This window comes from Silene latifolia, chromosome 2, assembly GCF_048544455.1.
Source record: "Silene latifolia isolate original U9 population chromosome 2, ASM4854445v1, whole genome shotgun sequence".
Lineage (NCBI taxonomy): Eukaryota > Viridiplantae > Streptophyta > Magnoliopsida > Caryophyllales > Caryophyllaceae > Silene > Silene latifolia.
Window position 1 is genome coordinate 197,699,245 of NC_133527.1, and position 57,084 is coordinate 197,756,328.

Sequence of the window (57,084 nt, forward strand, 5' to 3'; positions counted from 1 at the left end):
GATAAATGAGATTATTTTAGTCATGCCTATTTCATAGAAGTAATTAAGAGTTATTATGTTTATGACTTGTCGGATTAATGATCATTGTCACCACCGGTATATTATCACACACGATGATAACATATTTTTTTGTAGCTTTCACTATTGCCTCTAGAAAAATTTCTTAATGTCTCGAGTTTCATAAAAATGTGACTCATCTTGTTTAAATGTATGTCCAAATTATCGACAAAGATTGTCCGAAAAACAGACATCCATCCTCATTCACACGGGCAATGATATTTATGTTGTACTTCTCTTCAACTGAAGTGTCGCACGCAAATATAATTTGTTTCCCTTCGATTTTTTTTTTATTTCCGAAGGTCTGTTGAGAAAGAGGGATAATGATAACAACATTCCTTTCATTTATAGTTAATTGCAAATACATACATGCCTTTTACTAATAAATTGGGTTTATTAACTGTAAAATTCGCGGAGCTACTTATGTTATTATCACATGGTGGTGTCATTCAAGCCCGAATTTGCGATCCGACTGGGTTCTAAAGACAAAAAGGACTCGTAAGGGAAAAAAATTATTAATCAATATGTATATTATCATAATATATCGTCAAAGTATATTTATTGTTATTTATATGGCACAATTTCCTAAATTTTTGCCACGGTTACTAGTATTTTGTCACGAATATTGCTGCGTTTGTTAGTATTTTGCAACGATTATTGTTATTATTGTTTTCTATTTTATTTCCCTTTTTTATTATACTCCCTCCATCTCGATCATTTTTCTAACTTTTATTGTTATTTCATTTAAAATAGTTGATATATGTAATTAATTCAACCTAAAAAGAATTCAAAATATAATTTCTGTATTTTTATTTGTGAACTATAATTCAAGCAAATATCAACTCCTTCTTTTGAATTTTTACCGATTTCGGGTCCTCAGCCACAAAGACTTCAAAGACAACAGGGAAAATTGATGAACTACTCTGAGAGACATAAGACAATGATTAGCCAAATCAGAAAATCTGTTGAGAAAGCAGAGACAAAAAAAGGTGGGCAACTACAAGTTGTATAACACATCAGACATGGGAATAATTTGCTAGAGGGAACCAGGTAGTTTGTTTAAACAAACCTCTATGGAGAACAATCCACCACCAACAACAGACTTTACTTCCGAAACCTTAGGAATTAACCCTGACTCGCTTGAAAACCTCCTGATACACTGTGCAAAAAATAAAAGACAATGGAGTGTCATAATACACACATTGCTAATCTACCATTCTTCCATTATCTTATAAGATTTTTTTCAGTTTTCAAGAGTCCATGACTTATAGATATCACTTCCATGTTATCTAAGACCATATCATTTTAGCAGTCTTTTGTGCAATCAATCACATCGTCAAAGATTATCTTCAAAGATAAACGAACGATTGAAATGGAGGAAATACTTCATATCTTGTGAGTGTTGTGACATTAATAAGAGGAGCTAACAACACGAATGAGACCTAAACTTTACAAGCAAAACTATGTGCCCTCAGATGACTTAGAAAATCCAAACGAATCTTCCGACGAGGATAATTGTGGATATCTTGCAACTCCCACTTCTCGAGTCAAAATACAGTAAAGTTTCACTTAGAAAATGGTGTTTTTCCATACCCTCAACTCAAACCCGCACTTGCTATATCACCACCAACCCACCACTCAGACTTCGACTGGTTTCACCAAGTTATTTCTGCTGTCCCAACACCCTCTCCCATTACCCAGTCACCTCTTTCAACCCCTCCCACCGCCCCTGTCCATCGTCACCACACCCTTGTCTCCACTGCTCCAGACCACACCCCTGCCTACCCTGCTTCAGATCAGCTCTCGCCCACTCCCTCTTCCCCTGATGTCACCAACCCAACCTCTCCCACATCCCCCACCATTGTCGTATCTCCTCCTACCAACCCCACTGTCCCACAACCAACTCGTACTGCACCCCACAACCAACTCGTACTGCACCCCAACCACCCCAACGTACTGTTGTCACCCGTCTCACACAAATTCCAACAGGGGTCAACACACAAATTCCAAAAGGGGTCAATACGCAAACATTATATACGCAAACATTATAATGAGTATTAAGATTACCATACCTAGGTCTTGGTTGTAGAGCTGGAAAGCTTTGTTCATGTTCACGAGATTATGTTGGTCAATGCAATCTCTCAGGTAGTTGCACAACTCCATCTTCACCATCAAACCCACGACAGAACCCGTAATTGTTACCTCTCCTTCTCCAGCCAGTGTTTCAGTAACAGCTGTTGAACCAACCTTTGCCTCTTCTCCGTCCAAACCCAGATTTCCAATTACAGGAAATTTGTTCGACTTCACCTTCGTCCCTGTGAAAAATCTCACAAAAAACAAACTACCAACTTTCACCTTCAAATATTCCATGTCAACAACCCCATTAATTTCTCTGAGGACTTTAAAACGGTAGCCTGACACAATAAAATTGAACGCAGTAGTATTCGTGACTAGAAGACGTCTCATGATAGGCTCCATTGAAACGAGAACATCACCAGGGTTTTTTAACAACTCAGGGATCTTAGCTTGGAACCCCTCACCTATCCCGATTACCGCCTTGGTCTTGGTCGATTTGGTCTTTGTCGATCTGGTCTTTGTCGATTTGGTCTTCGCCAAATCCCTAGCAATAACAGGCTTTTTTTCCCCCTACCAGCATCAGTCTTAGCAATAACGGGCTTTTCCTTCCCCCTACCAGCATCAGTCTTAGCAATAACAGGCTTTTCCTTCACACAAAGCACAATTCATAGGCCAGCATCCTCGAAACTACAATACTAGTTTCTACAAGTGCCTGAAATCAAGAATCACAATAATTAATAAGTTATTGAAATCAGCAACTAAAATATTACGAAATTCTACCAATTTTTATCACATAATTGCAGAAATAAATCGTTTGATGCATCAATTAAATTCAGAAAATTTGCAATTGAAATAGAGATGTACTAACATCGCCGTAGATACCAAATTTTCGCTGTTGCGTGATTGAATTAAGCAATCGAAAAAGCCATTAATTGGGACGAGGGAGAAATAATGACCGAAACCCTCAGATGTTTTAGGGTCCCTCTGTTGTGCGCGCAAAATTGGAGTACAACTATTGATGAGTACATTTACTAGAATACCCCTAGGTGAAGCGTTTACAACTTGCTAAATATAATTGCAGCTGCAATTAGTCTTGCTATAGACGGGTATATCCGTCTATTGGTATAGACGGGTCAAATACAATGAAAGTGGTGACATTTTTTCCCCCACCACCCTACTTGTTATTTGTCTTATTAGGAAAGTGGTATTGTATTTTGCCCGTCTTTCATTATAGACGGATAGTGTCCGTCTATAATGCGAATTTGTGTTGCAACTATAGTGGTCAAAGTGGCGGACAAGCTCAGCTCAACCCAGCCCGTTACATAGGGAAATTTTTGGTGGTCCACCTAGCTTGTCACTAAGCACGACCTAACCCGATCATGGACTCATGGTTTAGATCAGTAGCGCCACCCCAATCCGAACGAGCAAGCTCGTTGACCTAGTCCAACAAAAGATTACATAAACTGCACCAACCCTAACACTAACCGTGTTATGTTGGAACTCCGTTTTTCAATCTAGGTCGTGCCTGGCAATGTTGGGTGAGTAACGATACCTCCACCCGGCCGACTCGGTCAATCCCTGTTGATCTAGTCCGACAAAATATTACAAAGGCCTTGTAAGACCCCTAATTTTTGGCTAAAATAAAAACTAGAGTAATATTTATATATAAAACCTGCCAAAAATACATAAATGTTATAAACAATATACAAAAACTACAGATTTAAATATAACAACGAAAGCGATAGTATGACTTCTAAAGACTTCAGCTCTACTTCGAACACTATCTGAACCTGCAACTGTACCCAAAAAAATCAAGAGGTGGGAAATGATCCAAAACATTTAGGACGATAGCAAAGTTGGGTGAGGAGTTTAAGAAACAATAACAACAATTCCAAAACAATGCTTTAAAAAGAAACAATGATTAAAAATCAGTAACCCGAATAAAAGGGGTACATCCCCAAAACCAAAAATCAAAATCAGAAAACCATAATAAATAGTATCATGGTAAATTCAATAACCATATTCAAACAACCAAAAACCATTTTTTTTCTAAAACCAGGTGTGTGCCAAGAAGTTCCTGACACGGTTTAGAGGTACCACATGTGCTTTGTCAGATTCGTAATAGTGCACACCTCTCACATTTTGGACATTCAGTAGGATGAGACTGCAAAGGGGAAATTTTAACTACCTAACGAGTGGGGGCTGGACAATCCCCACCCAAATGGAACACGGGCCAAGAGTTCAGATTTCGGGATTTATTCCGAAGAGCATCTCAGATGACCTTTCACCCTCTAGACCAACAAAACCCCCCACCCCCCCCCCCCCCATATACAACAACAACAACCACAACAACAATATCTGAGCCTTAATCCTAAAATGATTTGGGGTCGGCTGACATGAATCATCCTTTAAAACCGTCCATAGGTGATCGCACACCTCAAAATGCGAAAAAAATAGAAAAAAGAAAAGTGGAAAAATAAAAGGGGAGTGAAACATAATACAAAAGTCAAGGTAAACTTATAGATTTTAAAATTGAAATCCGGATGTCTTTTATAAAAACTTAGAATTGAAATCGAGAATAAAGATTACAACGATTTTGAAAAATGAATAAAATTTAATGGTCGGGAGTACCGTAAAACTAAACCAGGTATTAATATAGAAGAAAGTTGTGGGTAAAAAAATGTGTAATAAATCTGAAAAGAACAAACAAATTTTTAAAAGATAAATAAAAAAACTAAATATTTCAAATGACATGAGATACTAAAAATTCACATGTATATATTTCCCTCCATTGTGTCCTCTCCGTCACCATTCCCTCTTCAAGTCCGAGAAATCTCATATCATGCTCTATCACCCTCAGTCATGTCTGTTTTGGTCTCCCTCTTTCCCTACCAACCTTATTTATTCCCCAAATCTCCAGCCTTCTAAAACGGCTATCAAATTTCAAAAATAGCTTACACTAAAATCAATCCAAAAGGTGACCCACGGTCACATAAAAATATATTCAAATTTCACATTTGATAGAACCAGGTGCCAAAATAATTCATAACTAATATTAAAACAAATTATAAAACAGGTAAAAATCATCGTACAAAATAGCCAAATAGGATAAAAGACGGTTTAAATGTCAAACCAAATATGCTCTTTACAAAAATTTGAAAAGGCAAAAATCCTTACCTCTCGAGACACTAAATCCAAACTAGCTTAATCCAACAAAAAATTATCCTCAAATTCACAAACTACAAATAATATAAAGTGACAAATCTCATCAATATTTAAAAGGGTAAATGATGAAACACCCTTTAATGTTACACTTTTTAAAACTTAACACCTTATGAAAAACTTTTAAAACTTAATACCTTCATGTGTACTTCATTCACATTTTGATACCTTAAGTGGATTTAAGCCAACAAAAATGTGAAATATTGCTGAGACTGAATCAACTGTGACTTGTAGTTATAAGAGGGAAGGGAATAAGTTGAAAATCTGAACGAAGTGCATCATAAATACGTCGTCATGTCTTTAAAAAATGGCCGAAATATTCCATTTTTTTGGCCTAAATCCATTCAAGGTACCAAAATGTGAATTGCACATTAAGGTATTACGTTTTTTAAAAAAAAATTCATAAGGTGTTAAGTTTTAAAAAGTGTAACATTAAAGGGTATTTTCATCAATTAATCTTATTTTAAGCGGCCCTAACTTAACAAATTGACCTATTAAGGCCTTGTTCTTTTGGATTGAAATTGATCTGATCTGAACTGAACTGAACTAATAGAATGTGATCTGAACTGAATTAAACTTATAGGATCTGAACTGAACTAAATTTATAGAATTTGAAGTGAACTTAAATTTAAGTGACTTTAAATAAAAAAGAACAAGGCCTAACTTAACTCGCCTGAGTTTTCTCATATTTCCTATTACTCCTTGCTAACTACTCCAATATAATCTCACCCATCATATAAATACCAAGCTACTCCATATCAACAACAATAAGTCTCTCTTAAAACGAATATAACTAGACATTTTCTTTCCGTTTTATCTATGTAAATAGTATGATATTTGACCCGTCTTAAAAATAAGACAGAGTATGTCTTAAACTTAAGACAAAGTCCTTAAATGAGTATTTGTGTATCAACAAACCACACCTTGAATTTGTCTTACACACACCAAACGAAAACTACTGTAAACCAAGGTCATCAATTTATCTTACACACACTCAAGAAAGAACAATCTAACCTATATGCTTAATAAAAGAAGAAGGATTGGCAAAATCATTATAAGATTATTGTTTTACAGAATTTTTTTGAAATTTGACGGAAATATAGCTTGAAAATGGTATTGGATTTAAAATATAACATGGATAAATAATTTGGGTGTAAATTTTTAAAAAAATTGACGTGGAGTAAGTGAATTAAGCGTTGGTTAGTGTAATACGATATCATCATCCTTATCACGCTAAAACACCCGACGAAATACGATAACATTATTATTACGAAAAATAGCAGAATAAAGTGTTATTTACAAAACTGAGTAAAACAATATTGCAGAGTAAAATACTTACAATTTATATATGCGAAACATGGAAGATAGAGAGCAGTTTGATAATCGGATTAGAGGTCCAAAAGCCATACTCGTCGCCGACAAGATTGATCGTCGAACAGGAAAACAAACGGAAAGAGGAAGCCTTGATAGCTAGGTTATTCATGTTTGTTCGTTTATTTTATTTCTTTGTTTTTAGGGTAAAATTTGAGACAAGTCTAGGTCAAAACCGAAATCGGATTTTTAAGATAACCTTTCCAAATAAAACATTTTAAAAAACAGTTTATTCTCAAAAAGCCCAAAATAAGTTTGTTTTCCAAAGCCATACTTGATTTAAAAAAAAAAGAGAAATCACTTAAGAGTCCGAATTGATAAAAAGAGAATGTAAATCCCTATAAATACCACGGAAATTAATGAATATTACAGACTTCACTTCTTAAAACAAAGCCTCACCCTTAAAGCTTAAGCTATCCCATAAAACGAAAAACTTCATACTTACACTCTAGAATCTACTTACTTCTTGCACCTCTTTACACAAGGCTCAATCCACAAATTCCTATTTCACAAATATTACTTCCTCCATTCCATTTCTATACTTTGTTTTTTTAGCACTATTCTCTAGTGAGAGAAACTTCGATACAGCTCTAATATATAGCATAAAAAATAGTCATGTGATCAGTTGTGACAACTTGTTTAATTGTGAATATCAAATTTTTATAACTTTTATTAATATGTAACTAAATATATGAACAAAATAAAACGAACATTGATATACATGTATAAAACAAACATATAGAATGAATTAAGTACTCGTACCAAACATAATATCATACAACTTATCATCATTTCCTCAAGTCATATATCCCTTCAAACAACCAAATCACTACCGTTCAAAACAGTGACAAACACTATTATATTGAATGACATCTTCACACGTATAAAACAAGGGAAAATTAAATGAGGTGGCGCCATTAAGTGATATATGTAAGAAGGTGGTACTCAATTTCGGTGCCACTTAGTGACGTCCTATCATTATCTTAAAACAAATAGTACTGAATAATATATTATCTTATATATATACTGGGTTGAACTGTTGTGGATGCGCTACGTGACCTAGCTAGTCTTACTGACTGATATTAATTACAACAAATCATTTAATTGGAACATAATAAATGTTGCATAAATCTCAGCAAAATATTAATTATACTTTAATAAATTTTATTATAAATTACATTAAATAATTACGGTGTTTTATTCTAAACTTTTTAAAAAATTGTTTTAATTAAAATTTTAAAAAGTAAATTATTACATTCATTGCGAAAAATACTTTTAATTGAGTACAATTTTCATTATATTGATATGTAGAGACGATTAAAGTGAGTGTCTTAAAATGATTTACATTTGTGTATAAAAACATTTTGAGAAAGTTATAAAACCCCGACTATTAAATCAATTAAGAAAAATATATTTAAAAGAGTCATTGTAATTGTTAAAAACAAAACTTAAAGAAAATTACAAAGAGAGAAGTTTTTAGAGTGTGGAAATGAAAAAATTATATTGCGACAAATTAAATATATGTGAGATTTTGAGAGGTTTAAATAGTGTGATCCGAGTATATATATACATAGTGAATCAGTGATCGCAAGTCATTTGAATAATCAAAAGAAAAGAATGATTATTCAGTAATATAGTACCATAAACGAGCTACACATGAAAAAATAGAAAACACATACTATAACATTTTTCATTAATATCTTCAATTAAATACGTATACGTGAAGTATAAAATATTGATTATACAATATGACTAACCAGTATTACTTATATTTAAATATTTTACATGTTATCTTTTAAATACTTTAATTTGAAGTTAAAATCTCAAAAAAAAAAAAATTTGAGAGAGTTCAACCTATTTTATTTACAGTCAAACTCTTAAATATCATTATATAGTTGTTAAAAAAACAAAAGGTGCAAATTTCTTATAGATATATGATTAACACATAGCATATGCAAAATCTAACCAAAATATTTGATTAAATTAAGTTTGAACCCTATATGTTTGATACGTAAATATCACACATTATATATAAAAAATAAAAAATTGCTTAAAGTTATATATATTCACATTATTTTGAACAAATATTATATGAATAAGAACATAACGTATTGTGAAATAATATAATTTGAGAGCTTAATGTTTATATGTTGCATCATTCGCACAACTTTTATCTTAAGTAATTTGATATTTGATTAGTCACAAATTTATTTATAAAACGTTGATCTTGCGTAATTAATTATCACTTATTAGTTTTAATTAAAATTGTATTTATTCTATTTTAAAACATTGAAGTTTAACCTTGTTCCGGGTGTAATTCCAGAGCAGATATTTGATTCCACTCGTAGCTAGTAGAATGATGTCCTTACTTGAATCCTCCTTGCGGTCTCCTGAAACGATGAACAAACTGAGGGCTCGGCTTTGGCCGAGCGTACTCACTCCGACGCTCAAGTCAGTAAACTTAGAGAGAAGTTGTTGTAACTTGGCTAAGGGAGTATTGTAGAGAGATAAGGAAGATATTACCAGATGGATAGTGGTTATTAGGTCAATTTGTGGATGCTTTCCTCAATGAAGGTTGAGGAGTATTTATAGGCATTCACCTTTTGTCACGTAGTGGCCAAGTGGCCAAATGGCTCATTAGGTGGAAAGACCGTTGTACCCTCGGCCGATGGACCTGTGGTAGGCTCGCCGAGGGTCTTGGATATGAGTACGCGGATGTGGGTCCCGGCTGGCTAGTTGTCTGGCCGGGACCTAGGTGACAGGCCGATGGGCTTCATCGGCTAGGCTGTCTAAGTTGTTGACTTTGCTCAATATGTTGACTTGGTCAGCGGTGCAGAATATGCCCCATCAATTTGCCCCCAGCGTAGTCTATGCCGTGGTATGGGCTCCGATGTATGTTGAGCGTATATTCTGCGCAAGTATTTTGCAAAAATTTTCTGCGTCGGCTTCTTCTGATGTATCGGCTTGATCATTCGTAGGCCTACCATATCCCCCCTCCACATGGATGTGTAAAGGGCATCCGATGTGGAAAAGAAAGTGACGGTGGCCGAGACCGGGGTTGGGAGTGCCGGTTGTATTTGATTGCCCCCGGCCGGTGCTTCCTGGCTTGGTCGATCTTTTGGCCGGCGGAGAGCAGGTACCTAGGAATTTGTTGAGGGAGATGAACAGGTGAAGAGATGTGAATGGGCGTGTTGAATACGCTTGGTCACTGTAGCATTGATTGACATTCAACTGTTGCAACGATTGACATTCCGTGGTTGCATGTCTGACACGTGTCGTTCGCTCGATTGGTTGACGCTTCATGGGTCGTGCCCGATTGGTCCCTCTTTGTGGGCTTTTCCCTATAAATAGGGCAGTTTATTCCGTGATTTTGGCCATTACTTTCATTTCCTCAAATTTTCGAAAATTTTCTCCCAAAATCTTCATCTCTCTAAACTTTCAAGGGCTTTCTTTTCTTCAAATCTTCGGTCTTCGATCCGGCGAGTGTATTTCTTCAAGGTAAACAAACAAATTTTCTTTTATTTCGTTAGTAATTTGTTGTGAAAATGTCTTCTGCTGATGCTGGACCTAGTAAACCCGCATCGGGGGGCCCTAGGTCTCCTTCTCCTGAAGTTGATCCTCGAATTCTTGAGGAATGGGAGGACTCTGATTCCTATGGCGATTTTGGTGATGATTTCGGTGATGAAGTGGAAAGGCCTCGTCGTAATGAAGGGAGGCAGTACGTCCTGGATCATGGCGACGCCTGTAAGGTCTGTCTTGACCGTGTTTGGACTCATAAGCTCGCCAGTTGTTCAGGCGAGAAATTTTTCGAGGGCCATTTTTTCTTCGGTAGGGGATACAAAATTGTTATCCCTGAGGAGGGTCAGGCCGTCTGTTGCCCTCCACCGGGCCACACCGGCGTGTACATGCGGCATTTGGAGTATGGGCTCGGTTTCGCCGAATGGGTACGTTGTGGCCATTATTAGAGCTATGAACGTTTTGTCGCACAACCGCACCCGTTGGCTATGAGGACCATAATCGGCTTTGTCGGCTCTGTCTCTTCAAGGGAGAGGCCCCAACGGTGAATTTATTCCGCCGGCTTCACCATCTCAAACCATTTTTCGCCGCGTTGGATGGTACGGTGTGGAGATGGAGCCGGGTTATGTCTCTGTCAACAAACTTTCTTCTTGCAAGGATCGGCAAGGCGGTGGGTGTACGTTAAGGTGCCGGATGACTATCCGCTGCCCTGCTTTTTCCAAAGACCGAGTTAACTTGCGGTGTGAGACTCAAAGCGGAGCACGATAGATGGGTTTCCCGGAAGAAGCTCAAAATGGATGCCAGCAGTGTCTATCTCCAAGAGGATGAGAGGCTGGCAATGAGGCTCTTTGAGGTGGACAAGAGTGGGGTGCCGAAAAAATGGATTCCCCCGACGCAGATCATCCTTCAGGATGAGCCGCTCTGCCATGTCGGCCTCATACCGGCCCTAGCACAGGGTGAGTGGGGTCGGTCTGAGGCCCATCGCCGCTCTTAATGCTCTTGCTCCTCGAATTTCGGTTTATTTCCTCTACTTAACTCTTGCTTTGTTTCTTTCGCAGACCACTTTGGAAAGGACTTGTCTGAGGATCTTCTTCGGAGAATGGGGCTGCACAAAGATGGGACCGTTGCTAACTTGCATCCGAAGGCTCTAGCCCACGACCGTAGGAAGTCGCCGAGTGACCTTATGGAACAACGGCTGAAGGGCTTGAGCGTGGAGGAGGCTCAGGCGAGGGTCGTTAGCGGTGTAGTGCGTCGGACGCGGAAAACAATGTCTTCGGCGGCGAAGGCGTCGACGCCGGCTCCACCTCCCATCCCCCCCCCTAAGAGGGAGACTGTGGAGATTGTTGATATTCCTTCCGAGGGGGACTCTGATGCGGAGGGATCTCCTCTCATCCGTAAGAGGAAGAAGACAGCCTCTACTGCTGGCGAGGAGGTGCCTCCTCCGGCCAAGAAGGCCAAGCATGGTACCTATCTATCCCGTGACTCGAATTTAGCCAGGCTTTCTGATATGTCGATACAGGTTGATACTGATGTCTTTATTAAATTTTTGCAGACCAACCGCAGTCGGCTCTTGGTCTCGTTGGGCGGCAGGTGGAGGGGTCCTCTGCGCAGGTTGGTGATCAAGGCGTCACCGTCAACCCTTCATCCCAAAAGGCTTCCTCTTCCCAGCCGCGGGCTGGTGGTCAAATTGTTACCACCGTCCCTTCATCCCAGAGGGCTTCCGTCTCCCAGCTTATAGAGGAAGGCACGAAGCTAATTAGGGAGCTGGCAAGGTGGAACGTGGTTACCGGTGCTCGTCTCATGGAGCAGGAGAAGGCCGTGGCTCGAGCTGTTCATGAGCGTAATGCCACTAAGCAGGTGGCTGCGTCGGCGAAGCTGGATCTCCTCAATGAGCGGAAGCTTAGGGGAGATGCTGAGAAGGCGCTCTTGGCTGAGAGAAAACTCAGGGAGGACGCTGAAAAGGAGGTCCTTGCTGAGAGAGCCAAGGCCGAGGCTGCGGCAGCCGAAGCTGCGAAGTTGTTGGAGAAGTGTAACCTTGTTCAGGGGCGTGCTGACCTCTATCTCCAGCAGAGGAACGAATCTGAGGGCCTGTTTAAGGCCCAGGCGGGGGTGATTCGGGGCAAAGAGGCCGTCATCAAGCAGAAGGAGGAGGACATTGAGATGCTCCAAACCGTCATGCTCCCCAATCTGTGCGCTGAATTCCGGGACTTGGCCGAAGGAGCTGCCAGGGAAGTGATCGAGGAGCTCTTCCCTCTTGAAGATTCCTTTCCGTGGGACAGATATAACGAGCTGCTTGATGATAAGCTTGCGGCTAAGGAGAAAGCCATGGCGGAGAAGGCCCAGGAGGCGGTGAGGGCGAAGATTGAGAAGGAGGCGGCCGCGGAGAGAGAGTGCTCTTCTTTGAGAAGGCTAAGGCGGCCAAGGAGGAAGCTGATAGAATGAGGGCGGCTGATGACGCCGAGGCCAAAGCTGAGGCTGCTAGGAAAGCTGCTGGGTTGCCCATTGAAGAGGATGCTGCTACCGCTGCTGATGGTAAGCAGCAACAGGCATAGGGCTGCTTGATAAGAACAAGTTTACAGCAGATCTGCTTCAGCTCCTCATACACTACCATGTGCTGCTTGATGAGAACAAGTTTACAGCGGATCTGCTTCAGCCGCTCGGGAGCTAATTATTAAGCCCTTCCTCCTTGCTATCTTTTGGTGCTTTAGATGACATAATTGTAATTTTGCTTCTCTTTCCTTGTACCTTGTACAACTTTGGTAGGTTGTTTTGGTTTATCCCAATGGGGACGGCCGTCGTCTGCATTCTTTCCACCTGTAACCCGTTATCATTAATAAGAGTTTGATTCCTTTTGCCTTTGGCATGGCCGAGGTCTTTACCTCTTTTTTGTTTGTCTGAGTTGTCCCCTCACGTTATTAATTGAGTCTCTTTTTATTTCCGCCTTGGCATGGCCGATGCAGTTTAGAGTGTGTATCTCAACTGTTTTTAACGTTTTTAAGGCATTTTGCTTTGTTTATCAGCTGTGCTGGCCGCGACTGTCGCGGTATCTGTTTTCTGATGAAGACTGCCGCTCTTGTCGATACGACAGTATGAGTCGGCGTCTGTTACCGGATAGCGTGTTACGCGGCGTCTACCACTTAGGTGTCTGCCACAGCGCTACATTTCTTCATGGAGACCACCGCTCTTGTCTATGACAGTGTGAGCTGGCGTCAGGATAGTGTGTTACGCGGCGTCTACCACTTTAAGTGACTGCCGAAGCGTCTACTATTTGGGGTGACTGCCACAGCACTACATTTCTTCATGGAGACCACCGCTCTTGTCCAATCGACAGTATGAGTCGGCGTCGGTTTCTTCACAATGACCGCCGCTCTTGTCCAATCGACAGTGTGAGTCGGCGTCGTCGTCTTCACGACGACTGCCGCTCTTGTCCAATCGACAGTATGAGTCGGCGTTGGTTTCTTCACAATGACCGCCGCTCTTGTCCAATCGACAGTGTGAGTCGGCGTCGTCGTCTTCACGATGACTGCCGCTCTTGTCCAATCGACAGTATGAGTCGGCGTTGGTTTCTTCACAATGACCGCCGCTCTTGTCCAATCGACAGTGTGAGTCGGCGTCGTCGTCTTCACGACGACTGCCGCTCTTGTCCAATCGACAGTATGAGTCGGCGTCGGCTTCATTCTTTGTAACGACTTCCGCTCTTGTCGAATCGACAGTATGAGTCGGCGTCGCCTTCATTCTTTGTAACGACTGCCGCTCTTGTCGAATCGACAGTATGAGTCGGCGTCGGCTTCATTCTTTGTAACGACTGCCGCTCTTGTCGAATCGACAGTATGAGTCGGCGTCGGCTGCTTGATGGCGTCTAGCCTGAAAAATGAATATTTTGGTGAAAGACTTGGTCGTTTTTACATTAAGATATAAACATGCGCCGGGGTGCCCACAGCTGCTTTGGACACCTCGGGCGCTATACAAAGTCTGACAGTCTCCTAATGGCTTAGTGGAGGCGCTACTTCTTCATCAGCCGTCGGTTGCGTCCATGAGGTCGCCTTCCTGCGGTGAGGATGAGCTTTTCCCCCTCTCCGACTGTTTTGCCACTTTGAGGGATTGTGAGTTACACCCTCTGGCAGATATCTGGACGTTGACCACCTCGTCCTTCTCGTTTTTGGAGACGAGCTTATGCGCTTCCCCCCGGTCCGAGACATACATCAGTGTAAGAGCCCGGATGGACATTACTGCGTCGGCCTCGCTCAGAGTGACTCGGCCTATGAGAATGTTGTAGGCGGACGAGCCGTCAATGACGACGAACTCAGCTAGGACATTCTTAGCCGCGTTCCCCTCGCCGAACATTACCGGCAGTCTGATTGAACCCAGGGGTACCAGGCCGGCCCCGGAGAAGCTGTACAGTGGATGGGTGCAGGGGCTCAAGTCCTTGAGTCTAAGGCCGAGGCTGTGAAAGCACTCCCTAAACATGATGTTCGTGTAGGCGCCCGTGTCAATCAGACACCTCTTTACCAGGTGGTTGGATATGTCCAAGTTGACTACCGGTCGCCATTTGTGAGGGGCGATGATTCCTCGTAGTCTTTCCCTCCAATAGTCATATCGGGAATGCTGGAGGCGGGGGTCGCTGCGTTGGGCACAAAGTTGATGGCTTGATACAGCTCGTTCAGGTGCCGTTTGTGCCCATGAGCCGACCCACCGTTCTCGTTACCTCCGATGACTACGTGGATGACTCCTATCCGTTGAAAAACGGATTTCTTATCCGGCCGTGGCGTCGGTCTTGGCCTTTGGCCACATACTTGTCGAGGCACCCCTTTCGGATTAGCTCTTCAATGGCATTCTTCAGTGCGGCGAGTTGTCGATGAGGTGGCCGGCGCAACCGTGGTACTCGCAGTACTGGTTCGCGTCACCGTCTCCTTTTGGCTTGGGAGGCCGCTCCCACTTCTGGCCCTCGTTTCTGCTCAGGGCGAAGACCTCGGCGGCCGATGTGACCAGAGGGGTTTTATCATGGTAATGCCTTTGGTAAAACGTTCCCGAACTCCCCCCGGCGCCCGTCTTGTCCTGCTTCCTGGCAGATCTATCAGGACGTGACCTGTTATTGTCACGGCGTTTCTCATCAGACCGCGACCTGTTAGTGTCGCGGCGTCTCTCATCCGGGCTGTCATCCCGGCGGCTTTTCTTTCTCGAGGGCTCGGCCTCGCTGGGGCCTACCCAGGTCTTGTGGTAATCTTCCACCTTGATGGCCTGATCGGCCATCTTTCTTGCGGCGTCCAGGCCCAGGCCCCCGTGCTTGATGAGCTCGTCTTTTAAGCTTCCCTTTGGGAGGCCCTTCATTAGTGCGAACGCCGCCAGTTCGGGGTTGATCTCCCGAATCTGCTGGACCTTGCCGTCGAACCTCTTCACATAGGCTCGTAGAGACTCGCCTTCCTCCTGTTTGATAGTTAGGAGGTCCGATGTCTCCACGGCCCTCCTTTTGTTACAAGAGTACTGGGCTAAGAAGGCGTCCTTTAGGTCGGCGAAACAATATATCGAGCCGTCGGGAAGCCCCTTGTACCAACTCTGAGCCATCCCGTGCAGAGTCGTTGGGAAGACCCGGCACCAGACCTCATCGGGCTGCTCCCATACCGACATGTGAGACTCAAAGGCCTCGGCGTGGTCGGTTGGGTCACTATCTCCTTTGTATGTGAGCGCGCGGCGGCTTCGACTTGGGTGGCACGGCGGTGTCTAGGACGTAGTCACTGAGGGGCTGTTTGACCACGTGTCGAATGACACGCGGCGACCGACTCCTCGCATTCCTAGTCCGGCTTCTCTCCTCGTAGCGGGAAGGACTCCTTCTCCGACTTGGGCTTCTTCTCCGACTCTCCTGAGTCGGGCTTCGCTGGTTCCCCCGGGGTGTGCCTCGTCGGTGTTGCGGCGACGCTGTCCTCTCCCGAGTGCGAGATGGACTTATGTTCACCACGACCACTTTGGGCTCCTCCGGTGTCTTGATAGGGTCTGCTTCTCCCAGTGCTCCGTTCAAGTTTCTTGGAGTCACGATCTGGGCCCTGGTTTCTTGGACGGTTTTCGCCGCTCTTGTCGGCGTGACAGTTTGAGTTGGCGTACTCCCAATTAGGTCCAGGAGTGTCTTTAATTTTGCTACGTCAACCACCTGTCCCATGATGGTGACGTGGTTGGCGGGCGGCGGTGTGTCCGGAATTATCGGCATTCCGAATTCCGGTTGGATTACTCCGCCGGTGGAGGGTTGCAATACTCCAGAATGGTGAAATGTATCATCCTGGTGTAGCTCGGTTTCGTCGGTCACGACTACTTGTTGTTTTGACATCTTCTTAGCTTTTGGGGTGGGTTTTTTTTTCTTGTGTTTTTGTTTTTGTTGTTTGGGAATGAATGTGACTAGCTTTTAGTGTCTATTTCCCACAGACGGCGCCAATTGTTCCGGGTGTAATTCCAGAGCAGATATTTGATTCCACTCGTAGCTAGTAGAATGATGTCCTTACTTGAATCCTCCTTGCGGTCTCCTGAAACGATGAACAAACTGAGGGCTCGGCTTTGGCCGAGCGTACTCACTCCGACGCTCAAGTCAGTAAACTTAGAGGGAAGTTGTTGTAACTTGGCTAAGGGAGTATTGTAGAGAGATAAGGAAGATATTACCAGATGGATAGTGGTTATTAGGTCAATTTGTGGATGCTTTCCTCAATGAAGGTTGAGGAGTATTTATAGGCATTCACCTTTTGTCACGTAGTGGCCAAGTGGCCAAGTGGCTCATTAGGTGGAAAGACCGTTGTACCCTCGGCCGATGGACCTGTGGTAGGCTCGCCGAGGGTCTTGGATATGAGTACGCGGATGTGGGTCCCGGCTGGCTAGTTGTCTGGCCGGGACCTAGGTGACAGGCCGATGGGCTTCATCGGCTAGGCTGTCTAAGTTGTTGACTTTGCTCAATATGTTGACTTGGTCAGCGGTGCAGAATATGCCCCATCAAACCTAAAAAAAAAAAATTTGAGAAAAATTAATTTATTTTTATTTATAAGTACAAATATTAAAAGTTATATATGAATTATATTATTTTTATTAATAAGTACCTAGTCCCACTGAGTTGTATTTAAGCATTTAATACCCTTCTATATTTGGCATTAATTTAGAAATTAGAGAGTAAATTACACATAAATCAATACAATTAATGCATATATTAACTATTTATTTTCTCTTTTAGTTGCTTAAATACAACTAAATAGAGCTGTTCCGTCCTAGTGATCATACATCCGTACCCGGATCAAAACCTAACTAAAGTATACAAGTAATCAAGTACTAGTATATTTCGCGCGGTTTTTTAAATAGAAATATTTAAGAAGGTAATAATTATATAACTGATATTAACTCAATTTGAAATTTAATTGTAAAATTTATTATTATTAATGTTTTGTATGAATCGTTGGAAAAGATAAATTTCAGTGTAATCCAGTTGTACATATCAATACAATGATAGCCCAATTACAAATATGATATAATAAAAACTCAATTATAGCCAAATTCATTTAGGTGGGAAAATTTGAAGATCTCTCATTCTTTTAAAATAAGACATACAACAACAGATTTTTTGACATGGGCAAAATGGTCTTTTCGCATACATAGAAAACAAATCTCCCGCCCTTTCATCACCCCAAAATTCAAAATCAAAACCCCCAAATTCCGAAACCCTACAATCACTCTCCCACCAAATTCCAAGCTCACACAAAAATGGCGGGAGAAAAACCACCACCGATACAACTTTCTGTCCCTCGTTTCCAGTATCAATAGTAAAGAAAGTCATCAAATTCGACAAAGACATCTCCAGAGTAACCTCCGAAGCACTCTTTCTTGTTTCTGGCGCCGCCTCCGAGAAATTGTCCGACATCGTTACAGCGAAGAAGCAAAAGACGATTAAACTTGAAAAAGTCACCAATCGACTCGCGAGTTTTTGCTGGACTCGCTTCCGATGCCAGCTGTGGCTGTCTCTCAGCCGTTGGATCGTCCTCGTGTTGATCGTTTGGTCAAGGAGAAGCCTGTTCCGGCTCATACACGTCGTATCCGATAGCTTCTTCAAGAAGTGTAAAGGCAATGATGTAATTCCGAAGCGTGTTGATGATGTCAGATGTGGATGATTTAATTCCGGAGCATGTTGAAGATGTGGATGATGTATGTGTTTCATCTCTGAGGTGATGAGAACCAAATTCCAATTGATGAGTATACATTTGTTGTCTTTGTCTTCTTTTTCCGTCCTTCATAAATCATGTGCCTGTGGGGTATGGATCTATGTAGAGGTGGTCAAATGCGAGTTTAAGTCGGACATGGGCCGGACTGATATTAAATTTCTGGCCCACGGACAAGTGGATTAGCGGGTTTGGGACGGGTTAGTGGGCTGGACCTTTGTATTTTTCTAAAAATCCTTTGTCTGTACCCGCTTGTTTAGTGGGCGGGATGAGCCGGGTTAAATGGACGGGACGACCCATGAACAGCTCTAGTCACCTATGGTTGAGGACTGATGAAGTGATGAGGGCTTCGTCTATAATCAGGGATAAAACTGTGCCCCGTTAGGATTATATGTAAGTTCTTTATTCTTAATATGCATGTTTAAATTACTGAAATAAACAAACAATAAACTGAAAGCGGAAGCAATAAATTAAGATCGAGAATTAGAACCTCCAGCCATTGCTTATGGATTCCTGAACAGCTTTAAAAAACCCGATTATATAACCCGTCTCCGATGTAAACCCGTCGCCGTAAAACACCGTATGCTTTTCTGACTGATTTCGGTTCCAAACCCTCCTTTCTCACTAATTTAGATGGTGTATAGAATGCTTAAGAGAGAGTAGATTTGGTGTCCTTTACCAGATGTTATCACGTTTCTTTTATACTGTTTTTCCCATCAAAAAAACAGTTTCTAAGTGACTAAAGAAGTGGGTGGTGGTGGCTGTAGAATAGGAGAGGTTCATGGGTTGTTACCTTGATCATGGGTAACTTCCCACATAAAATGGACCACTTAATTATCTGAAAACTGAATTTAATTATTTACTAATTAATTAACTAATAAAATATTTCAGATATTCTAACATTCTCCCACTTGGTCCATTTAAAATAGAAACTTCATGTACGGATCATAGCGACAAATTTTCTTGAGCGAAAATTAATCTTCCATGTATTACGATACACTTAGTCTCTCACCACTCACACTTAACTTAATGAATAAACCATATGTTTACTCTAGGTCAAAACATAATGATATTTCTCAATAAAATAAATAACCAAAGTATGTACGTACATAATCCAAAATGAGAAAATATCCAACTAAATGAAAAATTTCAATACAATAAATAAATGTATCACATTATGGGACCAAGTCCCATATTCACTACATGACCCTTGAAACCTTTAGGTGGCATGCCTTTAGTCAAGGGATCAGCAATCATTAATTCAGTGCTAATGTGTTCTATGATCACTTTCTTTTCTTGAACACGCTCTTTTATGGCCAAATACTTAATGTCGATGTGTTTACTTCGACTTCCACTTCTATTATTCTTAGCCATAAATACATTTTGAATTATCACAATACATTCGAATTGGTCGACTGATAGAGTCAACGACTCTTAGCCCGATATGAAACCTTTCACCATACACCATGTGAGGTAGCCTCAAAACAAGAAACGAACTCGGCCTCCATAGTAGAAGTGGTGTCAATGTCCGCTTAGTACTCCTCCAGGATACGACTCGTCGCCTAGCATAAACACATATCCTGATGTGGATTTTCGTGAATCAATGCAGCCAGCAAAGTCTGAGTCGGAGTACCCCACCACTTCAAGACTATCAGTCCGTCTATACATAAGCATGTAATCTTTGGTACCCTGAAGGTACCTCAACACTTTCTTTGCAGCCTTCCAGTGATCAGAACCTGGGTTCTTCTGATATCTGCCTAATACTCCAACAGCATATGCAATGTCAGGTCTGGTACAGACTTGAGCATACATAATGCTACCAACAGCTGAAGCATATGGAACATTTTTCATTTGTTCCCTTTCTAAATCGTTCCTGGGACACTGGTCTAAACTGAATCGGTCACCTTTCACAATAGGTGCTACACTTGGTGAACAATCTTTCATTCTGAACCTTTCAAGCACTTTGTTGATATAGGCCTCCTGAGACAAGCCTAAAATGCCTCGGGATCTATCTCTATGGATCTTAATGCCAATGACATAAGATGCCTCGCCCATATCTTTCATATCAAAGTTATTTGAAAGAAATTGTTTCACCTCATATAAAAACCCCTTATCATTGGTTGCTAGCAAAATGTCATCCACGTATAACACAAGGAAACAAATCTTACTCCCACTGACCTTAAGGTATATGCATTGGTCCATGATATTTTCTTCAAAACCGAACGAAGAAATAACTTCATGGAACTTCTTATACCATTGACGGGAGGCTTGTTTCAAACCATATATGGATTTATTTAGCTTACAAACCAAATGCTCACCATCTTTAGAGGAGAATCCTTCAGGTTGTTTCATGTAAACCTCTTCCTCTAAATTGCCATTGAGAAATGCCGTTTTCACATCCATTTGGTGTAGCTCGAAATCAAAATGAGCTACTAATGCCATGACAACTCGAAGAGAATCTTTCTTTGATACAGGAGAAAATGTCTCCGTGTAGTCGATTCCTTCCTTTTGAGTGAACCCTTTAGCAACGAGTCTTGCTTTATGTCTCTCGATGTTGCCAAGTGAGTCTCTTTTAGTCTTAAAGACCCACTTACATCCGATGGTTTTTACACCATCAGGCAACTCGACGAGATCCCAAACTCGATTAGAAGCCATAGAGTTCATCTCATCTTTCATAGCATCCATCCATAAGTTTGAATCTGTAGAACTTATGGCTTGTGAAAATGACATAGGATCATTATCAACTCCAACATTGCAATCCGATTCTTGTAGATATACTTCATAGTCGTCAGGAATAGCCGATCTCCTTTCTCGAACAGATCTTCTTAATGGAATTTGTTCAACCTCACGGTGAACTTCTTCCTCATTATGATCCACCCTATTTTGATCGACATTTTGTGGAATTTCTGTATTTGGTTGTTGAACTTGCGGTCGATCTTCGGGACCGTGAACAATAGCCAACTTTGTCACTTAAAACAGAGGGTGAAGCTTCATGTTGATCCTTTTCAGGTTCAACTTCTATAGTACTCCCACTGATTAAGTCATTCTCTAGAAATTTTGCATTTCTAGATTCCACAATCCTGGTACTATGAGACGGACAATAGAACCTATAGCCTTTGGACTTTTCGGCATATCCAATGAAATGCCCACTAACGATCCTTGGGTCTAGTTTCTTTTCTTGTGGGTTGTAAATTCTCACCTCGGACGGACATCTCCAAACGCGTATATGTTGCAAACTCGGTTTCCAACCTTTGAATAACTCAAAAGGCGTCTTTGAGACGGCCTTGGAAGGAACCCGATTTAATATATACGCAGCCGTCTTTAGTGCATCAACCCACAAAAATGAAGGAAGTTTAATATTACTTCTCATCATCGCGCACCATTTCAATTAATGTCCGATTCCTTCTTTCTGCTACACCATTCGATCCGGAGAACTTAGGGCATAGTGTATTGGGCAACAATCCCATGCTCTTGAAGGAATTTAGCAAAAGGACCAGGTGCTTGTCCATCTTCAGTATATCTACCATAGTACTCACCACCTCTATCTGATCTCACGATTTTAATGTGCTTACCACATTGTTTCTCTACTTCAGCCTTAAACAATTTAAAGGCATCAAAAGCCTCGTCTTTGGAACGAAGTAAGTAGATGTACATATATCGTGAATAATCGTCAATAAAGGTAATAAAGTATTTCGGATCATTAGCGTTCATGTCCAGGACAACAAATATCCGTGTGTATGATTTCTAATAGGTCGGAACTCCTCTTAGCACCTTTCTTAGATTTGTTAGTTTGCTTTCCCTTAATGCAACTAACACAAGTATCAAAATCGGTAAAGTCTAAAGTACCAAGTACCCCTTCTTTTACCAATCTCTTAACCCTCTCAATGGAGATGTGTCCCAATCTCCGGTGCCATAACATAGAGGACTCCTCATTCATAATACTTCTTTTTAAACCAGTATTAACATGCATAGTATTTTGAGTGGTATCATTTTGTAAATAAAGACGATATAAATTATCAGACAAAGTACCATGACCAATAACTTTAGAATTTTCGCAAAATCGAAACCGTAATTCGAAAAATTAAAGGTAAATCCAAACGGTACAAGCCTTGAAACTGAAATTAAATTCCGAGCAAAATTCGGAACATAAAATGTCTTTTCCAAAATCAAAACAAAACCACTACTCAAAACTAAACTGCATGTCCCTACGGCCTCCACGTTCGAGCCTATCTGGTTTCCTGAATAGATAGAGCTTTCACTTGCCACTGGTTTCCGCAGGTTTGTCATACCCTGCAAGGTATTCGAAACATGGATTGTAGTACCAGAGTCAATCCACCAAGTATTATGAATAACATTAACCATATTAGATTCATAACAAACAAACGCATGAAAATTACCTTTCTTTTTAAGCCAAGCCTTGAACTTTATGCAGTCTTTCTTCATATGTCCCTTCTTTTTACAGAAGAAACATGAAGACTCCTTCTTAATGGTCGGCTCAACAGACATCTTACCCTTTCCCTTATCCTTATGGTGACCCTTCTTAGTACTAGATGATTCTTTATTAGTACTAGTAGTTAGGTTCACCTTTTCGCCCTCCTCCAACAACAACCTACCCTCCTCTTGAACACACATGGTCATTAATTCATTAAGGGACCATTTGTCCTTATGTGTGTTGTAAGAGATCTTAAAGGGGGCATATTGTGCTGGGAGAGAACATAAAATGAAATGTACCAGGAAAGAGTCAGACATAGTAACTTCCAATACCTTAAGTTGGGCTGCAATGTCCCTCATGCGCATGATGAAATCACGCACTCCTTTAGTGGCATTGAGCTTCAAAGAAGTGAATTTCATAATTAAGGTGCTTGCCAAAGCCTTATCAGAAGTTTCGAACTGTTCATCTATTGCTTTAAGAAGGTCTCGAACTTTAGTATGCTGCTCGACGGAACCTCGGATACTAGCACACAGTTTTGTCTTTATGAACATCGTGCAAATATAGTTTGATTTCTCCCACTTTTCACGATGGTCTACTTCATCTGGTGTGCTAGTTTTGTTTATCTCAGCCGGTTCCTCGTGTTGTATAGCATAATCGAAACGCGTGAATCCTAAATGCAATAGAACTCTTTCCTTCCACACCTTAAAATTATCACCAGTTAATTCAGGAACGTCTATTTTGATATCAAAGGAACTTCCAGGTAAACTTGCTGCAAATTTTAAATATACATGCTTAGTAACCAAAAATTGAGACTTAACATTATCACAACTTACCAATGTAAATTATGCTTATATGAATCTAGTGACATAAACTTGCCTGTGGGCTAAAGTCTACTCAAGTTAGATGCATAAAAATAAACTTTATGATGAAACTATCAAATTATATTCATTTCTCAACTCCTGTGGGTATATTAAGAAACATAATTCAATATAACACCCTAATTAATCACACAAATATAATAAGATTCCTGTGGGTAAGTCTCATCACATTATGTATAATTAATTACAATAAAAATGTCTAGTTTCCACATGTGATTTCGAATAAAATTTAATCAATTAGAGATGCTGTGGCTACTCCCTAACTAATAAATTTAAAATCACTTGATATTTAGAAATAAACTTCAATATATATACTTGACTCTATGTATATACGAAAACCATATGACCAGGAAAAACAACTGATCTACCATTTTAAATAGTGCAAATAATGTACGTGTAAATTTAACAAACAATTACATTAGCACTACAGGTATAATATGTGACGATTCCCGAACAGTTCAAAAAACAAACAAGCATTTTCATGTTCAAAAGTAAGGAACCTATAGTCGTCACATGCGCAGGAACCAAATAGCTGTCATCTAGTAACATGTGATGACAAATTATACTATACATGTATAAAGGCTACAACTAAAGTACATTAAGTGACCAAAAAGTCTCCTATCAATTTGCAGAGAGCACATGGGTACAATACATGTATAACCATTACTAAATAAATCCATATAAAATTACACAGTCTAACAAACCAAAACAGACCAACCAAAAACAAAGCAAGGTTTCCATCCCTTCTTCTTCAACCTTCGGACGGCATAGAAAAACCAAACCCAGAAAACATAAATTTTTTTCCAGATTTAAATCCCAATCACGGAACCAGATTATAAATAAGCCAATAAACCGAATTTGAAAAAGAAATCCCAGATTCGACGATAACGAAATTATGCAGATTCATTATATCAAAGACGCAAAAACTGAAGTCGGAATCAATAAGCAAGACAGAGGCGATATACTCGCTCTGATACCAAATGTAAGTTCTTTATTCTTAATATGCATGTTTAAATTACTGAAATAAACAAACAATAAACTGAAAGCGGAAGCAATAAATTAAGATCGAGAATTAGAACCTCCAGCCATTGCTTATGGATTCCTGAACAGCTTTAAAAAACCCGATTATATAACCCGTCTCCGATGTAAACCCGTCGCCGTAAAACACCGTATGCTTTTCTGACTGATTTCGGTTCCAAACCCTCCTTTCTCACTAATTTAGATGGTGTATAGAATGCTTAAGAGAGAGTAGATTTGGTGTCCTTTACCAGATGTTATCACGTTTCTTTTATACTGTTTTTCCCATCAAAAAAACAGTTTCTAAGTGACTAAAGAAGTGGGTGGTGGTGGCTGTAGAATAGGAGAGGTTCATGGGTTGTTACCTTGATCATGGGTAACTTCCCACATAAAATGGACCACTTAATTATCTGAAAACTGAATTTAATTATTTACTAATTAATTAACTAATAAAATATTTCAGATATTCTAACATTATATTCGAGCATTAATAAAAACAAGTTATCTTTTCAATATCTAATCCAAGTATTATTAATCGGGACCGAAATAACAAGTTACCTGCCATACCATACGTCCATACTCCATACCAGTACCACCTTGCGGTAGCCCATTTACCCCTCATGATACTCGCCGGGTACCCATTTAGATCCGATTAGAACCCGTTAATATCCCCAACAGATATACCCACCCATATGATGACCCGCGGATAAATAAAATAAGGGAATGCATTAACAATTTAACATGCACAGCTACACTTTGTTGTTCATAGCTTTGCAAAAACCTAAAATTTGAGTTGCGACAAGTTTGATTGCAGCGGCTCATTAAGATGGATGCGGACGATGTTGTATGTCATCTATCTAATCAATTAATATAACTTGTTTGATTAAGATGGCTTCTTCCGCTACTATTTCCACCTCAATCATTTGTTTACCTTTAATATTTATTGCACGGAGTATTTAAATCAAACGTAAACAATTGATTGGGATGGACAGTGTATATGTTAATGAATTTGATAATCGTCCCCTTGTATCACCCTTCTAGGCTGTGATTCTTCTTTCCGTCTCACTTATTTGTTTACCTTTTGTATTTATTGCGAGAAGTATTTTAATGAAATGTAAACAATTGATTAATTGGGATGGAGGGCTTATTTTAAATAGGAGTAAAAGTACTATGATGATTCTCCCCGTCCCCTTGTATCACCATTCTGCGTTGTGACTCTTTCCGTCTCAGTCATTTATTTATCCTTTTTAATTATTGTGAGGTTATTTCAATCAAAGGTAAGCAAATGATTTGGATGTACTGTTTGATTGCAACAGTCGTACTGTTTTCACTTGGATTCAAAGTACTATGATGATTAACCCTTTTCGTCTCATTCATTTGTTTACCTTTTATATTTATCTTGATTGTTATGTTAATTTTAATTAATGAAACGTAAACAAATGATTATGATTATTATTATCGATGAATATTAATTAATTGCTCTTAATCTTTCTGGACAGCCAGTGTATGTTAATGAATCATTTCGGCAAATGAATGCCGCGTCAATCGAATCTGATCCAGATCCATGTTGTTTAGAACAAATCGAATTAGCCGTATTACACGAAAATACACCGGCTTTTGTAGAATTGATTAATAACTCACCATCCCATTTTCTCGATGAAGAGTTGTTTGATTCAATATGGCCGTCATTGTTTTTATGGGATTCTGGCAAATGTCTTGCTGCTATTCTTGACGGACAAACTCAACTAACTAAATTACCTCATCTTGCTCCGTCTGTGCGGTCCAAACTCGACAATTGTCCTCTACATTATGCCGCTGCAAGTGCTGCCTATAAGATTACCACTTTACTGCTTCAAAGGGGATTTTCAGCTGATGTTAGATGTGACCCTCATGACTTTACTACCCAAGCTTCTGTTAGGAAGTTAAAAAACGTGCTCCCACTACATCTCGTTATGGCACGCTTGCGGTACTAATATTTCGTATTATTTTAGGTCTACATTAACGTTTTAGTTTTATGATTAATATATATTCTTGCTTTTCGTAGCGATCTTACAATGTTCGTGCTTAGAGGAAAACTTTCCGCCGTAATGCTTGTTCTTACACTTTCTAGTCTATCGGTATGTATCTTGTTCATCTCAAGAAACTAAACATGACAGAACTCAAGCGTGAGTTATTAATCATATTTATATTTTCTGGTTTTGTGGCAGTCGCGATATTCTTTGGAGACTCTGAGATTAATGGCACAAAATACGACAGAAGTCAAACGCGAGTTCTTTAACTACTTAAAGGAAGGAAAAATGATTGAGGTTGGTGCTTTGCTATTGGTAGCCAAGTCTCAGATATTATCCCCATCAACAACCGCTAAAAGAGAAGGAGAATTCCGAAGCATGTCCGAGATGCATGATTTTGTCTTAAATACAAAAAACAATAAGTTGGTTCAGATGAAGGAGATGCTAGTATTACTCGAGATATTTGACAAGATTGGTGACGAGCTTGCAGCACTTCTACGGCTTGATATATCGAAAATTCGTGTACGTATTCCCCTTTTTTTTCCATTTCTTTGTCATTATCATGAATGCCTTACAACCTCGTAGTAGTATGTTTTAGGCAGCAAAATCTCTATCTTTTTTTTTATTCCATTACTAAATAGAGGATGTACCCATAATTTACTCATACCATTCGTGAACACATATGGGTATAGTCTTGCTTAATTTACTAACCAGTTTGAACTTATAATGTACAAATTAGTTTTTAACTACCATCAAATTTAATAAAAGTGTAATAATAAAGACAAATAACAAAATCTCCAACATTTTCATTAACAAAATATCAAACACCACACAAACTTGAAAACAACCATTCATGACGCGAGCGCGAATGAATGTTACCGTCAACCGAGAAGATGATAAAGACGGATTTTAAGTGAGGGAAAAGATGATCGACAGAAAAAATAATGAATAATGTCGAAAGTTGATACTCTTAACTAAAAAGATTTAGTTACTTATAAGTTGATACTAACTAAAAATACGTGGTACCCCTGAAATTGGCCACTTTTCACAAAATACCCAAATTTTTGATCTGAAAAACTTAAAGAGACCATAACTCGTGTTTACGAACTCAGAAAATGAAGATTTTTTTTTCAAATCGATCATTTTTCCGAGTAATACGATTTGAAAAAAAAAAAATTGATGAGTTTGGAACTCGTGACCATGAGATATGCTCACTCAAAGTTTGTTCGGTCGAAAAAACTTTGACGCACAATAACTCCAGTAGCGGAATCCAAATGCGACAATTTTTTTTTCAAATTGTAGTTCTCGGAAAAATAAGTGATTTGGAAAAAAAATTCGTCACTTTTGGAACTCGTAAACACGAGTTATGACCTCTTTAAGATTTCCGGATTAAAAATTTGGGTATTTCGTGCAAAGTGACAAATTATAGGGGTACCGTGTGAATTATCCGTAAAAATAATAATGAATAATGTCGAAAGTTGATACTCTTACAAAAACCAGGTACCCAACTGGATTTGAAAACCGTTGATGATACCCGCTTTTCAAAACCATGATTTTCCTGAACCGAAACCGACCAAAGCGGGTACCCGGTTTTTTCCCACCTTTAAAACCGAAATTGAAAACCGGTTGTCCGAAATCGGTTTTGAGACCCGGTTTCCGCTTTTGAATGCTTTTTCCTAGTTTTGGTTCATAAGATCTCAGACATGGCATATACAAGAACAATAAAATCAAGAGTTACAAACAGTCGTTCCCCAAAAGCCATCAATTCCTACTCAATCACAAATTACCCACACCTACAAAGATCAATTTAAGAAATCCTATAAATTAAGCTAACCAAATTCGTTTAACCTAAATTAAAAAAAAATTGGGTGCGAACCGTACAAACTACTCATATACACAGTATAATACTACTTTACTACTTCTGGATACACATACTATTAGATACATATGGTATAACTACTAGATACACATGGTATTACTACCGGTTACACATGCATCCCGTAGTAATACGATATGATTTTAATCTTAGATTTTTTTTAATTATTCTTAGTCGTCATTGTAGGGTGAGTTGGTGTTATTTTTGGTGGTGGGGAATAAAGTTACACCGTCAAGTACTAAAGTTACACTAATAGTGACTAAAGTTATATTGTTAAATACTAAAGTTACGTCATAAAGGACTAAAGTTGCACTATTAGCAACCAAAGTTACACCTTTCAAACATTTAAGTTGCATAAACTTTGTCCTTGCATTACATAAATTCAAAATAATGTATTAAATTTACTATACGACTAAAGTTACACTATTAACTACTAATATTACATAAACTTATCTTAAAATTACAAATATTCAAAATAATTTACGTCAAAATCGCTGAAGTTACAAAATTGGTGGTATAAAATTACACTATTAAGAATTAAAGTTACAGTAAAACGCTAAAGTTACACTCGTAAAACATTAAAATGTCATAAACTCGTTGTTCAATAATTTACGTCAAAATCGCTTTTTAGTATAAAGTTACACCATTCGGAATAAGTCTGAAGTTAGACTCGTAAAACAGTAAAATGTCATAAATTTGGTGATTTTAACACAACTTTAAATTGATTGATTTACGAGTGTAACTTTAGTCTATTGAATTTATATAATTTTAAAATAAAATTTATTAACTTGAATTTATGTAATTTTACCAAGTTTATGTAATTTTAATTATTTGCATATATATAACTTTAACTCGGAATAATGCAACTTTTGTCATTTATGTGTTTTAACTTTAGTCCGATAACCTTGAATATGTGTAACTTTAATTCCGCAACCTTAGAAATGTGTAACTTTAGTCCCCCAACCCTTAAACCACCACCACCCATCCCGTGGTAAAACTAGATCTTCCTCTAACAAAAGCAAAGACAACGATTTAAATCTTTTTTTTTTTTATAGAACTAAAATTAAAATCACTATTTCTTTTCAAAACTAGATCTAAATTTTAAATCTTCCTCATTTTCATGTGTAGATCTACTAAAAAGACGTACAAATTCTAAGAATAATTTAGAAAAAAATCGACATAATCACCACCATTCCTTCGACCACAACCAAAAAAACATACTCAAACATAAAAAATGTACTACTCATAATAACACCAAATCTTCAAAAGGAATTTTTTTTTTTTTTTTTTAAAAAAAAGTGGTGGCGAGGGGATGTGGTAATCGTGGCCGTCGTAGAAAGAGAGGAGTAGGTGGTGAGTGAGTGAGTGAATGTGATTTATTTGAGTTTCTTTATTTATGTGGGTTTTGAGAGAGGAGAGAGACGAATTAGTGAATAATTAGGGTGGGTAGTGATTAATTAGTGTAAGAGAGTGCTAATTTAGTGCTAAGTGTGTTTTGTGTTTTCAATCTCGACCATCCATATATATATGGGTATGGATCTCGTACCGTACCCGAGTTTTTATAATGGACTCATACCCGACCCATACTCCTATGGGTCCAAAATAAGAAGACCCATGGGTCTTAGTCTGGTTTGGACCGGACTCACTGCCATTTCTAGACTTGTAATCATCTTGTGATCTTCTACTGATATTCTACGTGTTCCTCTGTTATAGAGGGGCGATTGTTCCATGCTACTGGCTGAGTCCCTTATTGAGGATGCTGGGTTTGATGTGAAGCATATTGAGCCTGACCATCCTTGTACCAGGTTCGATACTCTAAAGATTGCTCCTTTTTTCTATAGGAAGTTTCGGGTTCAAGATTAAAAGTTTGTTACTCGCGATATTTGTAGGGGTGAGCTTTTGCCTTATTTTTTGAAGAGGGCAATTGACGAATGTGGAAAAACCGTCCGTACCTCAGTAAGGAATACTGTAAGCAATACTGACTCCTGGGTAACATAATTTGCATTTCTCAGCATTGTGTTGGAAGAATTACAAGCAATTACCTAGAGTTGATCAAGTGCGGACCGGCCCATTTGGCCCGCACTTGATCGGACTTGGTCATAAAAATATATTAAAATAACGGGAAAGCGGTGATTGACCCCATAACTTTGTGCAATTGTGAAATTAACCCCATAACTTTCTATTGGAGTTGTTCCGGGTGTAATTCCAGAGCAGATATTTGTTACCACTCGTAGCTTGTAGAATGACGTCTTTGCTTGAATCCTCCTTTGATCTCTCCTGAAACGATGAACAAACTGAGGGCTCGGCTTTGGCCGAGCGTACTCACTCCGACGCTCAAGTCAGTAAACTTAGAGAGAAGTTGTTGTAACTTGGCTAAGAGTATATAGTAGAGAGATAAGGAAGATATTACCAGATGAATAGTGATTCTTAGGTTAATTTGTGGATCCTCTCCTCAATGAAGGTTGAGGAGTATTTATAGACTTTCACCTTTTGTCACGTAGTGGCCAAGTGGCCAAGTAGCTAGCAGGTGAAAAGACCGTTCTACCCTCGGCCGATGGACCTATGGCAGGCCGACCGAGGGGTCTTGGATATGAGTACGCGGATATGTGCCCCGGCTGACGGGTTGCCAGGCCGAGACCAGTGTGACAGCCGATGGGCTGCATCGGCTAAATTTGTCTAAGTCGTTGACTTGCTATGGATATCTTTGACCTTGCTCAATATGTTGACTTGGTCAGCGGTGCAGAATATGCCCCATCAATTTGCCCCCAGCGTAGTCTATGCCGTGGTATGGGCTCCGATGTATGTTGAGCGTATATTCTGCGTAAGTAATTTCTGCAAATTTTTCTTCATCGGCTTCTTCTACTGTATCGGCTTCTTCTATCTCGGCCTGGTTCTTGTTAGGCCGTACCATATCCCCCCTCCACATGGATGCGTAAGGGGCATCCGATGTGGAAAAGAAGGTGACGCTGGCCGAGACCAGGGTTGAGAGTGCCGGTTGTTTTTGATTGCCCCGCCCGTGCTTCATAAGCTTGGTCGATTATGTGGGGCGGAGAGCAGATACCTAGGAATTTGTTGAGGAAGATGAACAGGCGAAGAGATGTGAATGGGCGTGTTGAAGACGCAGTTCTTGTTGCATTGATTGACGTTCAATTGTTGTAACGATTGACATTCCGTGGTTGCATGTCCGACACGTGTCCTGTTCGCCGATTGGGCGATGCTTTATGGGTCGTGCCCCGATTGGTCCTTCTTCATGGGCTTTTCCCTATAAATAGGCGGTTATTAGTGATTTTGGCCACCAATTTCATTTTCTCAAATTTTCTCCAAAATCTTCATCTCTCTAAACTTTTCAAGGGCTTCCTTTTCTTCTGATCTTTCGAGTCTTTGATCCGGCGAGTGTTTTTCTTCAAGGTAATAAGGCAATTTTTTTTTTATTTTGTTAGTAATTGTTGCGAACATGTCTTCTGCTGATGCTGGACCTAGTAAACCTGCGTCGGGGGGCCCTAGGTCTCCTTCTCCTGAAGTTGATCCTCAAATTTTGGAGGAATGGGAGGACGATGATGATGTCGGTGATTTTGGTGATGATTTTGGTGATGATGTGGAAAGGCCTCGTCCTAATGAGGGGAGGCAGTACGTTATGGATCACGGCGACGCCTGTAAGGTCCGTCTTGACCGTGCTTGGACTCATAAGCTCGCCAGTTGTTCCGGCGAGAAATTTTTCGAGGGCCATTTTTTCTTTGGCAGGGGATACAAAATTGTTATCCCTGAGGAGGGTCAGGCCGTCTGTTGCCCTCCACCGGGCTACACCGGCGTATACATGCGGCATTTGGAGTACGGGCTCCGGTTTCCGCTGAATGGGTACGTTATGGCCATTATTAGAGCTATGAACGTTGTCGTTGCCCAACTGCACCCGTTGGCTATGAGGACCATAATCGGCTTTGTCTGGCTCTGTCTTTTCAAGGGAGAGGCCCCAACGGTGAATTTATTCCGCCGGCTTCATCATCTCAAACCATCATTTCTCGGCGCGTCGGATGGTACAAAGTGTGCAAATGGAGCGGGGTTATGTCTCTGTTGACAAACTTTCTTCTTGCAAGGACTGGCAAGGTCGGTGGGTGTACGTTAAGGTCTTGGGATGACTATCCGCGCCTCGCTCCTTCCAAAGACCAAGTTAATTTGCGGTGCGAGACTAAGGCGGAGCATGACAGATGGGTCAGCCGGAAGAAGCTTAAAATGGATGCCAGCAAGGTCCCTCTTACGGAGGATGAGAAGCTGGCGATGAGGCTTTTTGAGGTGGACAAGAGTGGGGTGCCGAAAAGATGGATTCCCCGACGCGAGATCATTCTTCGGGATGAGCCGCTCGCCATGTCGGCCTCATCCCAAAGCCCCTAGCACGGGGTGAGTGGGGCGGTGTGAGGCCCATCACCGCTCTCAACGTTCCTGTTTCTCGAACTTCGATTTGTTTCCTCTACTTAACTCTTGCTTTGTTTCTTTCGCAGACCACTTTGGACCGGACCAGTCTGAGGATATCCTCCGGAGAATGGGGCTGCACAAAGATAAAACCGTTGCTAACTTGCATCCCAAGGCTCTAGCCCATGACCGCAGGACGTCGCCGAATGATCTTATGGAACAACGGCTGAAGGGCTTGAGCATGGAGGAGGCCCAGGCGAAGGTTGTTAGCGGCGTAGTGCGTCGGACGCGGAAAACAAAGCCTTCGGCGGCGACGGCGTCGACACCGGTTCCACCTCCCATCCCCCCCCTAAGAAGGAGACGGTGGAGATTGTTGATATTCCTGATGAGGAGGACTCTGATGCGGAGGGATCTCCCCTTATCCGTAAGAGGAAGGAGACAGCCTCTACCGCTGGCAAGGAAGTGCCTCCTCCGGCCAAGAAGGCCAAGCATGGTACCTATCTATCATGTGGCTCAAATTTAGCCGGGTCATTAGGTGCTCCTGATGACAGGCTTTCTGATATGTCGATACATGTTGATACTGATGCCTTTATTAAATTTTTGTAGACCAGCCGCTGTCGGCTCTCGCTCTTATTGGGCAGCAAGTGGAGGCTGGTGATCAAGGCGTCACCGTTAACTCTTCATCCCAGAAGGCTTCCCTCTCCCGGTGCAGTCGGTAATCAAAGTGTCTGCTTGTCCCTTCATCCCTGAAGGCTTCCGTCTCCCAGCTTATAGAGGAAGGCACGAAGCTGATTAAGGAGCTGGCGAGGTGGAACGTGATTACCGGTGCTCGTATCATAGAGCAGGAGAAAGCCGTGGCTCAAGCTGTTTTTGAGCGTAATGCCACTAAGCAGGTGGCCGCGTCGGCGAAGCTGGATCTCCTCAATGAGCATAGGCTTAGGGAGATCGAGAAGGCGCTCTTGGGAGAGAAAACTCGGGGAGGACGCTGAAAAGGAGGTCCTTCACGAGAGAGTCAAGGCCGAGGGCCGCGGCGGCCCGAAGGCGCGAAGTGTTGGAGAAGTGTAACCTTGTGCAGAGGCATGCCGACCTCTATCTCCAGCAGAGGAACGAATCCAGGGACCTGTTTAAGGCCCAGGCGGAGGTGATTCGGAGCAAAGAGGCCATCATTAGGCAAAAGGAGGAGGACATTGAGATGCTCCAATCCGTCATGCTCCCTAAACTGTGCGCCGAATTCCGGGATTTGGCCGAAGAAGCCACTAGCGAAGTGATCGGGGAGCTCTTTCCTCTCGATGGTTCCTTTCCGTGGGGCAAATTTGACGAGCTGCTTGATGACAAGCTCGAAGCTAAGGAGAAAGCCGTGGTGGAGAAGGCCAAGGAGACGGTGAGGTTGAAGGCAGTGAAGGAGGCGGCCGCGGAGAAAACGGCCCTTGCTGAGGAGGCTAGGGCGGCCAAGGAGGAGGCCGGGAGAATGAGGGCGGCTGATGCTGCCGAGGCTAAGGCTGAGGCTGCTGAAGCTGAGGCTGCTAGAAAAACTGCTGGGTTGCCCATCGAAGCAGATGCGGCTACCGCCGATGATGGCAAGCAGCAACAGGCATAGGGAGACGGGCGGTTGTCACCAGGCTCACCCGGCGTCTCGGATAGCTTCAGCTGTTCGGGAGCCAATTATTAAGCCCTTCCCTCCTGCCATCTTTTGGCGCTCCAAATGACATATTTGTAACCTTTTGCTTTTCTTTCCTTGTATTTTGTACAACTTTGGTAGGTTGTGTTTTGGCTTATCCCTATGGGGACGGCCGTCGTCTGCATTCTCCTCACCTGTAACCTTTTATTATTAATAAGAGTTCGTTTCTTTTGCCTTTGGCATGGCCGAGGCCTTTACCTTTATTTCTTTTACTTGCGCTTAAAAGTTTGAGCGTCTCAGCTGTATTTAGTGTTTCCACTCTACCTCTGGCTTGGCCGAGGTCTTTCCTCGTTTTTGTCTGAGTTGTCCTCTTACGTTATTAATTGAGCGTCTTTTGAGTGTGTATCTCAACTGTGTTTAACGCTTCTAAGGCATTTTGATTGCTTTTGCGAGTATAAACTGCGCTGGCCGTTACTGTCGCGGTGTCCGCTTCCTGACAGAGACTGCCGCTCTTGTCGGATTGACAGTGTGAGCCGGCGTCTGTTTCTTGATAGCGTGTTACGTAGCGTCTACCACTTTAAGTGACTGCCGAAGCGTCTACTATTTGGGGTGACTGCGACGGCGCTTATTTCTTCATAACGACTGCCGCTCTTGTCGGATTGATTGATGTGAGCGGCGTGTTTCTTGATAGCGTGTTACGTAGCGTCTACCACTTTAAGTGACTGCAAAGCGTCTACTATTTGGGGTGCTGCGACGGCGCTTATTTCTTCATAACGATTGCCGCTCTTGTCGGATTGACAGTGTGAGCGGCGTCGGCTTCTTTCTTCATAACGACTGCCGCTCTTGTCGGTATGACGGTGTGAGCGTACGCTTCTTGATAGCGTGTTACGTAGCGTCTACCACTTTAAGTGACTGCCGAAGCGTCTACTATTTGGGGTGACTGCGACGGCGCTTATTTCTTCATAACGACTGCCGCTCTTGTCGGATTGACAGTGTGAGCCGGCGTCGGCTTCTTTCTTCATAACGACTGCCGCTCTTGTCGGTATGACAGTGTGAGCCGGCGTCTGCTTCTTGATAGCGTGTTACGTAGCGTCTACCACTTTAAGTGACTGCCGAAGCGTCTACTATTTGGGGTGACTGCGACGGCGCTTATTTCTTCATAACGACTGCCGCTCTTGTCGGATTGACAGTGTGAGCCGGCGTCGGCTTCTTTCTTTATAACGACTGCCGCTCTTGTCGGTATGACAGTGTGAGCCGGCGTCGGCTTCTTTCTTCCTGCTAGTGACTATGGGGAGAATGAACATTTTAATGGAAGACTTGGTTGAGTTTACATTAGATATAAACATGCGTCGGGGTGTCCACAGCTGTTTTGGACACCTCCGCCGCCATACAAGGTCTACCAGTTTCCTAATGCCTCATTAGAGGCGCTCCTTCCCCGTCAGCCGTCGGTCGCATCCATGAGGTCGCCCTCCTGTTGTGAGGATGAGCTCTTCCCCCTCTCCGACTGCTTTGCCACTTTGAGGGAATGCATGTTGCATCCTCTGGCAGATATCTGGACGTTGACCACCTCGTCCTTCTCGTCCTTGGAGACGAGCTTATGCGCTTCCCCCCGGTCCGAGACATACATTAGTGTCAGGGCCCGGATGGACATCACTGCGTCGGCATCGCTCAGAGTGACTCGGCCTATGAGAACGTTGTAGGCGGACGAGCCGTCAATGACCACGAACTCAGCTAGAACATTCTTAGCCGCACTCCCTTCGCCGAGCATTACCGGCAGTCTGATTGAACCCAGGGGTACCAGGCCAGCCCCGGAGAAGCTGTACAGTGGATTGGTGCAGGGGCTCAAGTCCTTGATTCTCAGGCCGAGGCTGTGGAAGCACTCCCTGAACATGATGTTCGTGTAGCCGCCTGTGTCAATCAGACACCTCTTCACCAGGTGGTTGGATATGTCCAAGTTGACTACGAGTGGGTCGCTGTGAGGGGCGATGACTCCCTCGTAGTCCTTCCCTCCAATAGTCATATCGGGAATGTTGGAAGCGGGGGTCGCTGTGTTGGGCACAAAGTTGATGGCCTGATACAGCTCGTTCAGGTGCCGTTTGTGCCCATGAGCTGACCCACCGTTCTCGTTACCTCCGATGACTACATGGATCACTCCTATCCGTTGAAAAACGGATTTCTTATCTGAACCGCTGGCGTCGGTATTTTGGCCTTTGGCAACATACTTGCCGAGGCTCCCCTTCCGGATCAGCTCCTCAATGGCATTCTTCAGGTGCCGGCAGTTGTCAGTGAGGTGACCGGTGTGGCCGTGGTACTCACAGTACTGGCTCGTGTCCCCGTCCCCCTTTGGCTTGGGGGGCCTTTCCCATGTCTGGCCCTCCTTTTTGCTCAGGGCGAAGACCTCGGAAGCCGTTACGACCAGAGGGGTTTTATCATGGTAATGCCTTTGGTAAAACGTTCCCGAACTCCCCCCGGCGCCCGTCGAGTCCTGTTTCCTGGCAGATCTGTCAGACCGTGACCTATTATTGTCACGGCGTCTCTCATCGGACCGTGACCCGTTATTGTCACGTCGTCTTTCATCCGGGTTGTCATCCCGGCGGCTCTTCTTTTCTGAGGGCTCGGCCTCGTTGGGGCCTACCCAGGTCTTGTGGTAGTCTTCTACCTTGATGGCCTGATCGGCCATCCTCCTAGCGGCATCTAGGCCCAAACCCCCGTACTTGATGAGCTCGTCTTTTAAGTCTCCCCTTGGGAGGCCTTTCATCAGTGCGAAAGCCGCCAGTTCGGGGTTGATCTCCCGAATCTGCTGAACCTTGCCGTCGAACCTCTTCACATAGCTTCGTAGAGACTCGCCCTCCTCTTGTTTGATAGTTAGGAGGTCCGACGTCTCCACGGCCCTTCTTTTGTTGCAAGAGTACTGGGTTACGAAGGCGTCTCTTAGGTCGGCGAAGCAGTCTAACGAACCGTCGGGAAGCCCCTTGTACCAATTTTGAGCCATCCCATGCAGAGTTGTTGGGAAGACTCGGCACCAGACCTCATCGGGCTGCTCCCATACCGACATGTAAGACTCGAAAGCCTCGGCGTGGTCGGTTGGGTCACTATCTCCTTTGTATGTGATCGCCGGCAACTTTAGTTTGGTTGGCACGGCGGTTTCAAGGACGTAAGCACTGAGGGGCTGTCTGACCACGTGTCGAATGACACGCGGCGATCGGCTCCTCGCATTCCTAGTCCGACTCCTCTCCTCGTAGCGGGAAGGACTCCTTCTCCGACTCGGGCTCCTTCTCCGACTCTGCTGAGTCGGGCTTCTCTGGTCCCTCCGGGGTGTGCCTCGTCGGTGCTGCGGCGACGCTGTCCTCTCACGAGTGCGAGAAGGACTTAGGTTTACCACGACCACTTTGGGCTCCTCCGGCGTCTTGGTAGGGTCGGCCTCTCCTAGTGCTCCGTTCAAATTTCTCGGAGTCACGTTTTGGGCCCTGGTCTCCTGGACGGTTTCCGGCGCTCTGGTCGGCTTGACGGTGTGAGCTGACGTACTCCCAATTAGGTCCAGGAGCATCTTCAGTTTTGTTACGTCAACCACCTGTCCCATGATGGTGACCTGGGTGGCGGGCAGCGGCGTGTCTTGGCATTATTGGCATCCCGAATTCCGGCTGGATTACTCCGCCGGTGGAGGGCTGCACGACTCCAGAATTGTGGAAGGTATCATCTTGGTGTAGTTCGGTTTCGTCATTTACGAATACCTCTTGTTGTTTCGACATCTTCTTAGCTTTTGGGGTGGGTTTTTTTGTGTTTATGTTTTTGTTTGGGAATGATTATGACTAGCTTCTAGTGCGTTTTCCCACAGACGGCGCTAATTGTTCCGGGTGTAATTCGAGAGCAGATATTTGTTATCACTCGTAGCTTGTAGAATGACGTCTTTGCTTGAATCCTCCTTTGATCTCTCCTGAAACGATGAACAAACTGAGGGCTCAGCTTTGGCCGAGCGTACTCACTCCGACGCTCAAGTCAGTAAACTTAGAGAGAAGTTGTTGTAACTTGGCTAAGAGTATATAGTAGAGAGATAAGGAAGATATTACCAGATGAATAGTGATTCTTAGGTTAATTTGTGGATCCTCTCCTCAATGAAGGTTGAGGAGTATTTATAGACTTTCACCTTTTGTCACGTAGTGGCCAAGTGGCCAAGTAGCTAGCAGGTGAAAAGACCGTTCTACCCTCGGCCGATGGACATATGGCAGGCCGCTCGAGGGGTCTTGGATATGAGTACGCGGATATGTGCCCCGGCTGACGGGTTGCCAGGCCGAGACCCAGGTGACAGGCCGATGGGCTGCATCGGCTAGGCTGTCTAAGTCGTTGACTTGCTATGGATATCTTTGACCTTGCTCAATATGTTGACTTGGTCAGCGGTGCAGAATATGCCCCATCAGGAGTGATTAGGCCCATAACTTACAAAATAAGTGAAATTAAACCTTTTATCAAAATCTCACGAGAAATTGAATTTATCATATCATAAAAGTAAAAATGGTTTTATATTCTTATGAAAAATACGAAATAAAAGTTTTAAAAAATTAATCAAAAATCTCACCAAAATATCATTATATACCAACACGTATACAGATAACATACTAAAATCATACTTATTACATACTAAACCATTTATTTTATATACGTATGTAATTCGGTATGAGTTTTTAGGGGAAAAAACAGTTAACAATTTTATGTGTAAACTTTTTAAGATTTTTGAAAAATAGAAATATTTGAATATTTTTTTACCCTTTTATTATATTTTTTATATTTTTTTGTTATGAAAATCTTTTTTCGGACTTCTTAAATTAACACAACTACCTAATAATATATTTTGCAATTAATTTTTTTTACAAATATTTGAAAAATATGTACTTTATATAAAAATAATAATTTGTTTGATTTTCGTAAAATATTTTTAATTTTATTTTATCTAATTTATGCTATATTATTTTTTTTTGACTAATTTTTTAAAACTTTTATTTCGTATTTTTCATAAGAAGCTAACCATTTTTACATTTGTGAAATGATAAATTGAATTTCTCGTGATATTTTGATAAAGGGGTTTAATTTCACTTATTATGAAAGTTATGGGGCCTAATCACTCCAATTGAAAGTTATGGGGGTTAATTTCAAAATTGCATAAAGTTATGGGGGTCAATCACCACTCCCCCGAATAAATTAACGAGTAACGGACCAAAAACCTTGGCCCGCTAAAATTAATAGGCAATAGCTAGGACTCGCTATTTCATACGCAGGCTAACAAATGTAAAAGGTTTACTGTCTTAATGTCCAGTCGTCACGATTCATGCCGTACTTTATTGTCTCCCCTTTCCCCATTATCCAACGACATCCTCTCTTTATCACCCTGTAAGGCCCGGTTCTTTTGGATTGAAACGAATCTGATCTGAACTGAACTAAATTTATAGGATCTGAACTGAACTGAACTGAATTTATAGGATCTAAACTGAACTTATAGGATCTGAACTGATCTGAACTTATAGAATCTGAACTGAACTGAACTTATAGGATCTGAACTGAACTGAACTAAACTTATATGAGCCGAACTTAACTTAATTTTATTTTATTTTATTTTATTTAACTTAACTATTATTATTAGTAGTAGTGGTGGTAGTAGTGGTACGAAACAACATAGTCAAAAACATTTCCTTTTTCTATTCCTACAATTTACTATATTAATTCTCAGTTTCGGCATGGCGTCAGCTTTTGTATGTTCTTGTTCATGGGTTGTTCGTGTGTGCCTTTAATTTGTTTTGTATCTCTTTCTGATGTCCTTCTTATGCTTCTAAAAGTGGATTGTTATTTAAGTTGTTCATGTATTTGTTCAAGGACATGTTGCCGAGTTGGGTAACTCTGAGGGGCTTACGTGAGAAGTCTGGCACCACTTCTCGTCTTACTAATCCTTCTTTAGGTGAGGCTCTACCATATGTGAATTGTGTGACACCGGGATCTGCATCTCATCCAATGCTACAAAATATGGCGCCGCTATACCATATCATCAAGAAGACTGCTCCTGTTTTGGGAACGATAAAAAGGATGTTTAGGCGCTGATAATTACTCAGGTATTAGGCTAATTGGTTTTGTTTTGTCATATAATACGTGGTGTTCTACCTTATTCAATTTTTGTATGTTTTTGGTCCCTATTTAAATTGCTTGTTGAAAATAGTTTCACAAGTTGTATTCAGTTTAGAGTTTGAGCCAGTTAAGGGTTCTAGGGTTAAGGGCCGGAGAAAAAGGAACATATATCGAATGTATTACCTCACATTTTACTTGTTTTTGAGCATATTTGTATTTTTTCTGAGCCTCTTACCTCAAACTTTATTTGATATTGAGCATGTGTATTTTTTTTGCTTATTAAACTTTATAATTTAGACACTTTTTTTTTTCCGTCAAACTTAAATTTAACTAAGTTTATATATAATGTTTTTGAGTTTTCTCAAAGTTTTTTGAGCTTAATGTTTTAGTGAATGAACTCAATTTTTTTTTAAATGAAGACAGTCCCATACAACACATTGAAAAAATGACGGTTGAGCAAATATCTTCGAGCACATGTGCAAATGTAGGTTAGACTTCAAATCGTTCATTCAAAGATTTGCAATCAAACTGATATTTGAATCAGAATACCTTTCACGAATCGTTATGCAATGCGGTTGGGGCGATTAAACTTTATGAGGCTCAGTTTAATCAAGTCTTGTGTGCAACAAGACTTTCCACTGATATCATACCACCAGGTTTTCAGAATTTGGGTACACTGATGAAACCTCTCATGATACTGACTGGTGTCTTTAAGTCTGGGGAATTTTTTTCCAAAATGGGTTTTAATAACAAACAATTTAACGAAATATGGTAACTTTGAAACTAATTACCAAAAATGGGTCCATGTAGGCTCGGTTTTGGCGATGGTAGGTTCAGGATTAAGGTCGCTCAGCGGGAGAGCGACTTGAAGGAAAAACGCTCAGCGGCTGGGCGACTTAGCCAAAAAAAAAAAAAAAAAAAAGAAAAATAAAAAAGACAAGTGAATTGTAGCTGATGGGAATGGAACACGGAACCTACTAACATTTCTTTCACACCCCTTACCATAACACCAAGTGTAAAGTGATGTCTTATTAAGGGGATTAAATTTCCATATTTAATGCTAACAGCAATAAATGTGTTTTGGGACTTGAATAACGATTACTCAATATATCTTTAATCACTTCCCTTTAACATATAAACTTTCTTGCACTGATGGTTAGGTAATATTGAATAAAGTGTTAGTTTTGTGGAAGGTCTTGTGTTCGACTCTCTCCAATTGACCTTTTTTTTTTTTTTTTTTTTTTTTTTTTTTTTGCAAACACCTAAGTCGCTGTGGGGGTAGGCGATTTGAGCTAAAATCGCTCACTCCCGGAGCGACTTGCCGTTTAAGTAACATACTGAGGTTTGGGTGGACATTAAGTGACACTTTGGGTAAGGTCGTTGAGCGGGAGAGCGACTTGAATCCGAGCCTAGGTTCGATGATGACGTGGACCCATTTTGGGTAAATACTTTGAAACTCAACCTATTTCGTTAATTTGTTTGTTTTTACGCCCCATTTTGGAAAAACATTCAAGTCTGGGGAAGAAATTTTATTGTATCAATTGGTCTTGTTTGTGACGGGTTACCATTTATGACGGATATTTTGTGAGATAAAATGGTAACAAAATGGGTTAGTGGAGAAAGGGGACCACATGAATAGTGTTGCAGAGAGAGAAAAAGTGGGTACATTGTGAGGTAAAATGGTATCCGTCTTCAGCTTGTGACGGATATGTCATGTCTTCAATGAGAATTTGTGTTATTGTATGGTGGCCAGAATTATTGCCCTAAGTACTTTATTTGTGTTGATGTATCATGGACTACAAACCGATCCACTGGAATTGGATGGGTCTGCTATTCACTGACCGGACAGGTAGTGCATCTTCTTAGATCGACTTTTGCACAAACCGCAGAACAAGCGGAAGGTAAAGCTATTTTACAGGCTATGGAATGGGTACGGAACAAGCTACTGCATGTATTGATTGGGTCTAACTGTCTCCGTATCTTACGGCAAATTATCGATGGAAAATCAAGTAACCACATGACAAGCTCTATTCTCAAGGATATTTCTCAAGTAGCTAAGGATTTTCATTGTATTAGTTTTACTTTTATCTCAAGAATTTGTAATACTATTGCTCATAATCTAGCCAATCGGGCTAGAAAGTGAGTTTTATCCACCTGTCAAAAAAAATAAAAATAAAATAAAATAAAAATAAAATAAAATTGGAGTTTGGAAGGTGAGCTAAACAGGGAAAAATCAAACAATATCTACAACAAGACTAATATCAGAACTTTAACAATACAACCCTAAAACCATCCAGACGGAAACTCCCCTAAAAGATTGTTCAAGGACAGCAAAAGTTCCCACTTATTTTCCTATTTCGGAGAAAATACATATAAGCTTTGATGCTAAGCAGAGTACTATGTTGGTTCAAGAGAACCTCTGTTTCCAAGTTGATAAGAAGACCTGACTCTCTTCTGATTCTTCCCTTTGTAGCAAAGTATCAATGACCACTTTTCAATTTGCAGCGGTCGGGAGTGTTGGAGTGTCCCCGACAATAATGCGATCACAATTGTCGATCACGATGATCACATGTTTAAATCTCATTTTTAAGAATACATGTGGGATGTAATATTTTACAGTCAACTGGTCCACACATATCGGTAATGATTGGCTGACTAGAGTTTGACATTACTGTCGTGTGACGGTGGTGATCAGTTGATCCCCTTAGGTCATACCTAAAAGGTGACACTCTTAATTGATTATTTAATTGATCGTATGTCGATACGGGTTAATTAAATTGCTTAAAATTGACGGACGATTTTGTGAGTATTATTGACGTGTCTTATTGTAATTCGATTATATAAGATACGGTCTAAGTAATCAAATTGTTTTATTACTTAGATAAAATTATTGTTTACGAAACAATTGAAATTGAATGAATAATTTATTATAAATACAAGACGACGTGATTTATAATTCGATAAACCATTTTGGTACAAGTAATTACGAATTACTAGTCGATTTTGTATATGACATATTTTTATTAGTATGTTGATTTTTAATGTGTTAAAAATATATAAATGTGAGACATAAACATGTAACATGTTACATGTGACATTGTGACAAAATTGACAAATTGAAAAAGATAAAATAGAACCCATTTTATCTTATAAGTGACGAAAATGGAGGGAGTATGAGGATTAATATTGTGTTTTATTTTAAATAGGAACATGATTATTAACCCTAAGGACTAGCCTTGCATGCCTATCTTCTTGGATAGAAAAACAAGCTCATGCATAGAGCACCCTTCCCTCTCACCACCGGTTTTACCAAGGGGAAATAGAGAGTGTTTCCTCTACAATTTTCATTCACAACTTCAACTAATTTTTCCTAGTGTAAGAAAAATATATTCTCTCTACATCTTATGAAAAATTAGAGAAATAAAATCTCCAAAATCTTCCTCTCTTGGCCGAAATTACAAGAGACCAAAATAAATATTTTGGGTCATTTTTAGTAAGATTAATATTGTTCTAGATCAAATAATATTAGTCTTTTAAGAGGTTACCTTGGGTATAAACTTTTGTGAGGGATTTTATTTTGGATCCTTGTTCATCCATTATAAGGAAAGCTCAAGAACAAGTAAGAAGGAGATCTTACTTGTGCCCAAATATCCGAAATATCATATGTAAGGAACCATTTTTCTCCTTACTCTTGTATTTGTTTTGCATGCAAAAGATCCTTAAGTTTTTATGACTAAAACTTTAAACCAAAATATGTGATATTTAAAATATGATTTCCAATAAGTGGTATCAGAGCATCACGGTTGTTGCATGCAAAATCGGGTTAGTCTTTCCGAGTTAATTTAATTAACATATAAAACTTGTTATTTAGGATTTATGAAGATAAATCATGGACTAATTTTGCATGTTAAAAGTTTCTAGTCCTAAGTGATTTTTAGGACATTTTGGTTAATTTATGGATTTTTATTGTTCATTTTATATAATGTTGGCATTAAAATGTGATTTTTATGATAAAAATGTCATTTTTGGACGAAAAATAGCTAAACTTCGAATATTTTAGTAATTTTTGGATATGTTTTCACATATATTAACTACTGATGGCCTGTAAATGTTCATGATAAAATGAGTTGTTTTGCGCGAAATATGGATTTTTTAAGTTAACATTGTATTTAAATGGGTAAATAGAATAATATGAGTTATATTTCGAATCTGGTCATGGAAATTTAGTATGTTGTCACATGAAATTTTACAAGATGTATGTAATATATTTGGCTATAATGAAGTCTTCATGCATGATTTATGAATTTTTGATGAAAACTCACATAAATAGTGACTATAATTAGTAATAATGCTAAAACATACTTCATGACTAAAGGAAAAACTTCACATGTTGCATTTTATCATATATTTCAGATCTAAAAGTTAAAAGTTGATGAATATAATTTTTCTCATATTTTTATGGTCATAATTGTTAAAACCGATAAACCACGACATTGTTTTTCACGATAAATTTTCGAAATTTTTAACCTAAGTTTTGAACATTATGAGTGTCATGGTATTTTTCCAGAATGTTCATGAGTTTAAATTTCAAAATTTGAAATTATTTGAAATTTTTATGATTTAATTTGAGGTTTATAGCAAAAATTTTGTATTTTTGGGTCCATTTATGAACAATATTAAGAAAACAAGTTTAATTATTTTCAAAATGTTAATGGAGACTAATTATGAGTCCTTAGATGGTTAGGGTAATTAACTTGTACATAAATATGAATTTATGTAATTATTGTGATTTTAATAAGTTAAATCACGTAAATCCGTAAAAACCGATTAATATACGATATTAGCTCTTAAATGCGATTTAGCATAAAATTTGGCATGCTCATACATATTATAATGCTGCATCTCATTTATGATTGTCATATTTTAATTTTATGTAATTTTTGAATTATGTAATTTTACTTAGTATGGCCTTAGTTTTAATTGGTATTACCCGAAATGTATGGGAATATCGATTCAGTTGTAATTATTATGATCTCATATCACCATTTTGTAATTTAATTATTTATGTTTATTTTAATTACAAATGTGTAATAGGAAATTATGTAATTCATTTTGTAATTTTTTTATTTATTCCGGAGTACCTTGAAGATGGTGCCACTCGAGAAGGCGATCCATCAAAGAAAGTGTTGCTTTGAAATGCGTGCCAAGACCGAAGTTCAAGGGACCAAAGGAGTTGGTTTCCGAATGTGTAATAGTTTATTAGATTTACTATATTAGGAAGGCCAGACTAGGATTTTATTTTATGCTTTGCATTTTATTTATATGTTGCATGCATCGCTAAATCGCCATAACTAAAACATGCATTTTATTTAATCGAGTAAATGGACCGTGTCAATTATAATTATCGTAGTTCACCGCTTTAGTTCACTTAAAACGTGATAGATAATAAATTGACATGACCTCTCGCTAAATAAACAATTGAGACTTAGCCTTACCAAAAAGTAGAAACCATGAAAACCTATTTCATGAGGGAGTGCACTCGGCCCTACCGGGGTACAAACCTTGTTACGTAGGGGAAGTGGGTGATAAATGTCTACTCACCGAATTTATAAAGATAAGGGTTGTATTCGGCTTTACCGATGCCCAAGTTGATGTAAATTTGGATCATGGACACATTTATTCGAAATTTGGGTTGAACTCAACGAAAGTATTCTCGACGGTTGCCGGATGTGTTTCGGGCTAAAGATAAATATTAATGTAATTTTATCGACCAAGAGTTCTAAAAGTAGAATCGATTAAAGAGTTAATCCACCGAGTTATATTGATGAGGGTTGTATTCGGATTTACCGATGCCCAAGTTAATATGAATTTGGATCTTGGAATCATTTATCATAGTTGGGTAGAGGTCACTATGTAAATGCTTTACTTGTTATTTACAAGTATTAATAAAACGATAAATGTTAAGTTTTCCACTATTCCGTTATCATATTGTTCTATTTCTTTACCACAATTCATATACGATATCATTTCGATTTTAGTTCATATCTCCATTAAAACATCGTAACTAAAGACAAAATTTGAATTTTTCTTCTAAAAACCTCGTATTATCCATTGTAAGGATCTCTTGTGAAGAGTATAGATAAAAGTTATTCGTGATCAAAAGGGTTTTTGATTTTTGACTAACATATCTAGTTACAATGAATTGTTTCTCATATGCTTAATTGAGTTAAGTACTTTGATACGTTACATCATTTTGGTAACTAGATTTGTTTGAAATCAAAATTGACCAAAATACCGCAACCACTTCAATGAAAGTTTTAAAACTAAACAAATGAATGAAGAGTAGTCTTCATGAATTTCAATTTTGCTTCTCTTAGCAAAGACTCATTGAAAGGAGTGAGAGCATTCTCTTAAACCGTTAAGAAAAGGATAAGGTTTTAAAGAAGTAAAATTAGAATAGAATTGATATAAGGTAATGTTAAAAGTAAAGTTATAGAGAATAACGATACTAAACCTATCAATCCCGACCGATAAAGTTTCCATTGTCTTAATTGTTGGACGCTGGAAAGGAAACTACCCCAAATTATTGAAGAATCAACAAGTTAGTTGTGGGACATCTAATGAAACCTTCTTCTTTAAATTTTGCTAGTACTACTTCGTCAATATTAGAAACCGGTGGTGGTTTTCATCATTGTATTTGATACATAGGATGATTAGAATATGACGACTAGCAACCATGATGTTGAGAGATAGAGTCATTGTGTACTCAATCTAATTTTTGGGTTTAGAGTTGTACTTAATTGTGACTATTAAGTGCATAAACTCTAAATAAGAATTTAAACTTGTTAAGATACAAAAGAGGTTTCACTTTTGTGACCCTATACACCATGATTTGATGTATGTCTAGCCCATTATCAAGGTGATTATATTCTAAACCAAACTAGAATGATGTATCATGTAGATGATGCAATACTCAAATTGGTAACCCAAGATTGAACCTTAAATTCTGGAATGATAAACGCAAAGAGTTATCGAGTACTCTTGAAACCATTAGATCTTATGGTATATGCGTATCTTGTATTCAAAGCAAGATGTCTCGTGCCTTTTTGTTGAAAAGGAGATCGAGGTTGTAAATCATTGATCCAAAATAGGTTGATCATTTTCTTCTACCAACGATTTGAGTTGACTCTAATGTGTTCACTTAATAAGGTAAATAGAGAAATCCTTGAAGAAGTTCAACGAATCACGATTTAGTCGTGATGGGATTATCAAAGTGAAGACTTTGATATAAGCCAAATGAAATGTGATATAGTATCACAAGTTAATCTCTCTTAACACACATTATGGGATAATGTGTGGTTGGATAAGAAATAAAACGCTATTCAATATGGTTTGGACTTCAATCAAGTTACTTTGAGTTACTTGATCCTTTTGAGAATTTTATCATTTTGTCTAAATTAATTTTCCACTAAATTTAAAACGAAACATATGAGATATGAAATGGTAGGGTACCATGCTTGTAAGTTTTCACAAGAAAAAATGCTCATTTTTCCTTACTATAATCACGAGTACAGCGAGTTTGTGGCTCGTGAAACTGTCTTTCTAGAATACAAGTTTATTTCTAGAAGACAGAGTGGGAGAAATTATTCAAGAGCCACAAAGAATGTTATGTCGCAAATTCAAGAGCCACAAAGAACATTATGTCGCAAGAAACTGGTCTTTCTTGGCTACGTGAGACGTTTTGTGTAAGACGTTGTTTCTTCAAAACTTAGGAGGTTAAAGTCATCACTTGTTGAATATGATGAATTCGTGTTACTTTTAGAAAGTAAAGAGCTTACAACTTACAAAGAAATTGTTTGATTCAAGTTATTTCAGGAAAGTAATGAATATATGACTTACATGAGAATGTTTAAGTCACAACTCAATACAAGGCTTAGAACCATGAAAATCCGTAATAAATTCCAAGTGAATTGTTAGATATCAAAGCTTGATTGGTTGCAAAGGGTTTTGCACTAGTTGAAATGCTTAAGTATATTTGGATCTTCTTAGGGGTTGTGTTTCATGATGAGATATATAGCGAGTGAATCTAAAACTCACTTCTTCATAGAAGGAATGTATTCGATACATGTTATGAGTTTTGTAGATTCTTACTGATGGGGCATATTCTGCACTGCTGACCAAGTCAACATATTGAGCAAGGTCAAGGGTATCCACAGCAAAGTCAACGACTTAAACAGTCTAGCCGATGGAGCCCATCGGCCTGTCACCTGGGTCTCGGCCAGACAACTGGCCAGCCGGGACACAAATCCGCGTACTCATATCCAAGACCCTCGGCGAGCCTGCCACAGGTCCATCGGCCGAGGGTACAACGGTCTTTTCACCTGATAGCCACTTGGCCACCTGGCCACTACGTGACAAAAGGTGAATGCCTATAAATACTCCTCAACCTTCATTGAGGAGAGGATCCACAAAATTGACCTAATAACCACTATTCATCTGGTAATATCTTCCTTATCTCTCTACAATACACTCTTAGCCAAGTTACAACAACTTCTCTCTAAGTTTACTGACTTGAGCGTCGGAGTGAGTACGCTCGGCCAAAGCCGAGCCCTCAGTTTGTTCATCGTTTCAGGAGACCGCAAGGAGGATTCAAGCAAGGACATCATTCTACTAGCTACGAGTGGTAACAAATATATGCTCTGGAATTACACCCGGAACAATTGGCGCCGTCTGTGGGGAGTAGCACACTAAAAGCTAGTCACATTCATTCCCAAACAACAAAAACAAAAACACAAAAAAAACCCACCCCAAAAGCTAAGAAGATGTCAAAACAACAAGTAGTCGCGACCGACGAAACCGAGCCACACCAGGATGATACGTTTCACCGTTCTGGAGTGTTGCAACCCTCCACCGGCGGAGTAGTCCAACCGGAATTCGGAATGCCGATAACACCGGACACGCCGCCGCCCGTCAACCAGGTCACCATCATGGGACAGGTGGTTGACATAGCAAAGCTGAAGACACTCCTGGACCTAATTGGGAGTGCACCAGCTCACACAGGCACGCCGACACGAGCGACGGAAGCCATCCAGGAGACCAGGGCCCAGGGCGTGACTCCAAGAAACTTGGACGAAGCACTGGGAGAAGCAGACCCTATCAAGACGCCGGAGGAGCCCAGGGTGGTCGTGGTAAACATAAGTCCTTCTCGCACTCGGGAGAGGACACCGCCGTCGCAACATCGACGAGGCACACCCCGGGAGAATCAGCGAAGCCCGACTCAGGAGAGTCGGAGAAGAAGCCCAAGTCGGAGAAGGAGTCCTTCCCGCTACGAGGAGAGAAGCCGGACTAGGAATGCGAGGAGTCGGTCGCCGCGTGTCATTCGACACGTGGTCAAACAACCCCTCAGTGACTATGTCCTAGACACCGCCGTGCCACCCAAGCTGAAGTTGCCGGCGCTCACATACAAAGGAGATAGCGACCCAACCGACCACGCCGAGGCCTTTGAGTCTCACATGTCGGTATGGGAGCAGCCCGATGAGGTCTGGTGCCGGGTCTTCCCAACGACTCTGCATGGATTGGCTCAGAGTTGGTACAAGGGGCTCCCCGACGGGTCGATACACTGTTTCGCCGACCTAAAAGACGCCTTCTTGGCCCAGTACTCTTGTAACAAAAGGAGGGCCGTGGAGACATCAGACCTCCTAACTATCAAACAGGAGGAGGGCGAGTCCCTACGAGGCTATGTGAAGAGGTTCGAGGACAGGGTACAGCAGATTCGGGAGATCAACCCCGAACTGGCGGCGTTCGCACTAATGAAGGGCCTCCCAAAGGGAAACTTGAAAGACGAGCTCATCAAGCACGGGGGCCTGGGCATGGACGCCGCACGGAAGATGGCCGACCAGGCCATCAAGGTGGAGGATTACCACAACACCTGGGTAGGCCCCAGCGAGGCCGAGACCCCAGAGAAGAAAAACCGCCGGGATGACAGTCCGGATGAGAGACGCCGCGACACTAACAGGTCGCGGTCTGATGAGAAACGCCGTGACAATAACAGGTCACGGTCCGATAGATCTGCCAGGAAGCAGGACAAGACGGGCGCCGGGGGGAGTTCGGGAATGTTTTACCAAAGGCATTACCACGATAAAACCCCTCTGGTCACATCGGCCGCCGAGGTCTTCGCCCTAAGCAGAAACGAGGGCCAGAAGTGGGAGCGGCCTCCCAAGCCCAAGGGAGACGGTGACGCGAACCAGTACTGCGAGTACCATGGTTGCGCCGGCCACCTCACTAACAACTGTCGGCACCTGAAGAACGCCATTGAGGAGCTAATCCGAAAGGGGTGCCTCGACAAGTATGTGGCCAAAGGCCAGAAGACTGACGCCAGCGCCTCAGATAAGAAATCCGTTTTTCAACGGATAGGAGTCATCCACGTAGTCATCGGAGGTAATGAGAACGGTGGGTCGGCTCATGGGCACAAACGACATCTGAACGAGCTGTATCAGGCCATCAACTTTGTGCCCAACACAGCGACCCCCGCCTCCAGCATTCCCGATATGACTATTGGAGGGAAGGACTACGAGGGAATCATCGCCCCTCACAGCGACCCGCTGGTAGTCAACTTAGACATATCCAATCACCTGGTAAAGAGGTGCCTGATTGACACAGGCGCCTACACGAACATCATGTTTAGGGAATGCTTTAACAGCCTCGGCCTTAGACTCAAGGATTTGAGCCCCTGCACCCATCCACTATACAGCTTCTCCGGGGCTGGCCTGGTACCCCGGGTTCAATCGGACTCCGGTGATGTTCGGCGAGGGGAATGCGGCCAAGAATGTCCTAGCCGAGTTCGTCGTCATCAACGGCTCATCCGCCTACAACGCCCTGATAGGCCGAGTTACTCTGAGCGATGCCGACGCGGTGATGTCCATCCGGGCCCTGACACTAATGTATGTCTCGGACCGGGGGGAAGCGCATAAGCTCGTCTCCAAAGACGAGAAGGACGAGGTGGTCAACATCCAGATATCTGCCAGAGGATGCAACATGCAATCCCTCAAAGTGGCAAAGCAGTCGGAGCAGGGGAAAAGCTCATCCTCACAACCAAAGGGCGACCTTATGGATGCAACCGACGGCTGACGGGGGAAGAGCGCCTCTAATGAGGCATTAGGAAACTAATAAACCATGTATAGCGCCGGAGATGCCCAAAACAGCTGTGGGCACCCCGACGCATGTTAATATCGAATGTAAAAACAACCAAGTCTTTCATCAAATGTTCATTCTTTTTCAGGCTAGACGCCATCAAGAAGCCGACGTCGTCTCATACTGTCGATTCGACAAGAGCGGCAGTCGTTGAAAGAAGCCGACGTCGTCTCATACTGTCGATTGGACAAGAGCGGCAATCGTTGTGAAAACGACGACGCCAACTCATACTGTCGATTGGACAAGAGCGGCAGTCGTTGAAAGAAGCCGACGTCGTCTCATACTGTCGATTGGACAAGAGCGGCAATCGTTGTGAAAACGACGACGCCGACTCATACTGTCGATTGGACAAGAGCGGCAGTCGTTGAAAGAAGCCGACGCCGTCTCATACTGTCGATTGGACAAGAGCGGCAATCGTTGTGAAAACGACGACGCCGACTCATACTGTCGATTGGACAAGAGCGGCAGTCGTTGAAAGAAGCCGACGCCGTCTCATACTGTCGATTGGACAAGAGCGGCAATCGTTGTGAAAACGACGACGCCGACTCATACTGTCGATTGGACAAGAGCGGTGGTCTCCATGAAGAAATGTAGTGCTGTGGCAGTCACCCCAAATAGTAGACGCTTCGGCAGTCACTTAAAGTGGTAGACGCCGCGTAACACACTATCCTGACGCCAGCTCACACTGTCATAGACAAGAGCGGTGGTCCCCATGAAGACATGTAGTGCTGTGGCAGTCACCCCAAATAGTAGACGCTTCGGCAGTCACTTAAAGTGGTAGACGCCGCGTAACACGCTATCCGGACGCCGACTCTTACTTTCGTACCGACAAGAGCGGCAGTCTCCATCAGAAAGCCGACACCGCGACAGTCGCGGCCAGCGCAGTTGATAAACAAAAATCAAAATGCCTTAAAAACGTTAAAAACAGTTGAGATACACACTCTAAACCGCCTCGGCCAAGCCAAGTCGGAAACAAAAAGAGACGCTCAATTAATGACGTAAGAGGGCAACTCATACAAAAACGAGAAAAGACCTCGGCTAAGCCAGAGGCAAAGTGGAAACACTAAATACCATTGAAAACGATCAAAAGAAATAAGGAAAAGACCTCGGCATGCCGAAGGCAAAGGAAGAACTCTTATTGATAATAACAGCTTACAGGTGAGAAGAATGGAGATGATGGCCGTCCCCATTGGGATAAGCCTAAACACAACCTACCAAAGTTGTACAAAATACAAGAAAAAAGCAAAAATTACAAGTATCATTTTGAAGCGCCAAAAGATGGCAGGGAGGAAGGCCTAAAAAAAATTAGCTCTCGAACAGCCGAAGCAGATCTGCTGTAAACTTGTTCTCATCAAGCAGCACATGGTAGCGTGTGAGGAGCTGAAGCAGATCTGCTGTAAACTTGTTCTCATCAAGCAGCACATGGTAGCGTGTGAGGAGCTGAAGCAGATCTGCTGTAAACTTGTTCTCATTAAGCAGCCCTATGCCTGTTGCTCACCATCAGCAGCGGTTGCCGCATCTTCTTCAATAGGCAACCCAGCAGCTTTCCTAGCAGCCTCAGCTTTGGCCTCGGCGTCATCAGCCGCCCTCATTCTATCAGCTTCCTCCTTGGCCGCCTTAGCCTTCTCAGCAAGAGCAGCTCTCTCCGCGGCCGCCTCCTTCTCAATCTTAGCCCTCACCGCCTCCTGGGCTTTCTCCGCCATGGCTTTCTCCTTAGCCGCAAGCTTATCATCAAGCAGCTCGTTATATCTGCCCCACGGGAAGGAATCTTCAAGAGGGAAGAGCTCCTCAATCACTTCCCTGGCAGCTCCTTCGGCCAGGTCCCGGAATTCAGCGCACAGATTGGGGAGCATGACGGTTTGGAGCATCTCAATGTCCTCCTCTTTCTGCTTAATGACGGCCTCTTTGCTCCGGATAACCTCCGCCTGGGCCTCAAACAAGTCCCTGAACTCGTTCCTCTGTCGAAGAAAGAGGTCGGCGCGCCCCTGAACAAAGCTATACTTCTCCGACAGCTTCACAGCTTCGGCTGCTGCAGCCTCGGCCTTCGCTCTCTCAGCGAGGACCTCCTTTTCAGCGTCCTCCCTAAGTTTTCTCTCGGCCAAGAGCGCCTTCTCAGCATCTCCCCTAAGCGTCCGCTCATTGAGGAGATCCAGCTTTGCCGACACAGCCACCTGCTTAGTGACATTACGCTCATGAACGGCGCGAGCCACGGCCTTCTCCTGCTCCTTAAGACGAGCACTGGTGGCCACGTTCCACCTCGCCAGCTCCCTAATTAGCTTCGTGCCTTCCTCTATCAGCTGGGAGACGGAAGCCTTCTGGGATGAAGGGACGGTGGTAACAATTTGACCACCAACCTGCGGCTGGGAGACGGAAGCCTTCAGAGTCCTCCCATTCCTCAAGAATTTGAGGATCAACTTCAGGAGAAGGAGACCTAGGGCCCCCCGACGCAGGTTTACCAGGTCCAGCATCAGCAGAAGACATTTTCACACCAAATTACTAGCAAGATAAAAAGAATTTGTTTGATTACCTCGAAGAAACACACTCGCCGGATCGAAGACCGAAGATTTGAAGAAGAGAAAGCCCTTGAAAGTTTAGAGAGATGAAGATTTTGGGAGAAAATTTTCGAAAATTTGAGGAAATGAAAGTAATGGCCAAAATCACGGAATAACTGCCCTATTTATAGGGAAAAGCCCATGAAGAAGAACCAATCAGGGCACAGCCCATGAAGCGTCAACCAATCAAAGAAAGCGGCACACGTGTCGACATGCAACCACGGAATGTCAATCGTTGCAACGGTTGAATGTCAATCAATGCTACGATTACAAGCGTATTCAACACGCCCATTCACATCTCTTCGCCTGTTCATCTCCCACAACAAATTCCTAGGCACTGCTTCTCCGCCGCCACATGATCGACCAAGCCGGGAAGCACCGGCCGGGGGCAATCAGAAATAACCGGCACTCTCAGCCCTGGTCTCGGCCGGCATCACATACTTTCCCACATCGGATACCCTTTACGCATCCATGTGGAGGGGGGATAGGGTAGGCCTACGAATGATCAAGCCGATGCATCAGAAGAAGCCGACGCAGAAAATTTTTGCAAAATACTTGCGCAGAATATACGCTTAACATACATCGGAGCCCATGCCACGGCATAGACTACGCTGGGGGCAAATTGATGGGGCATATTCTGCACTGCTGACCAAGTCAACATATTGAGCAAGGTCAAGGGTATCCACAGCAAAGTCAACGACTTAAACAGTCTAGCCGATGGAGCCCATCGGCTGTCACTGGTCTCGGCGGATAACCGCCGCCGGGACACAATCCGCGTACTCATATCCAAGACCCTCGGCGAGCCTGCCACAGGTCCATCGGCCGAGGGTACAACGGTCTTTTCACCTGATAGCCACTTGGCCACCTGGCCACTACGTGACAAAAGGTGAATGCCTATAAATACTCCTCAACCTTCATTGAGGAGAGGATCCACAAAATTGACCTAATAACCACTATTCATCTGGTAATATCTTCCTTATCTCTCTACAATACACTCTTAGCCAAGTTACAACAACTTCTCTCTAAGTTTACTGACTTGAGCGTCGGAGTGAGTACGCTCGGCCAAAGCCGAGCCCTCAGTTTGTTCATCGTTTCAGGAGACCGCAAGGAGGATTCAAGCAAGGACATCATTCTAATAGCTACGAGTGGTAACAAATATATGCTATGGAATTACACCCGGAACACTTACAATCCTAAGATAATGTGAAATTTAAGAGAGGGTCTTAAGTACGACATCAATGAGTTGGAATCAATGTGTTGATCATGTTATAAAAATTTTCTCGATAAGTCGAGAAGTTGTGTTTATACATGAAGTTTAGTGGGAGTTACGGAAATTTTAATTAGTCTTATATGTGGATGACATATTAATCATTGAGAATGATTTAAGACTTTTGGAGTATTATAATACATCTTTAATATCCGGATTTATGGAGATAAAACTACATGATATTATCGTCAAATCAGAAGTCTTATGTTGATAAGATTCATGATTAGTTCAATTGAGTTGAACATATTTGATTGATTCCATTTGCTTCCGCTGCTGGATCAATTAAATGAGTAATGATGTATAGCACTTCATATACTTTGAGTATGATGAATTGTTTCAAGATCGAATTTAAGTAATAGTTATCAAATAGCCATATAGATTATTCTTAAGTGCTTGAAGAAGCATTAAGGGTGTAAAGCAAAGTGTTTTTGATGCAATTCACTAATTTGTGTAAGGGTGTTACACAAATGACAATTGAGATTGCGCATGGTTTCCGACAAAACCACATTCAAAACACATAAAGATGGTTAAGAAACCATTATGACTATGTTATTTAAGAATAGATTTGTTACAATCATTCTAGGCATTAAAGAACAATGAGAGATATTTACAACAGAAATTGAGTACACTTGCAATCATGAGATGTGCAAGAAGGATGAGTCTCGCACACTGTGAAAACAGTGGGAGCTATTCTAAGGCTAGAAGACTTATGTCTAGATTGGATCTAGACACGTACTCAGAAAGTTTTGTAATGCAAATGTATACATTACAAAGGAAAACGAGTATGTAGTAAGGTTGAGTAAGGTACAAGAAGTTGATAAAACCTACTAACCAAAGCCTTCTCATAGGCTTAACATGATGAGTTATATGACATTTCAATTGGATTGAGATGAACAACTATGTACAAAGATCAAATTAGATTATAAGAATATGAAGTAGTAATCAGGTATTGACTATTCATATCTAATAATCACATTTGTCGTTCGAGTTTTAAATCTAAAACTCCTTTTATACTTTGTTACATCCAAACGGGTTGTAGAGACAATATTGAACCCCGTTAAAGTGAACTCGGATTAACATAGTATTTGCCCATATTCACTTGTATGAGGTGACGTCTCGAAGTGACTAGAATGTGATGCGATTGATGGCAAGTTCAAGTGCCATAGAGTCATGTGAGATGACTAGTCGATCACATAGGCAGACTGTTAGGAACACTCTGTCGGGCAGTGACCGCTTATAGAGTTCTGGCAAATTTATAAAGCATGGTCGTGGCGAGAGCTACTATAGTATTCTAATGAGTCGATTCTTTTGACT

General features: G+C 41.4%; 3 protein-coding genes across 7 annotated transcripts; 1 reads left to right on the top strand and 2 right to left on the bottom strand.

Annotated features, from left to right (window-relative positions):
- Positions 1 to 992: 992 nt before the first annotated feature.
- Positions 993 to 6,800, bottom strand: LOC141632628 (uncharacterized). Its single transcript, XM_074445160.1, has 3 exons — positions 6,695 to 6,800; positions 2,130 to 2,845; positions 993 to 1,216 (listed from the first exon to the last, which is right to left on the bottom strand). Exons 2-3 carry the CDS (start codon positions 2,533 to 2,535, stop codon positions 1,176 to 1,178), a joined length of 447 nt encoding a protein of 148 aa, XP_074301261.1. The 5' UTR covers positions 2,536 to 2,845; positions 6,695 to 6,800; the 3' UTR covers positions 993 to 1,175.
- Positions 6,801 to 22,468: 15,668 nt separating this feature from the next.
- LOC141644326 (uncharacterized) lies at positions 22,469 to 24,919 on the bottom strand. Its single transcript, XM_074453823.1, has 3 exons — positions 24,809 to 24,919; positions 22,817 to 23,620; positions 22,469 to 22,709 (listed from the first exon to the last, which is right to left on the bottom strand). Exons 1-3 carry the CDS (start codon positions 24,816 to 24,818, stop codon positions 22,675 to 22,677), a joined length of 849 nt encoding a protein of 282 aa, XP_074309924.1. The 5' UTR covers positions 24,819 to 24,919; the 3' UTR covers positions 22,469 to 22,674.
- LOC141644324 (uncharacterized) lies at positions 23,632 to 40,982 on the top strand. 5 transcript variants are annotated; one of them, XM_074453818.1, is made up of 7 exons: positions 23,632 to 24,711; positions 26,246 to 26,712; positions 26,791 to 26,863; positions 26,954 to 27,277; positions 30,345 to 30,436; positions 30,521 to 30,587; positions 40,516 to 40,982. In XM_074453818.1, exons 1-7 carry the CDS (start codon positions 24,625 to 24,627, stop codon positions 40,735 to 40,737), a joined length of 1,332 nt encoding a protein of 443 aa, XP_074309919.1. In that variant the 5' UTR covers positions 23,632 to 24,624; the 3' UTR covers positions 40,738 to 40,982. The 5 variants fall into 5 exon arrangements, with proteins under 5 accessions (XP_074309919.1, XP_074309922.1, XP_074309918.1 ...); XM_074453817.1 differs by having other exon boundaries at positions 23,633 to 24,711; positions 30,521 to 30,599; XM_074453820.1 differs by having other exon boundaries at positions 24,631 to 24,711; positions 26,250 to 26,712; positions 30,521 to 30,599.
- Positions 40,983 to 57,084: the final 16,102 nt, after the last annotated feature.

Bases quoted from the DNA above. Each gene is read 5' to 3' on its own strand.
- LOC141632628 (XM_074445160.1), bottom strand. From the start codon at position 2,535: ATGGAGCCTATCATGAGACGTCTTCTAGTCACGAATACTACTGCGTTC. The intron at 1,217-2,129 runs GTATGGTAATCT...TTTTTTGCACAG, and splicing joins GCTCTACAACCAAGACCTAG to TGTATCAGGAGGTTTTCAAG.
- LOC141644324 (XM_074453817.1), top strand. From the start codon at position 24,625: ATGCAGATTCATTATATCAAAGACGCAAAAACTGAAGTCGGAATCAAT. The intron at 26,864-26,953 runs GTATGTATCTTG...GTTTTGTGGCAG, and splicing joins TTACACTTTCTAGTCTATCG to TCGCGATATTCTTTGGAGAC. The intron at 30,600-40,515 runs GTAAGCAATACT...TATTTGTTCAAG, and splicing joins GTACCTCAGTAAGGAATACT to GACATGTTGCCGAGTTGGGT.
- LOC141644326 (XM_074453823.1), bottom strand. The intron at 22,710-22,816 runs GTAATTTTCATG...AATACCTTGCAG, and splicing joins GGCTTGGCTTAAAAAGAAAG to GGTATGACAAACCTGCGGAA.